Source organism: Ostrea edulis, chromosome 1 (assembly GCF_947568905.1).
Source record: "Ostrea edulis chromosome 1, xbOstEdul1.1, whole genome shotgun sequence".
In the NCBI taxonomy this organism is placed as follows: domain Eukaryota; kingdom Metazoa; phylum Mollusca; class Bivalvia; order Ostreida; family Ostreidae; genus Ostrea; species Ostrea edulis.
This window is the reverse complement of record NC_079164.1, coordinates 83,176,004-83,247,352: the sequence shown is the minus strand read 5'-3', so window position 1 is coordinate 83,247,352 and position 71,349 is coordinate 83,176,004. Positions and strand designations below refer to the sequence as shown.

The 71,349-nt window shown below is 35.3% G+C and overlaps 2 protein-coding genes and 1 long non-coding RNA gene across 3 annotated transcripts; 1 reads left to right on the top strand and 2 right to left on the bottom strand.

Moving 5' to 3' along the window:
- The first annotated feature begins 11,090 nt into the window (after nucleotides 1-11,090).
- On the top strand, nucleotides 11,091-27,389 carry LOC125670092 (uncharacterized). Its single transcript, XM_056144703.1, has 12 exons — nucleotides 11,091-11,181; nucleotides 16,770-16,958; nucleotides 17,099-17,227; nucleotides 17,588-17,651; nucleotides 17,761-17,906; nucleotides 17,990-18,064; nucleotides 18,211-18,360; nucleotides 18,466-18,541; nucleotides 18,716-18,810; nucleotides 20,480-20,673; nucleotides 23,296-23,456; nucleotides 25,780-27,389. Exons 1-12 carry the CDS (start codon nucleotides 11,091-11,093, stop codon nucleotides 25,820-25,822), a joined length of 1,413 nt encoding a protein of 470 aa, XP_056000678.1. The 3' UTR covers nucleotides 25,823-27,389.
- Nucleotides 27,390-32,265: 4,876 nt separating this feature from the next.
- LOC125670171 (neuronal acetylcholine receptor subunit alpha-10-like) lies at nucleotides 32,266-33,654 on the bottom strand. Its single transcript, XM_048905216.1, has one exon. The coding sequence runs from the start codon at nucleotides 33,652-33,654 to the stop codon at nucleotides 32,266-32,268; it is 1,389 nt and encodes a 462-aa protein (XP_048761173.1).
- Nucleotides 33,655-34,760: 1,106 nt separating this feature from the next.
- LOC130054251 (uncharacterized) lies at nucleotides 34,761-35,551 on the bottom strand. Its single transcript, XR_008802542.1, has 2 exons — nucleotides 35,399-35,551; nucleotides 34,761-35,237 (listed from the first exon to the last, which is right to left on the bottom strand). It is a non-coding gene; the product is annotated as an uncharacterized LOC130054251 (long non-coding RNA).
- Between the last annotated feature and the right edge of the window lie 35,798 nt (nucleotides 35,552-71,349).

The following is a 71,349-nucleotide window of genomic DNA, read 5'->3' as shown; positions in this document are numbered from 1 at the left end:
AAAATCAAGAATTTCATACACTATACATAATTTACAATGAACATAACATAAAAAGGTAAATACAATGATCATACTTATTTCTTGTTTTGCTTTGATTTTTCATTTGAATTGCTGTTTGGCTTGAGACGATAATTAGTATAATTATTGCAATTAAACACCAATTCTAAACCTGCGACATTGTATTTTTATAGCGTACCTCCATTCTCCGGCACATGGAAGAGAACTCGTACCCTGATTTATATGACAAAATGACCGGTCCTACTAAACAGAGTACGCTAGAGTACGTTAGAGTACTTTGGAGTACGTTGGTAAAATTTCATAATTTAATGCAATTTAACTGCTGTTTGTAGGTGTTCTTACTTTAGTTTAACCTTATAAATATATATCTGGAATATATTGTGTTTGTTTTCATTATATTTAGAAAATATTTTGAATTACAGTTCACCGTTTGATCCCAATCAAATTTAACTACATATGTATATAAAGTACCAGCGCATTACACTAAATTTCCCAAGATTATGCCTTAATCTTATTTTTAAAGTATTAAGTCTTTTTTAGTCAACTGAACAGTGAATTCCATGAAAATAAATCCTTCAGTGGTATTTAGATTAACATAAAAATGAAATGGTTACATCTATGAAGATGGTATCTTTGGTGATTGTTGCTGTGGTTTTAAATCAACACTGGGTGTGTTTTTAAAGGCCATCAATTATTCAATTCTAAATAACTATCAATCATACGTAAAATTAATTACTGATGCAATATGTCACATCGCTTAATTCTTTTCTCCAAACAAAATAGTAATAATCGGGATCGTGATGCCATAAATCGTCAATAACTTTAATGTAACAGTTGTTTTCTGGTCAAAATATTGCTAAAAAAGCAAATACTTTTGATAAATTTTGCAATATTATTTTATAATCATGTTTATTTAAGTGGTATACATACAAATAAACAATTAAATTGCATTAAATTATGAAATTTTACTAGCGTACTCTATAGTACTCTAACGTACTCTGTTTAGTAGGACCCCAAAATGACAAAGTTTTTCACCAGGAGAATTCGTATCTAGATTTTTGACAGAAATGACAAAGTTTTTCTCCAGGAGAACTCGTACCCAGCTTTTTATGACAGAAATGACAAAGTTTTTTCTACAGCTTTTACTTGAAACAGCAAACATAGCTAATTGGCTTGAAATTTAATGATGGTTTTTATACATACACTCTTGCTTGTAGTATTTTATTTCTTCCTCTTAGTCTTATGCTTTCGTGTCTGTATATTCTTGTATATTCTTGCATGAAAGTTTTCTTTTATTTTGTATTCTTTTGTTAATCTGTGATATGTCTGTGTATATGTGTACATGCATGCTATGTGTCTTTGTCCTTGATATACTTGAATGTGATAGTCGGTTAAAAAGCTCTACAGAGCTTGTGTTTGGCATGTTGAATGTATATAGTGCCGACTTTAAATAAAATTTACTTTACTTTTACTTTAGGAGAACCTCGACGTAAGGCCCAGATTTATCCGCTAAAATGACAAAATAATTTCTCCGGGAGAACTCATACCCATATTTTATAATACTCGTACCCACATTTCTATTTGATAAAATAACAAAGTTTTCTCCAGAAGAACTCGTACCCAGATATTGATGGGTACGAGTACGAGTTCTCCTGGGTACGAGTTCTCCAGAAGTCATTTCTTGTTAGATGGACGTTGGGTTGTTAACTGATCACCGAGCCTGAGTGTATTGCTGACCGCTAGGATGATTATTAAAAAAAATTGTTGTAAACCCGAAGCCAAATATACCGAATCATTTAATCATATCACAATTATGCATTGGGTAGGTAATTAGAGTTATTAACACGTACGCCGTTATTCGCAATTGTCTGAGAATATTTTAGTGGACGGAGGAAAGTATCAGCTTGTGTTCATTCCGAATGGGAATGCAGAAAAATTACTTCTCATTTGAATTTTTTCGAAGATCTAATACAAAGGACTCATGGAATTTTCATGGGACTCGTCAATTCTTCATGGGACTCGATCTGCTCATAAACCACCACGAGTCCGGGACTCGCTTAAAATTGATTTTTTTTTAAAATCTAGCCTATAGTGACAACTGTGGTAGTATTTATGCAAATAGAATATTCCTAGTATCGATATAATTTCTAGTGCTTAGTAGATACATGCAATAGTGACTTTTTCATTATTAGATATAATATTATGATACCGTAAGGCATGTCAACAGAACTTTTTGTGGACAGTTTTTAGATATTTCAGAGAAGTTCTTGAAATACCAGAACCTACGTGTTGCAATAAATGTGAGATTCAAAGAAGAAACTTGAAACGTATTTTGAGAAAAATGTTTAAACTTAATGAGAATTGAGATAAGTCTAAGATACATGTATATAGAAAATGTGACAAATCAAAACTTGTACAAAATGTCCTTGTTTGATGTAACTGCAATTATTACATGAGAAAATAGTACAGTTTTGTTTAAGAGAAATTATGATACACACATGTTGATAAGTAGAATGCACTTGTGTACACTCTGTCTCTGTTTTTAAGACAATTTACGTATCACACTCACCGTGTACATCCCGGTAGATGTTAAAAGCTCTTTTATTATGTCAGTTTTGAAGCAAACTCCATAGCGTCTATTTCCCCCCTACGAATAATGATATTGGAGTTGTAGCGTAACGGAATATATTGAGCTGACCGGAGCTCCGTTTTGAAGTTATATATGTGTATCATCATTCATGTTTTTATAAAACTCGAAGATTGAAATATATTGTGTATAAATATTAGTTGTGTTTCTGTGTGCCATATGAACTTCAATAGAAATGTTCTTTGTTGAATTTTACAGTATATATATATGCTTAAATGCATGTTGTTGGTATATTTTAAGATTTTATGAGTACAATCGTATGCCGTTTGGATTCTTCACACTCACCAGCGACATATCAGAGATTGATGGAGGACATCTTAGCTGACCTGAACTTGAAATTATGCTGTGTATTCATAGACGATGTCATCATATTTGACAAGACTTTTGAGGAACATCTTCATAACATACAGCTTGTGTTCAACAAGATGCAGGAGGTCACACTTAAACTTGCTCTATCCAAGTGCCAGTTTTCAAGAGGAAAGTCAAGTTCATTATATTTTATAGTCATATTTTTTTCAGAGAAAAATATTGGGATAGAATTGGTACCGTATACGTTTTACATTATGACCACTGGGTCGAGGCCTCTGCTGGTGGACTGTTAGTCCCCGAGGGTCTCTACAGCCCAGTAGCAAAGTACTTCGTTACTAGCTTGAAAATACGGATGTATATTTAATTGCTGTTATAAAATTTAGAAATTCATTTCAAAATTAAGGATTATCTCCCTCATGCATAGCTCTTATCCTTGGACGAATTTGGCTCCACTTTTTTGGCACGCTGTTTTTGGCTATATTTAGCTCTAAAACTTCATAGTTATTTCTGATTTCAAACATTTCGGTTGAGCATCACTGAAGAGACATTATTTTGTCGAAATGCGCATCTGGTGTATCAAAATTGGTACCGTATAAGTTTTACATTATGACCCCTGGGTCGAGGCCTCTGTTGGTGGACTGTTAGTCCCCGAGGGTCTCTATAGCCCAGTAGCTAAGTACTTCGTTACTAGCTTGAAAATACGGATGTATATTTAATTGCTGTTATAAAATTTAGAAATTCATTTCAAAATTAAGGATTATCTCCCTCATGCATAGCTCTTATCCTTGGACGAATTTGGCTCCACTTTTTTGGCACGCTGTTTTTGGCTATATTTAGCTCTAAAACTTCATAGTTATTTCTGATTTCAAACATTTCGGTTGAGCATCACTGAAGAGACATTATTTGTCGAAATGCGCATCTGATGCATCAAAATTGGTACCGTATAAGTTTTACATTCAGACAAGACTGAGAAAGTAGCAAACTGGCCAAACAGGATGTACGCAGATTTTTTGGTTTTGTCGGCTGCTATAAACGATTGATAGAGAAGCTTAGCAGAGTGAACAGGCCATTGACTCACTTAATGTCACCATCAATAGTATTAGATGAGAAACTAGTACAGGGAACATCATTGATTGGTCTAAAGAACAGAATCTGGATCCCGATATCGGGAGAATAATGGATGATGCACTATCCAATGTGGAACCTTCAAGGAAGGAAATAGGATCAAAGCCCCTGATGCGACAATTTCATAATTTGAGGTTAAAAGATGGAATTTTGCTTCGTGTTACAAGAACAGATGAAGTAAAGGAGTTCAACATGAACTGGTTTTACCCTTTGCTCATGCAACAACTGTAATTGAAACTCTGCATAATGACGTGCGACACCCTGGGAAAGACAGAACCCTTTCACTTACCAAAGATAAGTTCTTTTGGCCTGGAATGTACAATGATGTTGAGACATGGATCACTGAGTGTGGAAGATATACCAAGAGGAAAACACCATCCAATCGACGAGCTTTTCTAGTGAACATCGTGACCAGTGCACCATTGTAATTGATTTCCATGGATTACTTGACTCTGGAAGCATTCAAGGGAGGTTATCAGCACATATTGGTGATCATGGACCTCTTTACAAGGTACGCGTTAGATATCACAATCAGGAACAACTTTGCGAGGACAACTGCAGAAACATTTTAAAATCATTTTATTGGTCATTATGGTATACCTGCCAGAATCCATTCTGACCAAGGTGAAAATTTTGAGAGTAAGGTGATTAAAAATATATATATAATATTGCAGGGATGAGTAAATCAAGGAATTCGATGGGAAATGGAATGTGTGAAGGGTTTAATCGGACTCTGGTTGATATGCTTGGTTCTCATCCATCTACCAAAAAGGTTAATTGGAAGGCATGTCAACCCGTTAGTCCAGGCCTATAATTGCATTCACCACAAGATCACTGGGCAAACTTGGTAGGAATCCAAGGTTGCCCATGGACATGACATTTGGCCTGCGAGAAAATGAGAAGTCTATAACTCGGTATGTAACTGACTTGCGGTGTAAAACCCTAATTGCATACGACCCAGCAGCAGAAAGATCCGAGAGAACGAGGACTAAGCAGAGAGACACCTACATTGTACAACACCAAGGTGAGATGTGGAACGGTGAAGGTTGGAGACCGAGTATTGGTTAAAATAGTCGCTTTTGATGTTTAGCATAAGTTGGAGACCGAGTATTGGTTAAAATAGTCGCCTTTGATGTTTAGCATAAGTTGGCTGATATATGGGAGCAGGAACCGTATACAATCATTGCACAGACAAATGATGATATTCCTGTTTTTACTGTCAAAAGAGAAAATGGTCAAGGTCGTACTCGCACCTTATTCCGAAACCCTTTACTTTCAGTAGGTATTCTTCATGATGCATCAAATCACAAAGTTTTTCCAAAATCAACATTATCAAAACGTATGACGTTTCAACACTTTCCACGACAATTCCTCACAATAAATTAAACACTAGACCTTTTGACCTTATAGAAAGTTGCTTCTTCAACAAAACTGGAAAACGGAACTATTCATACATTAAAGGTGAAGATAACGAACAGTGATCAATCTCATAACTCCTATAAGCAATACGAAATAGATAGTTGGGCAAACACAGATCCCATGACACACCAAAGGTGGGATCAGGTGCCTAGGAGGAGTAAGCATCCCCTGTCGACCGGTCACACCCGCTCTGAGTCTTATATCCTGATCAGGTAAACGGAGTTATCCGTAGTCAAAATCAGTGTGCCAATGTATCAAGTGATCAGTCATCCAAAAACCTCTGTTAAACACCACTATGATTTCACGCACAAGTGCTCTGAAATATGTTGGATTTCTTCATTGACAATATTTTCGTAGTCTTTGGTGATAAGTCTTCCAACAATCTGGAATTCCTGTGGACACAAATTGAGCTCCTTTGTTAACTTACCTTTTTATATTCTTATGAAGCAGAATTTATTCAAAACCTCCTACGTGGGAAGAAAGAAAAACTTGTTGTGGCCATCAGTGCGACATTTACATACATTGACGGCGTTTCCATTCATATGTCGATTACCGTCGCGGTGGCCGAGAGGTTAGAGCGTTCGCCCCGCATGCGGAAGGCCGGGGTTCGAATCCCGGCCGCGACAGACCTAAGTCGTAAAAAACAGGTAGTGACAGTTCCATCGCCAAACGCTCGGCACCAGGTGTGGATGTCACGGGTCCTCGGAGATGACCTCAAAAATGGATGACCCGTGTCACAGTAGGTGTGGCACGCTAAAGAACCCTCCTGCTCAATGGCCGTAAGCGCCGAGCATAGGCCTAAATTTGAAACCCTTCACCGGTCTTGGTGACGTCTCCATATGAGTGAAAAATTCTCGAGCAAGACGTTAAGCAAGATACAATCAATCATATGTCGATTCGATATATTCCCGTGATCTCATGTAAACAAGTTTAAACGACGATACGATCACACAACCGGTGGAGATAGAGAGAGAAGTTGGGGTTCTCACAGCACTTAAGGTTTTAGGAGGTTTGTCACAAAAGTCAGAAATTGACTCAGAAATCATTGACAAAGCAACACAATCACTTGAGTCAGAAAGTGGGGTTCAGAAGGTGGTTTTGAGTCAAAGTCTCACAGGTGATCAGGTTCGTCAGTTGAAATGTATATTATCAGATTATTCCGATATTTTAAGTAACACCCCAAAGAGAATAAATCTTGTTCAACATACCGTAAAATTGAGAACGGATGAGCTGGTACATAAGAAATCATGCACGGTACCTTGTACACTTCGAGACAATTGCAATAGGAAATCGATTCTATGATGGAAGCGGAAATCATAGACTAACCCCTATGCCTCACCCGCAGTTATGATGAAGAAAGGTGATTCTTCACTCAGGTCTTGTTGTGATTATAGATCGTTCAATATCACAATATTTGACCCCAGACTTATGCCCCGCATTGGTATTCTATTAAATGATCACTGTTCGTTATCTTCACCTTTCATGAGGTAAGTAAAGAAACATACATCAACAAAATTTACCTAAAAATAGGTTACTGCAGATCCAATTAGACGAGGACGCTAAACAGAATAGTGCGTTTGTGACACCTACGGAACACAATCAATTTATAGTAATGCCCTTTGGTATGGTTAATGTGCCAGCAACATTTGTTTGACTTATACATTTTGGTCTGGAAGGTTTGCACGATTTTGTTCAGTGTTTTATAGATGACATTGGAATCTACACTGAGACTTGGATGGAGCATCTTGAACATCTACGAGTTGTTTTCCAGTGAAGCTAATTTTTTAGACAAACCTTTGAAGTGCAGTTTTGAATTTGATCAGGTTGAGTTTCTGGGACATGTGGTTGGGAACGGTATGGTTACTCCATAACAGAGTATAAAGTTCAGGTCATCAAAGATTTTCATATTCCCACTTCTAAAAAACAAGATGCGACTTGGATTTTATAGGAAATTTATTCCTTTCTCAGATTTATATGCCTGTTTGTCTGATGCAAGGTGAAGATAACGAACATTGATCAATCTCATAACTCCTATTAGCAATACAAAATACATAGTTGGGCAAACACGGACCCCTGGACACACCAGAGGTGGGATCAGGTGCCTAGGAGGAGTAAGCATCCCCTGTTGACCGGTCACACCCGCCGTGAGCCATATATCCTGATCAGGTAAACGGAGTTATCCGCAGTCAAAATCAGTGTGCCAAGAACGGCTTAACAATCGGTATGAAACACGTCAGACAGCATTTGACCCAATGCGAGGTTGTATTGACGAACTAGATCGTTATAACGACCATAGAATTTGCGAAATGCTGATTTCAATCGAGACTGTTGAAACCCCGTACCATCTGATCCCACTTAAAAGAATAGTTAGTCTCGTATAGTTTGGATTCCAGTTCATCAGAAAACATTTGAAAGTTTGAAGGAGGCAGTAGCAAGCAAACAATTTCTTCAGCAGGTGTTCGACTTACATACTGATGCGTCTGATTACGGAGTTGGAGCTGTGTTGGAGCAGAATTCGAAGATGGTCTCATCCAATACCTCAGTAAGAAACTCTCTGACACAGAAAGGAACTATGCGGGTATTGAAAAGGACTGTTTTGCTATCGTGCAGAGTGTCAAGTCTCGGAATTTCTCTTGAAGGTAAGAAGTATGTAGTTGAGCTTGATCATGCTTCAATGGTTAGGTCGATTACAATTGACAAATCAGTGATTGCTTAGATGGAGAGTGACATTGCAGGAGTGAAGGTACGATGTTCATGTTAAGGGGAAAACAATCAGGTTGCAGATGTTTTGTCTGGAATGTGATACATCCTGTTGAAATATTATAAATAAATTTTTTTCTTTTCCTTTTTTATGATTTTATTACTTTAAAGGACGAAATTTATTTGTGCTTAATCATGTAAAGTACATGCAATAAATCGTAGGCATAAAACTTCCACAAAAACTTATGAACTGTATTATCATTATTTGACCTCAAATGTTGGTCATATTAAATTAAAATGTTAAATTAACAGAAATCTAATTTAACAGTTAAATAAATTATATCAGTATGTTTGGAAAATAGATCGATTCTTTCTTTAAGTCTGGCATGTGTGTACGCATCGTCGGAAACTCACGGTTGACTACTCTTCGTTCCTCTCTCCATCACCCATGGGTCCATTCATTCCTACTCGCTCGTTCTCATGAATAATTAATGAGGCAATTTGATTGGGCGCTCATAGTAGACCCTGAGCAAATTTGTCCAATCAACAAGATGATGTCAGCCCAATTTTGGTATACAATTGTTGTGATAGCTAAGTTCAGTTAATTCTACCTTTAAAAACAGAAGAGTTCCGTTGCTGTAACGATTACTTTGATTGAACGATATTATTTTAAAATATTTATTCATGAGAACGTGCAAGTAGGAATGAATGGACCCATGAGTGATGGAGAGAGGATCGAAGCGTAATCAACTGTGGGTTTCCGACCATGGAATATATGCCACAAGTACTATGTGCTATGATAATTAAAAAATACCGGTATGGCTAAATATGTAAACAAATTAGTGTCTAGCATTGCCAGTTAAAAACATGTACGAATTTACTAGACCGTGCTATTAACAAACACAAGTTTTTGTACCCGATCCGTGAAATCAATTACATGTAATATCAAACCAGAAATCCATTTGATTTTCTTGACGAGCATCTATGTTGGAACTGTCATGATTACTTACATATACAATGCACCCAGAATGTCAGCAAATGCAAATAACAAACCAAGTTTTGTTTTGTACATTACCACGATTTTGATGTTTCAAGTTCAGGAACTTTGACGTCCTTTTCTGTAAATGTGGCGTCGAAAGATAAGGGCTCTTTTCTCATGATGCCAGTCATCTAGTTTATTATTCATGTGTTGGTATAACCGTGATATTGTCTATTTACTTTTGTATACATCCTATTTTCAAATCATATGTACTTGTTTCCCCATATTCTACATCTACATGCAGTTTGTAGTTAAATTTGTAATCTTTGATGAAGTTTCTTTCTTTATAAAATGTCTTTGCGTCCCGTGGGAATTTGGGTTAGAATAGGTCCTCAGTATCCCTTGCTTGTCGTAAAAGGCGACTACGTGGGGCGGTAATTCGTATGGGACCGCAAAAACCGATGTTCCATGTCACAGTAGGTGTAGCACGATAATGATCCCTCACTGCTCAAAGGCCGTAAGCGCAGAGCATAGGCCTAAATTTTGCAGCCCTTCACCGGCAATAATGACGTTTCCGTATGAGTGAAATATTGTTGAGAGGGACATTAAACAATATACAATCAATCAATATAAAATGTCTTTGTTGTTATGCCCTTTTGGCTTAAATTGGAATAAACTTATCTGTTCCAACGATGTTTAAAATCCGACTTAACTCATTACACGTTAAGCCATATAATCAATCATATATTATGCAAGTTAGGAAAGATAACAATAGCATCTTTATTGTGAATATTCCAGACACGACCTTAACATATTCCCCATATATAGGTTTTTTCCAATGACTATTCCTAGACTAAACTCACTTCGACCGAAGTGAATCCATCCTCCCACACCTCCCCCAACATTTTAATGCTACCGTCATCGTGATGCTACGTACTGTTCCTTGTACCCGCATTTTCTAAAGAATGTTCGGGTATATTGTTGTTTCTCTGGTTCGTCTTTCCATCTATAACACTTTCTTCCTCTTTTATGTTGAGCAATAACTAATTAATCTTTTGAAATATGATGGGTGGTGTCAAGTAGATTTGCAATAAGGTTTAAAAAAAAAAAAGAAACCTCGACTAGCTGCCAGAGCACCTCATACATTTTATGTAATAGCCAAAATCATCATTTGAAAAATGATTGGTGGTGTCAAGTAGATGTGCATTTAGATTCCTGAATTTTCATTTTCATCATGGGGCCAAATTGGGGGTCGAAAACGACGTTTTCCTTAAAAAATAAATCCTGGTTCCCAAAGTATACTCAATCGACTTTGTGATACTTTTGTCTTTAATATATAACTGTATGTGTAGATTTATACACATATATGTTATGTATATACCTGTGTGTGTGATCCTTCTTAGATGTGTGCAACATCTTGCGAAAGGATCTATCTAAATAGCATATTTGTTAATATGTTTGTTGTTTTTGTAAGCCATTTTTCATAGTTTTGTGGAGCGTACAGCTTATTATTTAATTTCTAGGTCAGTTTCTTGATAGACATTTGCTACTGATACTTTTATTATTACAAATGATTTACTTCTTTTACATATAAAAAATTAGGACCCTTTACCTTCCGCTTGAGAAAGAATAGAGGACGAAGACCTGTGATTTAAAAAATGCGTCATGTTTCATTAATTGTAATACATGAGATAATCTTACAATAGGGTAAGATATTTGTCTCTACATTCATGTGTAAAAACACTGAAGTATGACTGACTTCATGAATATGCAGATTAGAATATGTGTTTGAAAAGAATTGGATTGGGCAACAGATATACCTGTACGAGTTTAAGAAATGTGTTCAAGGCGGTGTTCATCCAAACCCAATTTCCTTATTAATACTGGGTAAAGATGCTGTACAATTTGGTTGTGGAAGGTTTAGAAACCAAAATGATTTTAGACGAAGAAAGTTTAAGATTTGAATCAAATGGAACTGAAAGTAGTAAGTATGCATGGCGATTTAAAATAAATGTGTAAAATGTTTGTAAACGTATACAAGATTTTTGTATCACTTTTTAGATATTGAATACATTTGTCAAAGAAGATTACTTTTTGTATTAAATTAAAATAGCAAACGACTGAAATCACTTGTTTCAATGGAGCATCATCGATGTGTGTTGCAAGAGAACATGCTTTGATATTGTTTTCTGGGTAAGGATATACTCTTTCTTAATATTATGGGTATTGTTTGAATGAGATTTACTTACCAGACTTTACATGACAAAATTTTACCTACGATATTCCATATTTGATATAACCCCGAAAGCAATTCCACATGTCGGTGTATGGGTGGCAGAAAGGGCAAAAAGTAATCCAAAATGAAATAAGTTTTAAGATCCAATTTAGTTTTCAAACATTTCTATAGATATTGCTATATGCGAAACAAACTATATAGTTTAGAAAATAATTATACGTAAAATGAGAATTAACCATGGAAATCAATTGTCGATAATCGGGTAGTCAAACATTTGGTTACTCGCTTTAGGAAACATAAAGACGATTGCCTGTTTGCAAACCTTTTAATAATTATCAATACTGCACAACATATATTAGAAACTACAACAAAGCTCCGATACACGTGTGTTGGGCATTAGACAGACACGCATGTCCTAGGAAATAACAGATCCTTGTAACAGTATTATAGGAGCACGACTTGAACCTTTGGTCACGATGTTGTATGAATACACAGATTCATTTCTAAAAGATTAAAGATAAACATAGAACATTTTATTGATTTATACTGACGGATTATAAAAAGGCAAAAGTGGATATCATTTTGTGCTATTTAGTCATTCATTAATTGAATAAACAAATATCCGTAGTATTCACAGATATCTTATGCTAAACTCTAATATCAATTGATTTTAAAGATCACTGTTATTCCCCGAGGTGCGTCAAAAACGTGTTTTTGGTCACTAGTACCAGATATGCCCACCACTAGCGTTGGAAAAGGCGTGTAGGTAATGTGTCATTGACTGACACTCTGAATGGTCCTTTGCGGAATTCTCTGCAACATGTGGACTTTGTTTGATGATGGTGGCTAAGCACACGTCTACCCAACTTGTCCCACCAACGTTCAATCGGATTTAAGTCCGGGACATAGCAAGCCTATCACGAACGTTAGTGCCGTTTGTTTGAAGGAAATTTTGAGTCAGTCGTGTCGTGTATGCGCGCATTATACTGCTGAAAAATCAGTACATTGCCTTACCTCTGCTGCTACGTAAATGGTCGTATAACATGCTGCAGAAGCTCCCCTACATATTATCTAGCAGTTAAGGGCCAATTTGTGTTAATTGTACCCCAAACCACGACGCTGCTTCTGCAGAATCTGCCATTTTAAAGGATACAGTTGTTTGTATAACGTTCATCTACACAACGGTAAACTCAAGTGCTGCTGTCGGCATTACTGATGTTAAATCTTGACTGGTCGGCATTAACATTGTGAAATCTTGACTGTTGAGAAAGCCATGCCCGTGTCCAGCTTTTGCGTTGATTCAGCTTCTGTCTTGCCTATTACATTTTGTAATATCGGTGATACAGTTTAAGATGTAACCCTTCGTAAAATCTTCTGCAGCGGATCCCATAGCGAATCAATGTTTTGGATACGGTTCTAAAAATAAGGGCCCATTATGACGTAAAATAGTTTGCGTCGCTGTAGTCGCAATAGCCATAAACATATTGCCCCAAGTGACGTTGCCATACCTGCGCTTGACGTGGTGTTGTCACGAATTGTTGAACAGGTTTTGGCAGGTCATTATTTGATCTTATCTGACGATATCATCTCATCGACCTGCTTGTTCTGGGATGAACATTAGAACGTCTTGCAGCCTCCTGCTGACTAAAATTTGGTTCAGCATAACTACCTCTTAATTTTGCATTTTAAACAAGACATAGTCTTATTTTTAAAAAAATCTAAACTGTTGATTTTGCCTGAGTAACCAGCAGCAGAAGTGTTCCTAAATTGTTTTGTTTAAATACTTTTTCCTTCATTTTGAATAACACGCGAACAATTTCATGCCATGCTACTCACATCAATTGAATAATGAACGTGGGTACGACAAGCAATGAGATTTAAAAATCAGCTGTAAAAGTGCAAAAAAAGTTATTAGGAAAAAGACGTGTTGCATTTTTAGTCCTTCAATATAATGACATCTCAAAACAACTATTTCCTTAGTATCTTAGTTTGCACTGCCCAACGAGTCGCTCGACCATGTCAACAAAAGAATTTCTCCAAGTGATTCCTGACACCATGAATTAAGAAATGAAACTTATAATTGTTTATTTGATACGTGTATCAAACGAAAAATTGGACGTAAAATTTTTTCTTTTTTCCGTTTTATTTCCTATCATTTAATTATATTTTTAAAATCGAAAAACAAATAGTTTCTTTCATCAAAAAGCTTGAATTAACTTTTCTGAAATGGCGCGTAGGAATACTAATACGTAACAATGAAAACAACAAAACTGGCTGTGCTTTCGGGTGAGGTAGAGTTAATGTGCAGAACTAAAATGGATTAAACGTCAAATTAAAGGTGCAATGGTTAAAAGCTGAAATAGATATAAAATACGAGAACAAGTGGTGATTGAATGTATGCTGCATTGCATTCGAGACATTGAACACTGGTTGTGTCGTAGGAACGGTGGAATGCGACTCGGCTCCAGTTCAATACCAAGTAAAAAGCTTAACACATCTTCATCTAAATTGCCCTCGTTGACTGAGCCCCATATAACGCAGTTCAATTTCATTAATATTTACCAGATCAAAAGTCGCTGCTTGCTCCGCCATGTTATCGAACTCGTAAAGCAGACGATACATACAGCCTATCGTAATATATCTACTTCTTCCTGTCAGTGCCCTACGTCATCAAGTTGACTATTCTGCCACGTCATCACCAGGACTATGTGTGTTGTTTCTTTAAATTAATTTGTATTTTATTCACATCTTTAGTTGTGTTTATTTTTGGTAGCATCAAACGAATACATTTCGTTTACAATGCATTTGTGGAAATTTCCGTTCTACAAATAGCGCTAAAATTAGAACACGGCCGTTAATGGGGAAGACGCATTCCAGAGAAAAGTAGTCCCGCGTGCTTAGTGCAGATGAACTCCAGGCGAATTTTATTTTTGACACAGAAATCAAACGAATTTTTCATCCAATCAGCATCGTTGTTAAGTCATCACTTTAAAAGTTATTAAATGATTTATAAATCAGAATATGCCCCCTCCGCCCAAAAACCTCAACTAACATAATCAATGCAAAATGAATGACCTAGTTGTAATAAGCAAACATATGATTCATCATTAAGTAGTTCGTTAAAGTTGATTGAGTTTTGGTTGTTAATTCTGCAATGTATTTCTTGTTCGATTTTTAATTCATATCTTGATTTTGATTGAATGTATATCTCTTTGGCAAAGAAGGATTTCTTTTGCAAATAGCATGAATTATTAAGGGGTTTAATTGCTTCATTCATTTTCGGCATTTATTTAGGAATAGAGTGATTTTTGTCCCATTCCCCGACCATACTGACAAATATTTTAAAAACCTCATGGATGACCCACTTACATATGATCCCCAAAAAGGAATATTTCATAGATATTTGATATGTACTAGGATCAAAGGGTACCCAACCAACCTGTTGACAATACCTGCACTCTTCAGGCAGATCTCAATGGCTAAGAGTGAGATGTTTTGACTAGCTATTACCAAACACTATGATATTGTTTGTAGTACACGATGTATTTTTGACCATGCAGTTTAGAACATTTCACCTCAATTAAACGGCATTCTGTTTCTAGCATAGGCTTAAATGAAACGTGATCGATAAGCGTTGTGTCTACATGAGTGATAAATTTACAATGGGACAAAACATAGCAAATAATTATCAATAAACATTTTAAACAATGGGAGTAGCAATAATACACGAACGCTCCATAGAATATGTATCACTTGCAAGTAATATTGGTATAAATTCAATGACAGCAATTCACACAAGCAATGACATGGTAAATATGAAAATAATTACAAAGTCTGAGGGTATGAAAGAAAGCCAGGTAGAGAATGGACAAATCCCTACGCTTCACAGAATACAAAACAAAGGATTTTCTGAGGAATTAAATTACATTCCATTATTTTGATCTATATATGAATAAAACAGTACATTTTATAATAAAAAATCCCACATATCAAAATGAAAAAATAATTTGTGTATGCTTGTTTTTTAATTTCAAAGACAAACACATTTCCTTACAAGAATTTCAACTTCATGTTTGTACATATATTTTCTTTTCAGGAACGTTACATTTGTAAAGAAAAAGTGGTCCTGTTAACATTTCTATTCATTATTTGCAAATTTGAAGCCAAGCACGGTATATGTACAGTGTATTTTTCACCATTTTAATATACTTGGTTATTGGTTAATGTACATGTATATATGTGAGTTTCTCTCCTTCGGTCTTATTAGTCAGCGAAAAGATAAAAAATGCGGATGAGACTCCACAGATGACACTATTCGTTGACCGTCATGAAATTCATAAACCCGAGTTTGACTTGAACATTAATTTCGCTTAATACTTTGATTTATGCATACCCTCTCGCACTGAGATAATTTTCATACAGACGTTATCTTCGTCCAGGGATATTTAGTGGTGTACCTAACGCATAGTTGTAAGATATTATTAGCATTGAAAGAGATTTTCTCAGTCTTCTTAAACTTTTAGATATTTTGGGAGTTGTTGACAGAAATTATGCAATTCAATGCTATTACAACGTTTCCTGTATATATTCTTGTAAGGATTATTCATGATGTGAGACATTACCGGGGTATTTTGTCTGGTATGTTTGATACCTGGAATCATACTGGAGTCGAGGAATAGTGAATAAGAACTTCAGAGTATTTGTACATAGGATCATAGTGTTTAACAGAGCACTTTTTTTGGATGACTTATCACAAGGTATGAATGTTTCTGTGCTTCATTTTACTGAAGAAGCAACCAGTTTGTTAGTATCCTGCCTCGATTTAAAAATTGATCATACGTAGAACATATCATCGTATATTGAATCAGTTGAGATACATAAACATCATAAGCAGGTTATAATGGAATATGTGAAGACATCCACTTGTCATAAAATTTAGTTGTTGGTTTGTTGTTGACGTATATGTTCAATAAGCATATAACTATAAAACAGATAAAAAGACTTTGTGGGAACTTTTATTTGGATTTCTCTGAGATTTATCAAATCGACAAAAAATGAAAATGAATATTGCTGAAAGAGAAAACGTCGTCGATGTATCTAAATGTCAAATTGAAGGCCACATCAAGAGATTTCTTCTTCAAATGATTTTTCAATAAAATCTGTCTCTTTGCTCATCACAAAAAATTAACAGCTGTGAAGGATAAACTGCAAACGTACTGTGTCACTACATATACCAGAAGGGATGTAAATCAAATGTAAATTCTAAACAATTCTAAAGAAGTTTTCATAAACTTGAAATCGCATTATAATAATACTGTAATATTGCAAATTTTCAGCCAGTTACCCGTTCGATGATATCATAGGATGTGAAGAGATAGTGACGGGATGGTTTTGGAAGACCGAGATAACTCGGGTGTGGCTAATTGAACACGGTCCTTCGAACTTATTATTGAAGAAATGCAGGAATGTGTCTGGGGATCAAAGAAAACGTTTTCAACACGATTTAACAAACAAAATATCCAATGGTACGATTTTAGCCTGATAAATTGAATTTTACCGTTTGAATAAAACAAAGAGAAAATTGAAGATTATATATTTTTAACACCAATGAATGTGCAATGACCAATATCTAAGTCTTTGATATTTGGAACTATATAAATTCCAGAAACAAAGCGTCCAAAAAGAGTTTTAGTAATGATCAACCCCATCGGCGGCAACGGTACTGCAAAGAAGGATTTCAAAGACATCATCGAGCCGGTTTTCAGACTTTCGAGAATATCAATGAAGACAATCTGTATGTTTAAGTCATTTCGATTTAAAAAAATTAATGATATAAGATGTTTCTTGAAAGTACTTATGTATAATCGATAACCTTTCTGTCACATCGAGATGGCACTAGGATGAGGTAAAGTGCCAAGAAGATTGACCAAACGTAGGTGCTTTGTAGCAGAACGATTTTTATGGGTGTTTTTTTGTTTTTACTTCTACACTGGAACTCGGTTTTCAAGGTCACATCGGATATCACGTATAAATAAGGAACAGTCGTAAGCCTTTTCTAAGAATCAGGAATGTTGTGGCCAGGGCTATAACGCTGCCGATTACAACACATATGGAGCAATTGAAAAGATGTTATGTATTGATCTTTTTATTTCAGTGTCTGAGCATCATCGACATTTAATTGATGTTGCCAACACTTATGACTTTACAAATACCGATGGGTAATTTTATGTATTACTCTACAGATAAAGCGATCCTTTTCTGCATACAGTAGATAATAATTACAAATTCCTCTTCATTTAGTCATAATACATCATGTATTAACTCTAGGATCGTACTACTGGGAGGTGACGCGACATACCATGAAGTACTCAACGTATTGACGAGAAAGAGACAGGAGGAACAAGGCGTGGATATTAACGATCAAAATGCAGCATTATCTCCCTTGAACATTCCAATAGCATTGATACCAACAGGTAAACATACTTTCTCACTGGTTTAAGCTTTCTCTGTAATTTTCGAAGAGTTAGACGCATCTAAAATGATTATTCTTATATAGGAAGTAGGAATCAATGGGCAAGAAGTAACACGGGCACGCAAGATGTTTTAACGGCTGCTCTTCATGTAGTCCAAGGTAAGGCATGTTCGAAAATAATAATTGGTATGCACTTGAAGACCCATTGGATATGATTGAGGCATTTCTGATAAGCCATTAAATGTAGGTTGTATTAAGTATAGATTCATACCTTTGAAATATTTATATTGATGAATTTTCAACAGGTAGAACCGTGTCCTCTAATTTGCTGGCCCTATACAGTAATGACAGACTGATTAGCTTTGGGTGTGCAGTCTCAACCTACGGATTCATTAGGGATATCGTCTGTTACTCAGATAGGAAATTTCGTTGGCTTGGACGATTCCGTTACAACCGTAAGTGTGATAGACTGTCTCTAAGAAGCATTATGAACTTTGAGGTTTGAATTTTATCTCAGCTGAAGCAGATTTCATTTCACTGTTTGCTTTGGTGGTTTGCAGTTCTTTCCATGTGGATGATTCTGTTTAAATCTCACACACACCATGTATACGATGCCAAAGATGCATTCCATGCATCGTAAGTGTATGATTGAAAAATCATATTCATGATATATACTTTTCTAAATGATATGAAATGCAATGCAATTTCTATGGATACTGGGAGGGTGCATGTATAGAACACTCACATACTATTTTAGTTATTAATGTTATTTGTCAATATATTCTGAAACAAATGCTTACATATATACAGAGTCGTTGAACGATATAACAATGAGAACAACGAGACAGAGATCTTCGTTGAAGGAAGGAAGCTCTCTGGATTCAGTTCTTTTACTTCTGAGACAGGTAACAGTTGGTTTATTCTAGTATTATCTTTTATATAGGTAGATTCATAGCATAAAAATGAAGTGTATATCAGGCTCATTATTACAACTGTATTTTAAACGAACTTGGCATTAATTCCACTTTTGGTAATCATACTTATACTCCAACTGCCCTTTCAAAAGATGAAATTCTTCAAAACCATGCTTCAGTTTTAGACACATTTAATATTCCAGTCAATGGGTCGAATGAATATGAGTTACCGTACCTATACTGGATTCCTAAACTACATAAAAACCCTTACAAACAAAGATACATTGCTGGATCCAGTAAATGCTCTACCAAGCCCCTATCTTTGCTCCTCACGAAGATGTTAACAGCTGTGAATGAGAAACTTCAAACTTACTGTGCGACTACATATGCCAGAAGTGGTGTTAATCAAATGTGGATTCTACAAAATTCTAAAGAACTTTTAGTAAACTTGAAATCACAGAATTTTTCCCAAATCAATAGCATTAAAACCTATGACTTTTCAACACTACACACAACCATTCCTCACGATAAATTAAAGACTAGACTTTTTGACATCATAGACAGTTGCTTCTTCAACAAAAACGGAAAACGGAAATATTCATATCTAGTGATCAGTCATTCAAAAACTTACTTTGTTAAACACCACTCTGATTCCACGCACAAGTACTCTAAAGTTGAAATAAAAAATATGCTAGAGTTCCTCATTGACAATATCTTCGTGGTCTTTGGTGATCAGGTCTTCCAACAGTCTGTTGGAATTCCTATGGGCACGAATTGTGCTGCTTTGTTAGCTGACCTGTTTTTATATTCATATGAAGCAGAATTTATTAAAAAACTTCTACGTGAGAAGAAAAAATTTCTCGCTGTGACCTTCAATTCGACTTTTAGATATATCGATGACGTTTTGTCTATTAACAATGATAGCTTTCATTCATATGTCGATTTGATATATCCCTGTGAGCTCGAAATAAAGGACACCACAGAGTCGTCCACTTCTGCTTCATACTTAGATATTTTATTGAAAGTAGACATTAACGGCAAACTGACAACTCAACTGTATGACAAACGGGGTGATTTCAGCTTCTCCATCGTCAACTTCCCATATTTGTGTAGCAATATTCCATTATCACCTGCATATGGTGTTTATATATCTCAACTGATTCGATATGCAAGAGCTTGTTCTGGGTATAGTCAGTTTTTAAATCGAGGTAAGCTACTGACAAACAAGTTGATGGTACAGGGATTTCAACAGTCTCGATTGAAGACAGTATTTCGCAAATTCTATGGTCGTTATAACGATCTAGTTGGTCAATACAACCTCACATTGGGTCAAATGCTGTCTGACGTGTTTCAGACCGATTGTTAAGCCGTTCTTGGCACACTGATTTTGACTGCGGATAACTCCGTTTACCTGATCAGGATATGGGACTCACGGCGGGTGTGACCGGTCAACAGGGGATGCTTACTCCTCCTAGGCACCTGATCCCACCTCTGGTGTGTCCAGGGGTCCGTGTTTGCCCAACTATCTATTTTGTATTGCTTTTAGGAGTTATGAGATTGATCACTGTTCGTTATCTTCACCTTGCATTCACACAAGATCTAGGCTAGAAAATTAAAATACTATAAAGTTCTACTTAAACTTCAAAGTATTCTGTTGCAGTGGTGTTCAACCGGAGGTTCTGGGAGATGATGATCTTCAACGGAAACATTGTCTTTGGAAGTAATGTCGTTCCAGACCCCTCAAGAATGTTTGCCCCTAAATTGACGACGTTTTCATCTATAATCATTTATGACACCATGCCACTCGGGTCTGTACGCAGGTTTTTCAGCAATATCTTAAACGTGAAACCAATGGTAAGATTAAAGTTATTCGTTAAAGGTAAGTTTCTGGAGGTAGTAGAAAATTACATTAAAAGTTTACCTCACCCGAATTAAAAGCTCCATATAAACTTGCACAGTAATATATTTATCTTTGTCTTTCATTGAGGTGCTTTAAAAAAAAAATTGTACTAAAAACCGTAAGGCTTCAATATATAAGAATCTCAGTCTGTATCCATTTTATCAAAACTCAATTTAGGGTCGCGAACGGAGTTAAAATTTTAAGATAGGAATAAAGGAAATTTCTATTAAATACCAAGAGCCACAAGAATAAAATTTCTTGAATTGATGTGCGTGATTATACAAAGCATTTTTCTCATGATCCACGATGGTATGACCTCCAAATCTGGTAAAGGCGGAGAAGGCCATAGAGATATAAAAGTTAATTTCACAATAGGAGTGAAATGGCAAGTATTTTAAAAATCGTCTATCATATACCCAATAATATCAAAGTGTTCGACCAAGTTTCCTAAATGTGACGTTTCCATATGAGTGAAAGATTCTCGAGGGGGACGTTAAACAATATAGAATCAATCCTACCAGATTGCAAGTCTGAAATAAAGAGTAAAGAGTGACTCGTTCCTCGATCAAGAAGCCGAAAGATAGAATTAAGATTCAGGTAGACAAAATAGCAGGAAGACAGGTATCTGATATTTCGATATGATTGTATGAGCGATAGCGCCTACGGAATGGTAATCGAACTCTACTGTAGAATCATTTATTTTCGTGCGGGCCAATTTTCGTGGATTGCTGGATTTTTACGGTTTCGTGGGGACGTAATTTTGTAATATATTTGTAATATATATTGTATATATACATATAATATATATTGTATATTCGTTGAGGATGTAAATTCGTGGGTGAGGGATACCCACGAATTCCACGAAAATTGAACCACAACGAATTCTAATGATTCCACAGAGCATTTAGTAGTTCTGAAAAGAACAGTGATGCAGTTTAAATATGTGTATAGTCTTTTAACCATATGGTCAAGCTTCCTACTTTAGATTGCACGCCTTAGAGAACTAATATGACTACGCCAATCTGCAACCATATTCCCTTATGGTGTCCGGATAGGGCCATTTGCAAAAGCGTGACTGCGCGTTAGTCACATCACGCCGTCACGACAAGAAGCAACGCGCCTTCACGCTCTCACGCCAACAATCAACGCGCCTTTGCGCACACAAGCAACGCGCCTTCGCGCTCTCACGACAACAAGCAACGCGCCATCGCGCAGACAAGCAACGCACCATCGCACCTTCACGCCAACAAGCAACACGGTGTGAGAGCGCGAAGGCGCGTTACTTGTCTGCGGGAAGGCGCGTTGCTTGTTGGCGTGAGAGCGCGAAGGCGCGTTGCTTGTTGGCGTGTGAGCGCGAAGGCGCATTGCTTGTTGACGTGACGCGTGTTGTGACTAACACGCAGTCACGCTTTTGCAAATGGCCCTATCCGGACACCATATTCCCTTATGACTGATTCAAGGTTTATAATTGTTATCAGATAAGTTTAAAACATCACGGATCACTTGATAAATTGATATCGGATATATCATTTGTAATATTTTAAAAAGAAGTTTAGAAACATGCAGAAAATAGACGGATAACTGATTAAAACATGACGGAGTGGGGGTTGCGACCTCAGCCTTCACCTCCCTGGGCATGAGTCTAACGTACGTGTATCACTACACAGGGTTATCATGTTCTGATATGAAATCATGTTAAAGTATGTCTCCACTGAAGAAGTGAGGTATACAGTAGAACATGATTTTGCAGGGATTGCGTGTTCCAACAGTAGAGACAGTATCACTCTCACTTGACAAAAATAACATTGAAAAAAAACAACACCAAAATAAAATAGAGGCGTGGGACAAAATCTTTACCAGATACTCGCGTGCCGTGTTGTTTACCTGCAGAAGAAATGGTTACATAATTTTCTAACACAATCTGTGCATACGTCTGTTTTTGTATGTTGTCATCGGGGATGTAGAGACACCACCAGCTGTAGGAAATGCTACGAAGTTTAACCTATACACTGCTCTCAGTGCCATAGTAGTATGGTTCGTTATTTTGCTAGCATATACCGAAACAAGGGACCTCCTGTTTTATTATCATACTCGAAAGACTCACGACTTCTGAAGTCCGGGACAACCACTGCCTATGTTAAACGTCATAGATTTGGTATGACCGCCGGGGTCGAGAATGGAACCTGGAGTATCATGGTTGCGATTAGAGCACTCAAAGCTTCTAGGCTTCCTTGAGCACAAATATCTACATATATGCATACATACGTACATACATAAATAAACACAAACACATATGTACGTATATACATCTATGCATGTATATATACATGTATATGTGCATGTACAGATGTACACACATTTGTTGGCGCCGGACAAAAGTTTATCAGAAAATCTCCGTATGGGCTTTCGTTTAGGCGAGGCAAAAAGTACAAATCTGTAACATAGATTTGGTGCATATTCGATTTGATCAAACTAATTTTAGAGGGAACCGTTCACTTGTGTCGCTCGATAACGTCAGTGATATGTTTGCATACCGACGTTACAAAAAAATATTCTGTTTTACATGCAGTCCAAAGGAAGTGTTCAGTGACGAGATGGAGGTTGTCAATGCCCGTGGACTCTCTGTGGAAATTCCAGAACGTTTTGAAGACATGCACCCGAGTATGAAGACGTTGATGAGAATCATACTGCCAGATGGAGAGATATACGAACTCGAATATCCATCATTTCAAATATGGTATTGATAGATTATAAAATTGAACTTATTTGTTTAATGGTTTATTATTTGTAATTGATAAGTGAAAATGAGGTTGAGAAAGTTAGGTCTTATTTCCCTTCTCAATAAAGTAGTTTATACGTAAATATATTCTGATACCCTTATACTGGTTTAAACCTTTCTTGTACACGACAGCCTCTGTCTATGTTTACCCTCCACTCAACCTCTGGATCACCCATATCGACTTTAAAATTTGACATGCACAGAAGACAACGAAAAATAAGATATTCTGCCAATTCGAATGTCACGCAGTTTGAGCTAGTAACCACAAGCTCGACTGGTAATCAAAGATAGGTTTGCTAATATCAATAATTTCCCAACTGAAGAAACCGTACGTAAAAAAGTTTCTATTTGAAATGTTTCTATAATGAAAGGTGAAGATAACGAACAGTGATAAATGTTATCTAATGTTATCAACTTCACAATAGAAATTCTCGAGTTCATTTGCTGTCGTGTATCGACGTAACGTATACATATTATAGTATATTAGAGTATGATAGTATTGGCGTCATACATGTTGATACAGTAGTGTTTACTGGTAGCCTAAAATATAAATTGAAAGGATTTTCATGATATCTCATGTTTGTACAACAAAGATCTCCAATTGGTTAATTCATCACATATCTGAAGATCAATAGGACGGAGGGTTAAAGTAGACCGAGGCATGAGAACGGCGATAAACAATGCTTAAATTAGTCAGTACATCAGATACCCAAACTTACTACAGATTTAACGTTATATACCGCAGTAAGGGAATAAGAAAATTCAAACGAAAATCATCATGTCGACATTATTGATCATCATGTCGACACTATTGATCATCATGTCGACACTATTGATCATCATGTCGACACTGTTGATCATCATATCGACATTATTGATCACCCGTCTTTATGGTCCCTGTAATGACTTAAAGTGGGAACGTTCCGTCCTCATGTGACTTATCAATAATAATGGTTGAAAGTGGAAAAAGTGTTTAATTTCCACTTAAGGTTAATCGATCCTCGTGTGATGTCATAGGTTTTTGCAAAAATCTTTATCAAATTAAACTTTGCGCATGAAAGAAATATATCTTCAGAAGAATTTTATTTACTACATAAAATAATAAAATTTGGTAAACTATTGATATTGAAAAAGTGTATATTTTCTATAGATAATCATTTCTTTATAATTAAAAAAATGTTGTCAAGGGCAATAACTCCTATGCTGGTATTTCTTCTACTGCATGTCTATTATGCATGATTTCCCTAATGTCCACAATTAATCTATACATATTTATGAATTAACAGTTTTCTTAAACTGTTGACATTTAAAATTTGTCATTTCAACAAGATTTTATCTATTTAATTATTCTATACAATGAAAATGTGTGATTTTCTGATGTTAACATATACTTCTGTTTTTTTTTTTTTTTTTATGTCTGACATCTTTAAAAATGTGGCAACATACACATTTTCTATGGTTATTGTCTAAATTTAACTATATCGAATGGAAATTAATATAGTTTTTGCACTTTTAACCATTATTATTGATAAGTCACATGAGGATTGATCGACCTTAACATAGTTTAATTTAGCTAATAACAAAAGAAAATGTGGATTTTGCTACCTTTTTAAAGATATCAGACATACAAAAAACAGAAGTATAGGTCAACATAAGAAAATCACACATTTGAGTAAAACAGAATAATAAAAATGAAGAAAAACGTTTTAAAATGACAAATTCTAAATGTCAGCAGTTTAGAAAAAGTGCTTAAATATAAATATGTATAAATCAATTGATGATATTAGGGAAAACATCGTATTATAGACATACAGTAGAGGAAATACCAGCATAAGAGTTATTGCCCTTGACAACATTTTTTCATTATGGATAAATAATTATCCATGGGAAAAAATTACTATCAATAGTTTACCAAATTTTTAATTTTATCAATTAAATAAACTTTCCCCTGAAAGATATATTTCTATCGCGTGCAAAATCTGATTTAATACAGATTATTGAAAAATCCTATGTTATCACCCGAGGGTCGATCTACCTTAAGCATCCGGCACTCGGCATGAAGTTGACGCGCCCGTGCCAAAAAGTAAGGGACGCATTTGAACGCGAGTTTTACTAGATTCATATCCAAGACCAACAAAAAATCCCTGCCGTTCAAATTTCCTTACTTTCAATCCAGAACTGATCTAAAGTCTTCTTTAAATGTGGGGTTTAAAACATAAGAATGAAGTAATGCTTAAGAAAAATCAAAATCGGACAAATGATTTCTATTATTGTTTTTCAGGTACAAAGATGACGTTGTGCAGATCTTCTCAAGTTATCTGTGAAATATCTATGATATACCACAATATGTTTATTTATCGCGTTATAGACTATATATGGTTTGTTAGTATATCTTGCTTTTATCATATGAAGTCTCCTCATATGCATTGTTTATCAGCGTTTTTATCATACGTTTATGGATATGTCGAATTTCTTCTTCTGTCAATATTGTTTCATGATATGTTTTGTTACAGTTAATGTTCTTTATTCTTTTAAATTATCGTTTTGCATTGAGTCCGTATCTTATAAACATCATTGACAAACTGTGCAAGTCAAAGAGCGCCTTTGATTCAAAACTTAGACTCTAACATGGGATGGTTTCTAGAACATTTAGTTATTATGTACATATTTTACGAATCATATGAATGATTATGTCAATCATTTGATTTTTATAGTCCGCTCTTTATGTTTACAAATTAACACACCAAAATTTATTCGGCGCTCTTGACACTAGAAATAACATTCAAGAATGAGTTTGAAACGCGCTTAAACTGTCAATTCTTTGTATCTATTAGAAATCTAGGATACTTCTGCGCCTTAGATAATAAAGACGGATAACGATGATCTATTAATCGTATTATGTATGGTAAATTCCTCACGCAAGGCACTGAATATAATTATCATACTAGAACTATTTTCATCATTCACAACACTCCAAACTTTCTCAGTCGGATCCAAATCGAGTGAATTACCCATGATTCTATCAATTTACTTAAGCATAGTACCTGGTAAGAGAACATGAAAGAGAAAATAATTTTTAAGACTCATTCTAGGTTTGTACTTTTGAAATCAAGATGCATCAAGCATAAATATATTTCATGAATTTTACTGTTTTGTAAGTATATACATATCGTACATTAACAACATGCTAGTGCTTATTATCGTTCTTTGATTCCATCTCTGCAATATTCATTTCAACTATCGATTTGTATAATCTTCCATCTACTCTATACAAGGGATATAGCATATACTTTTTAAAGTATAGTTAAGGGTCTTGTTCTTGGTTTTATCATATTTTGTCCCCTTTCCCAAAGGATGCCTTTATTGGCAAGTTAGGTTGACATTGATGATGAATATGAGAATAAAATAGATAATGTAAAAATGACCAACAAACTCCGAACAAAGTTTGGTCAGAAAGGAAAGACAAGAAATCCAGAAACAACATATCCTCAAATTGTTGTGTAAGCTATTTTAACTGATCAGGATAGATATCCGATTTACAAATGTACACGTGAGAAGAAAATGGTGAACAGTGAGAATGATTGTTTTACTTTAAACTGATTGCACCTAAATCCTAACGAATAACTTTCGCAGCTATGGAACTTCGAAAACCAGTAGTGTTTTAAGAATTAACGTGAATTTTACTCCTTATTTATGAATATATGTATTAACCAATATTTTTCAAAAACAAACATTGGGTGTTTCAATGTATTTTGCTTCTTAATAAAAGATGGACTTTTCAACTGGAGATAAAAACCAACATGTGAACACAATGTAAATATCACTGATAGATCACCAGTTTGATTATAATGTATATTATAATGATATTATGATATCCCATCTGGTGTGTTGTCCGTGTTTGCCCAACGCTCTATTTTGCATTGCTTATGCGCATCTGGTGCATCAAAATTGGTACTGTATAAGTTTTACATTATAGGAGTTATGAGATTTGATCACTGTTTGTTATCTTCACCTTTCATAAATATGCTGGAGTTTCTCACAATATCGTCGTAGTCTTAGGTTATCAGGTCTTCCAACAGTCTGTTGGAATTCCCATGGGAGCGACTTGTACTTCTTTGCTACCTGAACTGCTTTTTTATTCTATGAAGTAGAATTTATTCAAAAATTTCTACGTGAGAATAAACAAAAGACCCAAGGGCCTAGAATCGCTCTTCTGATAAATTGTACAACTCCACCATTTCTATTCTTAGCCTCTTAGTATTCTAAATGTTTAGTTAAATCCTAAGAAGTAAAAAAAAGTAGGTCAATGTGACCTACTTTTTGGTTTACACATTTTGAGAACCCAAGAAATATCAACTGACAAAGTTTGATGATTTTAAGCCAATTAGTATCTGAATATTGAAATATAGCTGTCAAATTCCAATCGTAGGTCATGGTGACCTACTTTTTGGTCAGCGAACTCCGAACATGCAAGGCCCATCAACTGACAAAGTTTGATGACTGTAGGTCAAATAGTATCTGAAATATATAAATATAGCCGTCAAATTCCAAAAGTAGGTCAAGGTGACCTACTTTTTCGTCAACACCCTTCAAACATGCAAGACCCAACAACTGACAAAATTTGATGACTGTAGGTCAAATAGTATCTGAATTATATAAATATAGCCGTCCAATTCCAAAAGTAGGTCAAGGTGACCTACTTTTTGGTCGACACCCTTTGAACATGCAAGACGCATCAACTGACAAAGTTTGATGACTGTAGGTCAAATAGTATCTGAAATATATAAATATAGCCGTCCAATTCCAAAAGTAGGTCAAGTTGACCTACTTTTTGGTCGAAACCCTTCGAACATGCAAGACCCAACAACTGACAAAGTTTGATGACTGTAGGTCAAATAGTATCTGAAATATATAAATATAGCCGTCCAATTCTAAAAGTAGATCAAGTTGACCTACTTTTTGGTCGAAACCCTTCGAACATGCAAGACCCATCAACTGACAAAGTTTGATGACTGTAGGTCAAAAGGTATCTGAAATATATAAATATAGCCGTCAAATTCCAAAAGTAGGTCAAGGTGACCTACTTTTTGGTCGACACACTCCGTAGACTCAAGATGCATCAACTGTCAAAGTTTGATGATTGTAGGTCAATTAGTGACTGAAATATATAAATATAACTGTCAAATGCCAAAAGTAGGTCACAGTGACCTACTTTTTGGTCGATACACTCCGAAGACTCAAGATGCATCAACTGACAAAGTTTGATGATTGTAGGTCAAATAGTGTCTGAAATATAGTAATTTAGCTGTCAAATACCAAAAGTAGGTCACGGTGACCTACTTTTTGGTCGACACAAACCGAAGACTGAAGACGCATCAACTGACAAAGTTTGATGATCCTAGATTTTACAGTGCCCAAAATATGCATCTAAAATTGAAAATGTGAAATTTGAATATCTGCAATAATTCAAAAAGGTCACTGTGACCTACTTTTTAATAAATATGTTTCAAGGCCTCAAGATGCATCAACTTACAAGATTTGATGATTCTAAACCTCTCGGTATTTGAAATAACAACTTAAAATATATCTATAAATGATAAGCCATAAAATTCAGAAAGTAGCTCACCGTGACCTATTTTTCAGTTGACGCATTTCAAGGTCCCATGATCCACCAACTGACAAGTTTTGATGATCATAGGCTTCAAAGTGTCCGAGATATGAATCAAAATTAATTTTAAAATAAATACCTGCAAAATTCAAAAGTAGGTCACCGTGACCTACTTTTGAGACAACTTGACACAAGGTCCTAAGATGCATCAACTGTCAAAATTTGATGATCCTAGTCCTTATAATGACTAAAATATCAAAGATTTAAGGAAATATAAATTTAGGTCAACTTTGAAGTGACCTTGAGACCACGCCCTTTGCCCCAGGGTAATGCCTTGAACAATTTTTAATCTACAACATATCCTCATCCTTATGTGTAAGTTTGGTGATAATCTGCCCAGTGGTTCTTGAGAAGAAGATTTTTTAGCAACCACTACTTTTGTTTGTATTTTCCTGATTATCTCCCCTTGTTAAAGGGTCACATCCCTCTATTTAGTATGTATGAAAGCCCTTGGGCCAATGATACCCTGTAACAAATTTGAAAAAAATTGGCCAACGGGTTCTTGAGGTATAGCCCTTTTTCTAAAAAGTTTACGCACACCGCACACCGCACAAATGGCCATAGCATTAGCTCTTTGAGCCTTCGGCTCAGAAGAGCTAAAAATCTTGATGTAGCCTTCAATGTGACATTTAGATATATCGTCGACATTTTATCTATTAACAATATCAATTTTCATTCATATATCGGTTCGATATATCCCTGTGAACTTGAAATAAAAGAAACCACAAAGTCGCGTCCACTTCTGTTTCATACTAAGATATTTTATTTAAAAAAGATATCAACGGCAACTTTATGATAAACGGGATGATTTCAACATTCCATATTTATGTAGCAATATTCTATTTTCACCTGAATATGGTGTTTATATATCTCAATTGGTTAGATACACAAGAGCATGTTCTGCGTATGATCAATTTTCGAATCGAATTAGGCTAGTAAGAAAGAAGATTATGTTGCAGGGGTTTGGACAATCTCGTTTAAAGTCAGCATTTTGCAAATTCTATGGTCGTTATAACAATCTAGTTTGCCAATACAATCTATCATTGGGTCAAATGATGTCTGACGTGTTTCATATTGATTGTAAGGACATTCTTGGTACACTGAGTTGACTACAGGGTTTTCCGTTTATCTGATCAAGATATAGGGCTCACGGCGGGTATGACCGGTCACCAGAGGATGCTTACTCCTCCTAAACACCTGTACCCACCTCTGGTATCTCCAGGGGTCCGTGTTTGCCCAACTCTTTATTTGGTATTGCTGCTATAATAGCTCTAAAACTTCATTGTTATTTCGGATTTCAAACATTTCGGTTGAGCATCACTTAAGATACATTATTTGTCGAAATGCGCATCTGGTGCATCAAAATTGGTACCGTATAAATTTTACATTATAGGAGTTATGAGATTGATCATTGTACGTTATCTTCACCTTTCATGCATGTAAGAACAATGAAAGCATGAGATCATTTGTAGGATCGCTCCTCCACTGAGCTACCTTGAAACAAAGTGCATCAAATAAGACTTATATAATTAAGGGTGAAAATATCATGCACAGCAATAACAAATGTTTAAAATGTTATAGAATTTTTGAGTAGGATAGATGTCTTTAATTAGTATCCTACCTAGCTTTACATTTTAATCACGGAGATTTTTCGGAGAAAGTCAGTTGTTTGTAAACAATGACATGGTTCTGGTAAAAGATGATGATCGGTACTGGTTACTGATATTTTGTGTGAAACCATGAGATGATCACATGTAATCTTTGCGAATCTTGCTAGGGAAAGTAAGATTTATTTTGATGCTGTTATATAATAAATCATTGTTTGTGAATATAGTACCCTCAAATTCGACAAGGTTCGACATTAACGAAGCTAGAATATTTTATGACATTCACTAGCATTTTTTTAAAATATAAACCTTCACAAACATTTTTAAAAAAATAAACCTGACCATGCTTTACCTACATGTATCTAATTACATGCACTTTATATTGTAATGCTATGACATCTACTTGTGCCGATCGAGATTTAAATTACAATATGACTTACCATAACATGCAGTATTATTGGCAATTAAAGCCGACACAGTAAATTGTATTTAGCTGATAGCGATCTTCATGTTAATAGATGAGACATGACGTCATCTGTTACATTGTAGACATTCATGGTGCATTTTATGCTTCCATAGGCGGATCAAGCAATCCCCCAAATAAAAACACAATAAAACAACAGTTTTGCAAATATTTAATATACCGTTCTGTATTTCACATTTGATATCGTTGTACATGTCGGAGTTTAATTTTGATTTCTTACCACATATTATTCAAGGGTTTTATGAAACTTTACTTGTAAACAAAGACTGTGCGTTTTGTTTAGCCATAATTGGGAGGGGACAGAAATTTATTGTGCACGTTCAATTCTGTTGATTTTCAATTTCATAGTACCAAGGCCAATCAATGTAACAGTGTTCTATTTAGTGCCGTCTTGGTTGTGAAGGGGTGTTCCATATCGCTCAGCCAATGAAATTGTGTGTTACAAGTAAATTTAAATCATATAGGTACAGCTACAGTAAACTTCAATTTCTAATGAATATTATTTTGAAAAGGCAACGTATGAATATAGAAAACATGAATAAGATAAAGTACATGTATACAACAAAGAGAAAGTAAATACTACAAATTCTGATTACTTGAAATGAAACCATACAGCAAAATTGTCTCTTGCAGTGCGAAAATAAATAATACGAGTTAACATATCCCATACACCAAAAATTAATATATTGTTATTTATCAAAATCGAGATTAAATATATGTGAATATCGTAATTCAATTCAATAGAATAAGCATATGATGTTGATGGTTTTGGATATATAAAATTGAGTTTATTATTTTATATAGTAGGCTCACAGTAAATCACAGTCGTGTTTCGAAAACCATAACATATCATCGCCCGCCTCCTTGCGGTCGAAACCTCTCACCCCACAAATAAACAATCAAAAACCCACAGACGTTTTTATTCTCTGCCATTGGAATTTATCTCGTATATGTAAACACATTGATCCCGTATTGAATTTTCGATGAACTCTACTATCATTAACACATTTATGGTTCATCATTCTGACTAAGCACAATGAGAAAGGCAGTAGTATTGAGGGTTGTGACAAGGATGTAGAAAACAGTAAAGAACCGGTCCAGCGGGATGACCAAATGTTCCCATTTTTTATTTTCGTTTTTCTCTTTTGTCTCGGAGTTGTCACCGCCGGAATTTTGAGTATTTATTGTAGGTGGAATTTCACTTTCTTTCCTTTCATTCTGATTTTCGTTCCCTTTTACACGTGTCCCCGAGTCGTCAACAAAGGCGGAATTTGATTTTCCCGTTTTAGATGTTTCTTTAATTACATTTTGATTATCTCCCCTTCCTATCTCCGAGTTTTTTTTACACAGAAGTCGGTCAAGCCTGTTAACCAAATGTTTCTGCACCCATTCTGGCATTTTCTTGTCACCGAGTTTATGAAAATAAAAAACTATGGCAGACATGACACAAGACAAGCACATCAACAGAAGAGTGATGGTGAAGTAGATTCCAATTATTGGAAAGAATTCGGAGGAGGATGGAAAGGTGTCATGAATCAACAACAGAAACACGGTTACTGCCAGAAGAATGGTCATATGGAATGTGATCTTCTCACCAGAGTTGGATGGGAAAACAAAACCAGCAATAGATAATATGGTGAGGGCAAAGAAAAGCAGAATCATCGTGATTATGTAGAAAGTGGCTTTGTGTTTGATCACCAGTTTATAGGAAATGCTAGAGAATGGTTCATCACAGCAATTATACAATTCAGTAATCTTGGCTGCCTGTAGACGTACAACAATCCATTCTTGGTCGTTGATGAAGGAGGTGAGATTCCCAATGTCAGATTTACTAAACATTTCTATTCCAGTGAATGTATGTATCCAGGAACCAAAGGTCATTGTGCATATTTGATAATCATATGGAAACTTGGCAATATTCATTCCGCATGACATGTGTACTGTTGTTGGGAACTGATAATGAACTTTCCCAAGATTTGTTATCAAGGTCCTATATTGTTTCATACCTGGCATATTTGCAATCTCATTAATACCCTCGAGCAAAGTCACATCTGGGATCCATAGTTTGTCGTATGGAACTACCATTTTAGAAATTCCACCGAAGTCTGTGGTATTCCACTTTAGATTGCAGTCCTCCCAGTTAAGACGAACCCAAATTTTTAGTTTGATGGTTTCTTGTTTCTCTGACAGGTCTACTATTTCTCGAAGTCCTACATCGATAGTTACGTTCACTGCCCTTTCGCTACAATGAGGCCGGATTGTTGATGTGTAGTTACCTTCAAACAAACTTTTGTGTAATGATGCCAGAAAATAGCCGTTATCATCACTTGATACAACGAGTCCCAGAGTTGCTGGAAACAGTAAACCAAAAGTGCTCCATAGAAATTTCCGCCACATCGTTCTTTTGGAGGGTAGAATTGGTATATAACGATATACGTTAAAAAGATCAATTTGTTTCCTGCTTTACACTTTCAGACAGGGGAGCAGTTCTCGTGTCCTATTCAGCAAGTTAACTAAATCTGTGGCGTTTCTTCCTTTTCTTTTATTTCACACATTGTGTTTGTTTACAGAAAAAATACGTTCCTAACATCAAAAGGGTCTCATTTTCAGTCAGAAAAATGATATTCCCATTTTAAAATAATTTGACAATTTTAAAGTTTTTCACATCTTTTGATTGCGACTTGCATACATATTTATCTTGAAAGTAAAATGAAAGGACTATCAGCTTTTCTGGGTCCCCATAAAATTCAAATTTTTTTTGTTTTTCAGAAACATTAATATTTTATGCATCTCATACAACTTGGCTATGATAACTAACAATAAAGAAAAAAAATTTGCTTGGGAGATGCCTTGAAAACACAAAACCGATGTTTTTTGCACTTGGCCGGACTTCCACCACAAGTCCAAGAGTTGACACTTAGAATTCAGCTGGAACGTAATTCTATTGTAATACCCCTCCATTATTGTTCAGGAATGGAGAGTTTCAGACAACTATGTGTACTTAGTAATTTTATAATTCTTTTTATGAACACTTTCTCACTAATCCCCTGGCCTCTTTCACTATTTAAACAAAATGTAAAGAATAATTTTCATCTTGAATGTAAGGGCAAAGAAGAGATTTGAACTCAAGGCCTTTCAGAGGAAAGGCAGCTCTAACCACTGAGCCGCTGAGTACGATGACAACTTTGAAAAAATTAAACAACAAATGTTTTTATGTCAAAACTCTGTAATACTATTATATACACTATAGTTATTACATATCATACATGTCATTGTGGAATCATTTCGGGCTGATTTGATTAACCCTTACAAGGTGAAGCTAGCCAACTTAAAGGAATATTTGAATTGAATTAGTGTTTGATTTTAAAGAAAATATGTCAACTGTAAAACGCACGAACAATTTACATCACACCTCACATGAGAGATTGCATATGTCACAATTTGTGATAATGGCATGGAAATAATCCCTCGCTGCGAACCGTTCTTTGAAGAAAGATCAAGAGTATGTGCAAATAAGTTTATTATCGTGCTCACTAATATAGCAAGTAACATCTACACTCATACACACGCATGCACACAACAACACGCATACACACAAAAACAAAACAAAAATATAACAAACAAAAAAATGAATTTACAGACAATTACAGGTGTACCCGACTAAAGCTAAATGTTACGTTATGTTGCCTCATATAAGAAAACCAGGAGACTTGTCTCTCGAATTCGAAATACGTTACACAGGATGGCGAAACACAATACGTTGACTAAAAAGTTACCACACTTTACACAACAGTCGTTGGCTGTCTTCAGACACGTGGTGACACTTTGTCCATCACTCGCTCAACGTTTCTGTAGCCGTGAACGTATTTCCTGTATTTCTATAGGTCGTTCTCCAACGCTGTTCAAATATCTCAGAACGCCATGTTATACATGTTGCGAGCACCTGCTCGAGCCATACAATAACACACACAGCTGGTCACCTATAATTACACAGTAACAGTCGGGGTTTTTACATATACATTATATACTGAAAACTTGCATATGTCGGGTATATTGTGTAATACAGATAAACTGGTTACATGAATTTAAATAGAGTAACAAAATTTCCTAACGTAAACAAAAATAAACAGTTCACACTCACCGCTGTCGAAATGCTCAAAATTGTGTTCTCACTTTCCACACAGGAACATCATTCGAACATCCGTACTAAATGTACATACAACGCAGGCCCAGTAAACCACACAGGTAAAACTCTCGACCACACAGGTCTATCATTTTTTTTACATTGGGCGGACACACCTTCCCACTTCCACGGCCTGGTCAGAACTAACACGTAAGCATTTACAAACCGGTCTGACAGCCGTGACCAACTATCCGTAACGACTATATGATGAGAACAAACTATGGAACGCCATAACAAGCATAATAAAACGAACTCAAATTGTGACAGCATATTAAGGTTGAATGCAATTTATATCAATGAAGTTTACTGTAACGATGAAGGCATTTTAATTTTAGAGCTTTTTAAGCAATACATGGTGTTGCTATGCATGAAAATAAGATGCATATTGATAATTTAGGCCCAGTAGCTAAGTACTTGGTTACTAGCTTGAAAATACGGATGTATATTTAATTGCTGTTATAAAATTTAGAAATTCATTTCAAAATTAAAGATTATCTCCCTCATGCATGTCTCTTATCCTTACACGAATTTGTCTCCACTTTTTTGGCACACTGTTTTGACTATATTTAGCTTTAAAACTTCACTGTTATTTCGGATTTCAAACATTTCGGTTGAGCATCACTGAAGAGAATTATTTGTCGAAATGCGCATCTGGTGTATCAAAATTGGTACCGTATAAGTTTTACATGATAAGGAAAGCTACATATACATGATGAGAGATGAAAGGCAAAGATAAAGAACAGTGATCAATCTCATAGCTCATATAAGCAATACGAAATAGATAGTTGGACAAACATGGACCCATGAACACACCAGAGGTGGGATCAGGTACCTAAGAGGAGTAAGCATCCCCTGTCGACCGGTCACATGTTTCATCTTTCACCGTGGATCTTTCATGATGTCAAAATTGATCATATCATCATTTGTCAATCTTTTTAAAACTATATTGTATTAAATAAAATTTTTATGTAGATTAGCCTACCTGATAAATGATTGGTTTTGTCTTCTAACAAAATAATTCAACTGAAGAAATCTTTCGAGAAAGGACTGTAAGGAAAACTATCAAATGTTAAAACAAGCAATTTATCTATATGGGAGGCCAGAAGGTAGACCTGTGTCATCAAAGACTGGCGTAACTCACCTTAACTTTGACACTGTGCATCAACTATTTCATACATGAGTTTCATGACGTCCTCTTTGACACTGATATTTTGACAAGACAGAATGAAAATTAGGCCTATATAGGTGATCCGTAGGACTGTCAATTGGTAGTTTCACTTGGAGTCTGTAGGGGTATCACTTATTGAATTAAGGGGATCGGGACAGATTTTAAGTCCCTATTTCTACTCTGTCATGGGCCGAACAGACAAAGTACCCTCTGATTTATGTAGGGAAGCAGTTTTTGATAAGCGAAATTGCTGTTTTTGACATTTTCCATATTTCATAAGCCATACACGGGTTTATTGACGACCCATGTAGCTGTGATATTTGAATACATGTTGGAGGGAATAACAGGACAAGGTAAAATACCTCTGGAACAATTATTTCCCGCTTTCAATTTGGGGTTGTAGTGGTACCACCCGGCGCCTCCAAGGGTCGGGACAGATGTTGACTCCCTTTTCCAAATCTTTTATGGAAAGAAGGGATAAGGTATCCACTGGTTAGAGTAAGGTATCGTAAGGGGCACTTGATATCATATGTTGATAATAATATGATTAATCATACAATCATAAAATATCCACATCAGGTAGATTTTGATTTATTAGCACATGAAAGGTGGAGGTAACAGACAGTCATCAATTTCATAACTCCTATAAGTAATACAAAATAGATAGTTGGGCAAACACGGACCCCTGGACACACCAGCGGTGGGATCAGGTGCCTAGGAGGAGTAAGCATCCCCTGTCGATCGGTCACACCCGCCACAAGCCTTATATCTTGATCAGGTAAACGGAGTTATCCGTAAAAATCTATTCACTTGTACTTAATGACTAAGATCATGATATTCTGATGTGCATGAATGTGCATTTATTTTCGAGGAACATTGATGACTTTAAAATATCTGAAAATAAAATGTGTGTTCAATTCCATTTGCTATCATTGTTTTTATTTAAACCCCCCCAGATAAAATAGATTCATCATAAAGTAAGGCGAAGATAACAAAGAGTGATCACTCTCACAACTGATTTTGATGAATTCTATATTATTAGAAAGGTGAAGATAACGAGCAGTGATCAATCTGATAACTCCTATAAGCGATACAAAATAAAGAGTTGGGAAAGCACGGACTCCTGCATATAACAGTGGTGGGACAATGTGCCTAGGGTGAGTAAGTATTCCCTGTCGACCGGTCATACCAGCTGTGAGTCCTATATCTTGATCAGGTAAACAAAATAATCGGTAGTCATAATCAGTTTGCCAAGAACGGCCTAATCATCGGTATGAAACACGCCAGACATCTTTTGACCAAATGATAGGTTAAATCGGCAAACTAGATCATTATAACGACCATGGAATTTGCAAAATTTTGCAAAATACTTAAAACTTTAAACAAGACTGTTGAAACCCCAGCAGCATCAACTTCTTTTTAGTAGCCTACCTCGATTTATAAACTGATCATTCACATAACAAGCTCTTGTGTGTCGAATCAGTTGAGAGATACACAAACCATATGCAGGTGATAATGGAATATTACTACATGAATATGGGAAGTCTACAAAGGAAAAGCTAAAAATAACCCCGTTTGTCATAAAGTTAAGTTGTTTGTTTGCTGTTAATATCTATTTTCAATAAAATATCTAAGTATGAAGCAGAAGTGGACGACTCTTTGGTGTCTTTTGTTTCGAGTTCACAAGGATATATCGAATAGTCATATTCTATTTTTCTTATGTGAGGTAAGTTGCTCATGTATGTTTCCATTGACACTTGTTAGTTTCAGGTAGGAGTCCTGCATTAATCATATTTAACACACACAGCTCCATAACGTATTTATGAAAAGGATGAAATTTTGAGGTACTTTCATTCAAAATATATAGTTATTCGATTTCTGATAAACCTGGGCACGAGATATCTGAAAATGGATGGCCTATTGAGATACTCAACATCACTCTACGTTACATATATAGTGAAAGGCGAAGATAACGAACGGTGATCAATCTCATAACTCCTACAAGCTATACTAAAAGATAGTTGGGCAAATACAGACCCCTGGACACACCAGAAGCGGGAACAGGCGCCCAGGAGGAGCAAGCATCCCCCGTCGACCGGCCACACCCGCCACGAGCCCCATATCTCGACCAGGTAAACGGAGTTATCTGCAGTAAAAATCAGTGTGCCAAGAACGGCCTAACAATCGGTATGAAACACGTCAGATAGCATTTCACCCAGTGATAGGTTGTATTGACGAACTATATCGTTATAACGAGCATAGAATTTACGAAATGCTGACTTTAATCGAGACTGTTGAAACCCCTGTGTCATCAACTTGTTTGTCACTAACTTACCTGGATTTAAAAACTGACTATATGCAGAACAACCTCTTGGATATCGAATCAGTTGAGATATATAAACACCATATGCAGGTGATAATGGAATATTGCTCCATAAGTATGGAAAGTTGACGATGGAGAAGCTGAAATTATCCCGTTTGTCATAAATTTGAGTTGTCAGTTTGCCATTAATGTCTACTTTCAATAAAATATCTAAGTATGAAGCAGAAGTGGACGACTCTGTGGTGTCCTTCATTTTGAGCTCACAGGGATATATCAAATCGACATATGAATGAAAGTTATTATTGTTAAAGTAATTACACCCTCCTGTGATGTCATCAGATTTTGCAAAATCAATGATTTATTTAGATTTATGCATGATAGGAACATGTTTGAGGAGGGGAGGGGGTCTCAAATCTATTCGGCATTCGAATGCTTGCATAATTTAGACAGACTGTATCCTACATGCTAGTATTCCTATGCAAGGTGAAGATAACGAACAGTGATCAATCTTATAACTCCTACAAGCAATACAAAAAAGATAGTTGGGCAAACACGGACCCCTGGACACACCAGAGGTGGGATCAGGTGCCTAGGAGGAGTAAGCATCCCCTGTTGACCGGTCACACCCGCCGTGAGCCCCATATCCTGATCAGGTAAACGGAGTCATCCGCAGTCAAAATCAGTGTGCCAAGAACGGCTTAACAATCGGTATGAAATACGTCAGACAGCAATTGACCCAATGCGAGGTTGTATTGACGAACTAGATCGTTATAACGACCACAGAATTTGCGAAATGCTGACTTTAATCGAGACTGTTGAAACCCTTGTGTCATCAACTTGTTTGTCACTAACTTACCTGGATTTAAAAACTGACTATACCCAGAACAAGCTCTTGGATATCGAATCAGTTGAGATATATAAATACCATATGCAGGTGATAATGGAATATTGCTACATAAATGTGGGAAGTTGACGATGGAGAAGCTGAAATCATCCCGTTTGTCATACAGTTGAGTTGTCAGTTTGCCGTTAATGTCTACTTTCAATAAAATATCTAAGTATGAAGCAGAAGCGGACGACTCTGTGGTGTCCTTTATTTCGAGCTCACAGGGATATATCAAATCGACATATGAATGAAAGCTATCATTGTTAATAGACAAAACGTCATCGATATATCTAAAAGTCGAATTGAAGGTCACAGCGAGAGATTTTTTCTTCTCACGTAGAAGTTTGTGAATAAATTCTGCTTCATATGAATATAAAAACAGGTCAGCTAACAAAGGAGCACAATTCGTGCCCATGGGATTGCAACAGACTGTTAGAAGACCTGATCACCAAAGACCACAAAGATATTGTCAATGAGGAACTCTAGCATATTTTTTATTTCAACTTCAGAGTACTTGTACGTGGAATCAGAGTGGTGTTTAACAAAGTAAGTTTTTGAATGACTGGTTACTAGATATGAATATTTCCGTTTTCCGGTTTTGTTGAAGAAGCAACTGTCTATGATGTCAAAAAGTCTAGTCTTTAATTTATCGCGAGGAATGGTCGTGTATGGTGTTGAAAAGTCATAGGTTTTAATGCTATTGATTTGGGAGAAATTCTGTGATTTCAAGTTTACTAAAAGTTCTTTAGAATTTTTTAGAATCCACATTTGATTAACACCACTTCTGGCATATGTAGTCGCACAGTAAGTTTGAAGTTTCTCCTTCACAGCTGTTAACGTTTTCGTGAGGAGGAAAGATAGGGGCTTGGTAGAGTACTTACTGGATCCAGCAATGTATCTTTGTTTGTAAGGGTTTTTATGTAGTTTAGGAACGGTAACTCATATTCATTCGACCCATTGACTGGAATATTAAATGTGTCTAAAACTAAAGCATGGTTTTGAAGAATTTCGTCTTTTGAAAGGGCAGTTGGAGTATAAGTATGATTACCAAAAGTGGAATTAATGTCAAGTTCGTTTAAAATACAGTTGTAATAATGAGCCTTACAAACAAAGACAATGTTGTTACTAGCTTTGTCAGCTGGAACCAAAACATATTCCTCATGTAACCTATCTAATTCTTTTATCACTTCTGGTTTACTAAAGACAGAAGGATAGATGGTACGTACTTTTGTTTTCATGATGAATAATCAATGATACTTTTTAAAATATTGAATCCAAGGGTAATAACTCTGTTTTTATTGATTTCTTTATCAAGTCTATTATGCAATAGATATGCTTTATTTTTTTACAGACATTTTGTATATTTTTGTGAAGATACAGTGTCATGAAATTTTTATGAATGCTATTATATCGTCATAACCAGTTTGTATGAAATTTTAAAACGCTGTTTAAGGAAAATTGCAATTTTCTGACTGTGATATATGATTCTGTTTATGTGTGTCTCGCATCTTAAAAAGTGTGATGACCTATGTATTTTATTTGATAATTTGTTAGTTTTAACCCTAATGAATGGAAATAAACAAACTTTTAAAACTTGTATCAGATAAAACTGTGAGTATGGAGTTACCTTAATAGATAGAACGTCATCAATATATCTAAATGTCGAATTGAAGGCCAGATTTTTTCTTCTCACGTAGTTTTTGAATAAGTTCTGCTTCATATGAATATAGAAACAGGTTACCTAAATAGTAGCACAAGTTGTGTCCATGGGAATTCCAACATACTGTTGGAAGACCTGATCACCAAAGACCACGAAGATATTGTCAGTGAGAAACTCAAGCATATTTTTTATTTCAACTTCAGAATATTTTTGCGTGGAATCAAAGAGGTGTTTAACAAAGTAAGTTTTGAATGACTTATCACTAGATATGAATGTTTGCATTTTCCATTTTTGTTGAGGAAGCATCTGTCTATGATGTCAAAAAGGCTAATCTTTAATTGATCGTGAGTAATGGTCGTGTATAGTGTTGAAAAATCATAGGTTTCAATGTTATTGATTTGGGAAAAATTCTGCGATTTCAAGTTTAGTAAAAGTTCTTTAGAATTTTTTTAGAATCCACATTTGATTAAAACCACTTCTGGCATATGTAGTCACACAGCAAGTTTCTCCGTCACAGCTTTAATATTTTCGTGAGGAGCAAAGATAGGGCCTTGGTAATTCCCTTACTGGATCCAGCATCAATTCATCAGATATTTTATATGGACAGAGATTTCCTTACGGTATATTCAAGTGAATGTTGAAATTCTATGGAACCAGGAAACATATAATAAACGTTGCTGATTTCTTCGGCGTAAAATATAACCATTCATATGAGAATAACATACCCAACACCACCCCTCGTCATATGCAGTCGTAAATTATTCAAATATATGATAAACACATAGTTGATTCAGGTATTCATAGACATGTTGAAATTCCAGGGTACTTCTAATCAAAATATATCAGTGCTTGATTTCCTGAAACATGAATTTTAACAATTGATGGCAGATCAGCATAACAAATATCACTCTTTTCATATGTATAGTCATAAAGGACAAGGTATGGTTTTAGCCAAATTCTGCCCGGCGTTTATGGAGGAAAATTATTTTGCGTTGCAGATATTTTCCTGCCAAATTCCTAAAAGAGTAACTTATCGTAACTCTCAAAAGCATATGGAAATCAACTCATCTACGCGCATGCGTAGTACATAATCAAATAAAGTAAGGGCTTTCAGGCTATTTGTGGTGTTTCCATGGTTTTTGTATTGATAAACTTGTGAAATTGAACACCTCTTCCATCGTCGCCCGGAATAATTTTTAAATGGATTAAAAATTTACTAAATAACTTACAATTCCTCTTAGTTTCATCCCGGGTGACGATGGAAGAGGGGTTAAAATATCAGTTGAAAGATGCTAACAAATTCGCCATCGTGACGCAATTTGCGTTGATCGTGGCGGTTGAAGAGGAAACGAGAATCATTTGAGTAGTAAATATATTTTCAAATAATATATGCTCATATAGTTATTTATTTAAACACATTGACATTTATTAAAATCATCATAATAATAATAAAAATCCGGATAAATTTAAGCCTATCTTACAGACCGGATGCCATTTTTGTTGTTATGACTATAGTGTAAACAGAACGGTATATAAATAGCACCAACCGACGATTCTTGAGAATTCATGTTACATACCAGGCAAACTACATTTAAATAGTTTATATAACGATGGGCGATTCTTTTAATAAATAATATATTCCTTGAAGATTCAAGCATTATTTTTTACCATTCACATTCATTTGATTAAATGGTAAACGTAATGTAACAGCAGACGACAATATCCACCTAGGTACGTACGTACATCAGTGACGTATTTAGCGCGAGTGTAACATTATATATTTTTCAAAGACAACCATCTATTTGTCAGAAAGTTTACGATGGTTATTCACAAATTAAAATTTTAAGCACGTTATCTATAAATATACACCACCGCGGTGGCCAAGCGGTTAGAGCGTTCGCCCTGCATGCGGAAGGTCCTGGGTTCGAATCCCGGCCGCGACAGTCCGAAGTCGTTAAAACAGGTAGTGACAGTTTCATCGCCAAAATGCTCGGCATCAAGTGTGAATGTCACTGACGGGTCCTTGGAGATGACCTTAACACCGGATGACCGGTGTCACAATATGGCACTGGGGGTCTTCAGTGTTCTACTATATCTGCAATGGTTACAAAACTATTTCGTTGTTTGGGGAACACTAATTCACTTTCATTTTTGAAAACACAATACAAAACAAAAAAGTTTGTGTAGCTAAGATAGGGATTAATATACATTTCTTGCAAGGCACTTTTTACTAAGGAATATATGTCACTAATTAAAATTATTTTTAAATTGAGGTGCCTGAAATATAATTTGCTCCATATGTGTTACTCGTATTACTATATGTATTTTAATTTACAATGATTGAAATAGATTATAGGTGCATAGATCGTTTTTTTTGTTTGTTTGTTTGTTGGGACCTCTCGAAAACATTGACAAACACAAAAATAGGGATTTTGGTATCATTGGAGTGGGTTGATTACATGTATCCAATGTATCACTTACAATTACATTTCATCTATCTTTCTCTACTACTATAAAATGCAGTCTGGGGGAGGGGGGTTACACAAAGCAAATACACAACATATGGATAGATCTATATATAAATATAATATTGAGACTCGCAGTATTGAGCATTCCGTCAAAATTTTGTTTTTCTCCATTCGAGATAAATATACGATGTATGTATATACTTGCATAATGAGAAAATGCAGTTTAGATTTGAATGATTTTCTTTTATCATGGGGCAGGAGTTGGTTAGCAAGTCTTAAGTTATATTTCTTTTGTATAAACTATCGAATGATTTTTGTATTTTACAACTTTTAAGAGGGTTTCTTTGAGCAAAAGTGGATACAATGACACTAAATTGCGCAAACCAAGTGTTGGGCTGTACCAGCTTTGTATCGCTCAGTTGTACAGTACCGAACACATTGACGATTTTTTGTGGAGAAGCCTGATAGTGGTGGATGAGAGTGTATGTGAATATGTGCATGAGAGACGGTCTGTTTCAGGCATGGTATATTTATGAGAGAGAGAGAGAGAGAGAGAGAGAGAGAGAGAGAGAGAGAGAGAGACTTAAAAAGTGTTTCATGTTTTGTTTGTTTATTTTACGTCCTTTCGAGAACTTATCTCTCAAATTGAGAAATCATCAGCTGTATGTGAAGTACCACATATAAATTCGAATTTGCGTAATTTCTATAAAGAATACAAAATAAAGAGTAGGGCAAACACGGACCCCTGGACACAGTCGAGGTGGCATCAGGTGTCTATCTGAAAGGCCCGTGATACTCACTTTTGTCGAGCGTTTGTCGAAGAGCACATGTACAGGTTCGACGTGGCATGTCATGAGCGGGGTTCGAACACACTATACCTCCCGGTTACGAAGCGAATGCCCTACCACTGATAACCGTAACCGTTTCATAATTATCTTCCCTTTGAAGTTGTGTTTCTAGTTTCTCAGAAACACTGTGTTTTTTCCTGAGTATACCTATGAAATGACATTTTGCTCCAACTTAATACCACGCATATAGTATTGAGAATATACATAAATGGAATATTGCGTATGCCAATTAAAAACAAATACCGATGAATTCTATTGTGTTCCGATTCGTGAAGAATTACATTGGTGATAACCCAAACTTCGCATAAAATTCAGTGATTTGAATTTGAGCTGCCTTTGATGTCATCATTTTTTTTTCCGAATGCACGCGAGACTCTAACAAATATAAAAAAAAATCTTAAAATTCGCCACAATAAAGGAAGTTGGAGACAGAAATAAGAAATCACTGTTACCAGCATATACATGTTTCTTTAATTAATTTGGTGTTCAAACCATTATATTTCTGCACCAGAAAAGCTTTCCGCGAATACCTGCAGTTTTTGCCCCTGTGCGGCATATCTGATGTGGTTTCAATTTCCATTTAATACCCATTCAAATCAGTACAAAAACCAATAATTTCTCATTTATTAAGAATTAATAGTTCTATGTGTGATACAGTTTTTATTTCCTACTCAAAACATCGCTTGGGGAGAACTCTCGTATATTACGTCAAAATTAACGTCAAATTTGGTGACGTCGTCAGGTTAATATACAGTTTTCCGTTGAATATATTACAGCTACAATTGTAGATAAAGAATAACAATGCTCATTTTCAGAAATGGCACATTCTCAAATACCAGATTTAGTATTTTGGTGAATTTCCTAGACAGGGCAGATTTTGGATAAAACCGATATCTAGTACAAACACAGCTCATTTACACATTGATAAAGAAATTAAGACTTTATTGTGCCTTGAACCAAAGGCACCAATGACTGATTTCCTTAAGCGAGATGTGTATATTTGTGTATATTGATGGCATATTGAGATATCCAATTTTACTTCTCGTCATGTGTATAGTCGTAGATTAATCAGATATATAATATCAACACGGAGATCCTTAAGATATACACAGATATGCTAAAACACCATGATATCTCAAATCAAATTGTATAAGTAGCTGATTTCCTTAAGCAAAATATCTCTAGTATTGATAGTATATCAAGATTCCAAGTACCACTCCTCCTCATATGTCTAATCACAAATTAGTCAGATATCTTATATAACCACAGATTCCACAATATATTCACACAAGTAGCGGATTCCCTTGAATAACATTTGATGTCATAAGAATAGGCGTCAATTTGTTTACTAAGGTATTTAAAATAGTTGCAAATTCAGGGTACCCTAAAGCAAAAGGTACAAGTTGCTGATGTTTTTAAGCGTGATATACAAAAAAATGATGACGTATAAAGATATCCAATATCACTCCTCGTCATGTACAGCCATAAAATACAAACACAGGTTTTCTTACGGTTTAAACGCAAATGTTAAGATTTCAAGATGCCTTAAATCAAACGGTATCAGTAGCTGATTTTGTTACGCGTGATATCTAAAAATTCGTCGATTATCAAGATACCCTATAACACTCGTGTAATTATACAAACAGATTTGCGTAAGGTATTAACATATATATTGAATTTCAGGATGAAAGGTGAAGATAACGAACAGTGGTCAATTTCATAACTCCTTTAAGCAATACAAAATAGAAAGTTGGGCAAATACGGACCCCTGGATATACCATAGGGGATCATGTGCCTAAGAGGACTAAGCACCCTCAACAGAACTTATAATAACCAGTGAGGGTATTCTTTTTAAAGGGGCTTATTTTGAATTATTTTGGACTTTATGGGTATGCAAGACGTTGTTGACATGCATTAAAACTATTTTCAACAGAAGCATTCATTCGGAGGGGTGTGTGTGTCCTGAACCCAAGCACCTGCGATATCATCAAAGATGTGCATGTGGTAGATCTTAGGAATAAATAGGTTGATGCCTTCCTGGCAAGCAGTTAATTACATTAATGCGAAGGAGAGATGTGGAAAAAGGTTATTTTTCGAATTTCTTGACTCAACCAAGTCATTTGAAAAGAAAAGACAACGTAAACTGTGGATTCATCATTTGCGAAATGACAAGTTGAGGTTCGAGATATTTGTATGAAGAAACATTTATCGTCTGTCTGGTCTGCGACTCGACTGAACGTCTTCTTTCTTCACTTTCCTCTTGCGAAAGAACGGGCTCAAATATATAGTGCTCCAAACCTAACTGTTCGTGACTTGTCATGTTTACAGTGCTGCTGCTGAAATAAACTGGAACAGACGGTGTGACGTCATAAATTAAACTTCAATGGCCACTCTCTTAGCGGCAGGTAATTCAAAATACATAATTAATATTGATTTAATTGTTAAGCAAGGATTTTTGCTGTTAAAGACTGTCAATTACGATATCAGTACTTTCTTCATAAAAGCAACTATGTGGTTAGGATTGTCTTTCCCGTTAACAATAATAATTTTCATTCATATGTCGATTCAATATATCCTAGTGAACTCAAAATAATATACACCACAGAGTAGTCCACTTCTGCTTCATACTTAGATATTTCATTGAACGGATATATTAACGGCAAACCAACAACTCAATTTTATGACAAACGGGATGATTTCAACTTCTCCATCGTCAACTTCCCATATTTATGTAGCAATATGCCATTATCACCTGCACATGGTGTGTACATTTCTCAACTGATTCAATACGCAAAATCCTATTCTGCGTATAGTAAGTTTTTTTTAATAGAAGCAGACTACTGACACACAGGTTGGTGGTGCAGGGGTTCCAACAGTCTCGTTTAAAGTCAGCATTTCACAAATTCTATGGTCGTTATAACGATCTAGTTTGCCAATACAACCTATCATTGGGTCAAATGCTGTCTGACGTGTTTCATACGGATTGTTAGGTTGTTCTTTGTACACTGATTTTAACTGTGGATAACCCCGCTTACCTGATCAAGATATAGGGCTCACGGCGGGTGTGACTGGTCGGCAGGGGATGCTTACCCCTCCTAGGCACCTGATCCCGCCTCTGGTATATCTAGGGGTCCGCGTTTCCCAACTCTCTGTTTTGTATTGTTTATAGGAGTTATGAGATTGATCACTGTTCGTTATCTTCACCTTTTGTGTATTTGTGCCAAGGACACCAAATCATTAGTATTTGTAATGAGTGACCATTTTATCTTCAGATATGTATTTCTTAGATCAACTAGAGGTTTATAATTAACTTTATATGAAACATAAAAACTTTAAATGTAGTAAACTTAGTGGGAAGGGTTTTTTCAATGACCAAAAAAGCTATAGGTGTCTGATGATTTAAATTGCCCCAGACGCATCATTTGGGTGGATACTTAGTACGAATAAATTTAATCGGGTATGCAAGCTCAACGAGTTAATAATCACGAAAGTGGACTAGATGAGGAAGGAAAGATATGAGTTGTTAGGTATTATTATGTTTTGAATGAAATTAATTTCAAAACAAACTGACAAAGAAATTGTAAAGTATCTTGCTGAAAGCTTTGTAAGTTGACAAAATCTTCGCTTTGAAAGCCATGCTTTTCTATGCTCTCAAAGACTGGAAATAGGGAGCTTTTCTCACTGGTTGATTATCGCAATAGGGAATGGTAAAGTGACCAATCGCATTAAGAAGTGGAGACACACCTTTTAGCAAAAATGTCGGCGTTGTGTCCCATAGGAGTTGAAAGAAGTACGACTGATCGTGATTTCGCGACGATGTATATCGAGTCACAACAAATTATGATAAAGAAAAAGGCAGACACATATAATCTAAATTGTATATAAAATTGTATGTTGGTAAGTTTCCCAGAAATTGTGTCACAATAAAAGATGTTGAGCATGGTTGCGGTGTTTTGTAACTTTGACCCTTGACTTCGTATCCTTAAAATCTGGTTATACGCGTCTTTCTTTGATAATAAACTACCTTTGTATAGGATATGAAATCTTTATATTGAAATTAGCACAGATATCTTATTACAACGAAATTGATGATTCCTATGGGGCTTTTGGATTTTCAATGCGCGACCCAAATCAATAAGTTTATTTCTCTTATGGCCAACTCCTGCATAAAATTTGAAATTGCTATGATGAAAACTGTTTGCGTTATTGTCTCATTACTACGAAAGCCCAGAAGGCTCATTCGAGATTCGAAATTCAAAATACGAGATTCAAAATTCGAATTTCGAAATTTAAAATCCAAATTAACCAGTGAAAATGTAGATCACAATAGATTAAAGGTTAGAGGGTACATGCATATACATGTAACCTCAAAATGTGACAGAAAGCTTATTCTTCTGATATGTTTACCAAACAACGAAACATTTCTTCTAAAACTATAAATGGTTTGGTGTATGCTTAGCATGCAGGCAGACCTGTAGAAAGCGGGAGAGGAGGCAAACAGAAAACCTGCTCCAGCTCCCACATATTAATTCCGCACTGTATTTGATAACCATGTCAAATAATGACGAATACACATCGTGATATACCTTAAAGTAAAATCGTATATGAAGCCTATTTACCGATGATACCCCTCCAACAATTTATTCTAGTTTGATTTTTTTCCAGTTATTTATATATAAACAATGGAGGAAATTCGAACACTGGATATATATTTATCTCAGATCTATGTTGTATTTTTTTTTTAATCTATCAACGTTTTAAAAATTATCTTATGCACTGATTCATATTATATCAGCCTACGTACCACAGGAACTGATAATTTTGTCTGTAATAGTAGGGGTCTATACTATATCACCTCCTAATGTTTATTAGGGGGTGATATAGTATAGAACTCTACTATTACTATTACGGACAAAATTACCGGTTCCTGAAATTATTCACACTTGAACATAGAACATACACATACGAATATGAATCAATGGGACAAGCTATTTTTTTTAAAACGTGGATAAATTAGTGTTCTGTGGTAATGACTAATGAAGCACGTAGTTAACCTTCCTGAAACATAAAAAAATATAAAAAGAGACAACATAGATGGGAGAGAAATAATTATTCATGTTTCGATTTTCCTCTATTATTGACACCCAAGCGCATATAAAAAATGAACGGGTGAGGAAGTTATTTGTACAGGCATCTGAAATATGGACACTACTACCAACACCCCCCTTCTGATTTTTTTCTGCGGCGATAAATTCTCCGAAATGTGTGGATTCCTTGTCAATCCCATCCATATTCCGATTTATATATAATCGTTTCACGCTTTTTGTAAGCTTTAGAGATTGGCCTTTTATGTATAATGCCTTCTGTATAATTGAATACAATTTGTTATACCAATGAAAGGCCAATCTCTAAAGCTTACAAAAAGCGTGAAACGACTATATAAATCGAAATTGGGATCAGATTGACAAGGAATCCACACATTTCAGAGAAATCATCGCCGCAAAAAACAATCAGAAAAAGAGGGATGGGTGTTGGTAGTAGTGTCGATACTTCAGGCGCCTGTGGATATTTGGTGAAACACTAAAATGGGTGGTTTGTTCCAAGTTAGTCCCCTCCCCTTTTTTTAAAAATTGCCGGCCGGCTACGGGTCTGGTTAAACACTCGAAAATCAATACCGGTAATTGCATTACAAATTTTTCCTTCATACATGTAGTTCACAGGTGCTTGGTCCCCCCTCGCATAAGCTACATGAGTAGAGTTATTAGTATGTTTGTTGAACAGCTCTTTAATCAAGAATGTCTTGCATACCCAAAAAGTCCAAAATAAATCAAAATAAGCCCTTTTTATAAATTTATACCCTCGGGGTGTCATCAGTTAATTCTATTCATATAACCTTCGATTCCATTTCAATTAAAGTGTACTATTTGAGGTGTATTCGGCCTGGTTCCACCCCCTCCTTCCCCGTTTTCTATGAACCTGACTTTCTACAGGCCGGTTTGCATATAATGACATGATATACAATGCCAAAATCTTGCCCATAATATGAATCAGTAGGATAAGATAATTTTTAAAACGTGGATAGATTATTTTTCTGTCGTAATGACGCATGTAGTTAAGCTTCCTTGACCCCAAAAAATGTAAAAAGAACATGGATCGGAGAGAATATTCATTCATGGTTCGAATTTCCACTATTATAAGTACTTGACCCTAATACCCACAGCTACGGGCCTGTCTGCATGCTAAGCATACATCATAAAATTTATAGTTTTAAAATGAAAAGTTTCGTTGTTTGGTAAATATATTAGAAGAATAAGCTTTTTGTCATATCTTAAGTTTATATGCATGTACTCTCTACCCTTTAATCTATTGTGACCTTCATTTTGATTGGCTAATTTGGATTTTGAATTTCGAAATTTGAATCTCATATTTTGAATTTCGAATCTCGTATTTTAAATTTCGAATCTCGAATGAGCCCTCTGGGCTTTCGTACATTACAGACATATTCACACAGACAGATAAAGCGATGTGACCTCAGATCTATTGGTGTGTATTTCTCATTTTAAAGCAGTCCTGTACAAAATCTGAAAACGATATACAATGTACATCGTGTCACTACAAGTGTTGAGGGATCCATACAGAACTACATACATATTAAACTGACAGACATAGCGAATGACCCAATATTTATAGGTGTATTTCTTTCATTATGAAGTATCTCAGTGCGAAAAATGTTTGAGTTATAGCATCTGCGCTAAATTATTGACGTACCGATGGACAGACTGACGAACGTATCATGTGATTACTCTAGGAGTGGAAATAAATGACTCTTTTTTGCAACTCGTGTTTCCCCCTTCGTTATATATATATATATATATATATATATATATATATATATATACAAGTGGAGTATCTAACGATGACAGTTAAGAAAGTTAAATTCCTATCCTTATGTTACATAAAATGTCCCAGTAAACGCCTTTCCTTTGTGATAATTATCTATGGACAATCCTTAAACCAAATTCCTAAATATGAATTTGAACAATAAAGTCGCGTTTGATTACCAGATTAAGTTTGTAAATCTGTAATAAATAAACACCAGGTGTCGTATGCATAACATTTCTATGGATTTTCTTATGTACATTATACTTAAATTCATAATGCACATTCTTAGCTATGTAAGATTCTTAAGTTCCCTTGCATAAAACTTCTAAGCAACGTGTTCAGTCATTCTTAGTAAAGCATATCTTAATCTAAAAGGACACCGTTGGCATGTCAATAAAGTTATTTCTGCTTTTATTTTAATAACATGAGAGAGAGAGAGAGAGAGAGAGAGAGAGAGAGAGAGAGATTCGTTCAACTCTACGTCCTCTAAATAAAGGAACTGTTGAATAAGCTAGAAGTACATGTACAAGTAGCATAACACGTTTCCGTCAGATCGACGTCTATTTTCTACACTAGCATGGGCTTCATTTTCTCATTATTTTAATTTACTGAGAGAAATAAGTTTGTGCTGTCATCTTCTCTGTTATAAATAGACCTAACAGCTATCCGTAGTTCATTAATAGTTCAAGATTATTATTCTGTATCCAATGTGGCGATTTTCGTTTTGCATGATCTAGATATATATTGATCTACATTTTATGTGTGAACTGGGAATTGTGATCCGTGTATGAATTCAAGGAATTACACAGTCTTTGCCACCGGGGGCATATGTACGAGATTTGTTTGATAGCAGACAAAATTGTCATTGAAATATTGTGTCTCATTCTAATGCAAAATTCCATAGCCCTTTAAGTTTTCTATATATAACACGATACAAAAATAGTGGCGAAAAGTCTCAATAGGTACAACATTTTGACGTCATTAACAAATAATACACTTATGTTTATAATGTAGTAAGAACAACATCTTGCTAAAGGTTGAGAGTTGCAATGTTTACTTATACTAGGTAAGTGCATGTGTATTTGTTACTTACCCATCTGTATTGATATTTTACTACGTAACCTATACTGAGTAGGGGGATGGAGTCTTTACCGACAGTAGTTCCACTTACTGACATTTGTGTTATGATATAAGCATTAAAAAATGTAAATCCAAATCACAAAATGAAAATAGTAGGAAACTTTCATGCCAGTTTGCAGTGTCGCCTGAGTGGATCAAGGTTTAATTCACGATTCGGGATCAGTATAGAATAATCTTAGAATCTGTTCATGAAAGGTGAAGATAACGAACAGTGATCAATCTGATAACTACTATAAGCAATACAAAACAGAGAGTTGAGCAAACACGGACCCCTGAACACACCAGCGGTGAAATCAAATGCCTAAGATGGTTAAGCATCCCCTGTCGACGGGTCACATCTACCGCGAGCCCTATATCCTGATCAGGTAAACGGAGTTTTTCGTAGTCAAACTCAGTGTGCCATGAACGGTTTCACAATCGGTATGAAGCATGTCAAACAGCATTTGACCTAATTTTGGAAACTAGATCGTTATAACGACCATATAAATTGCAAAATGATGATTTTAAGCGAGACTGTTGGAACCTCTGTATCATCACTTTGCTTGTCAGTAGGTTGCCTTGATTTAAAAACTGACCATACTCAAAACAAGCTCTTGCGTATCGAATCAGTTGAGAGATATAAACATCATATACAGTTGATAATGGGATATTTCTACATAAATGTAGGAAGTTGATGATGGTGTCTTTTATTACGATCTCACGGGGATACATCTAAGCGACATATGAACGACAGTTACTTTTGTTGATAGACAAAACGTCGTCGATATATCTAAATATCAAATTGAAGGCCACAGTAAGAGATTTTTCAATCATGCAATGAATATACAAAACTACAAACGAATTTGAAAAACTAAACTACGTACATTCATATATCTTTGTAGATTAAATCTCCATAGCTATATAGGTGTCAGTTTTACAGCTGATGACAGCAGTATTTGTTTGCGTTATATGCAAAACAGAAATATCATACATGCCAACTGAAACCTGAACGATGCATAAAAACACACACGGAATTTGAGGAGAAAACTGACTCAGTTCTACCCAGAACTTAATTCTATATATTACATGTACTAGCGCTAAGGACACACAATCATAGGAGTGATTATTTCCCCCAGATATGTATTTCTAAGATCAACTAAAGGTTTATGATTAACTTTGTATGACATATAGAAAGTTTGAATGTAGTAAACTTAGTGGAAAGTATTGCTTATTACCAAACAAGCTAAATGTGTCTTTCTTTAATGATCAGCTAGCTCTGCAGAAAATATGAAAATATTTTGCAGAAAAATGTTTAATATATCGAGGATCGTAGGGCCTCCGTGGCCGAGTGCTTAGAGATTCACGCTCAAAATCACACGGCCTCTCACCTCTGGTCGGCGCAGGTTCGATTCGCGCTCGCGCCCGTATGTGCGAAAGTTTCCCAGTTTATTTTCGGAAGGTCGATGGTCTCTTCCTAGGTATATTATATCTGGGTTCTCTCTTCCACCAATAAAAGCTGGGCGCCATCAGATAACTGAAAAATTGTTGAGTGTGGCGGAAAACAGCAAAACAATTAATCAACAATCGAACATCGTCGGAAACCTATGGTCGGTTGCACTTCTTTTACCTTTCGTGGGACACAACACCGATATATTTGCATAACTCATTATTATGCATGGTCTTACGTGACCTATCAAGGACCAATGAGAATCGCTGTAAATATTCCCGAAACTCTAAATCTTCGCTTCGAAAGCCATGTTTGTCTATGCTCTCGAGCACTGGAAATAAGGGACATTTTCATTGGTTGCATATCGCAATAATAAATGGTAAAGCGACCAGTTGCATATAGAAGCTGAGACACAACTTCCAGCGAAAATATCGGCGTTGTGTCCCACGGGAGGTAAAAGAAGTGCGACTGACCATGCTTTCCCGACGATATATATCGAGTCCTAACGATTTATGATAGACAAACAAACAGGCAGACACCAAAATCTAAACATGTCTTCTTTTAATAAATGACTACATTTCTGTAGCATATGAAATTATATGTTGTTAAATTTCCAAGATAATGTGTCACAATGAAAATTTATCAAATATGGCAAAGGTCTGTTGTGACTTTTACCCTTGAACTAATATCCTAAAATCTATGTCTTTCTTTGATTATAAACTTCCATTGTATAGAGTGTAAACACCTTTTATTGAAATTATCCCAGCTATCTTTTGACAACGAAATTAATGACGAACAGACGGACGGTCAAATTGTTTTTGTGTGGCTTCCGGACTTTCAATGTACGACCCTAATCAATAGGGTTATTTCTCTTATGGCCAACTCTTTCTGCATAAAATTTGAAATTGTTATCATGAAAAGTGTTTGAGTTATTGTCTCATTACAGGCATATACACACATACAGATAAAGCGATGTTACCTCAAATATGCGTTGGTGTGTTTTTCTCATCTTAAAGCAGTCCTGTACAAAATCTGAAAAGGGATCCACACAGAACTACATACATATTAAGCAGACGGACATAGCGATATGACCCCAATATTTATAGGTGTATTTCTCTCATTATGAAGTATTTCTGTGCGAAAAATGTTTGAGTTATATCATCTGAGATAAATTGTTAACGTACAGATGGAAAGACGGAGGGACGTGTCATGTAATTCCTCTAGAAGTGTACATAAATGACTCTTTGATCCAACTCGTGTTTTTTTCTTCCATTTTATGCAAGTGGAGTATTTAAAATGGAAGAAAGAAAACAAAATTCCTATCCTTATGTTACATAAAATGTCCCAGTAAACACCTTTCCTTTGTGATAATTATCTATGGACAATCCTTAAACCAAATTCCTAAATATGTATTTGAACAATAAAGTCGCGTTTGATTACCAGATTAAGTTTGTAAATCTGTAATAAATAAACACCAGGTGTCGTATGCATAACATTTCTATGGATTTTTTGATGTATAATATACTTAAATTTCTTATGCACATTCTTAGCTATGTAAGATGTTGCATAAAACTTCTAAGCAACATGCTTAGTCATCCTTAGTAAAACATATCGTAATATAATTGTACGCCGTTTCCATGTCAATGAAGTCATTTCTGCTTATGCTTTGGTAATATAAAAAGACATGTTAAGATGGAGATTGCTTTAAAAAATGAAGTGAAGTTCATAAAAGAATTCACTTTTAAGGATTGACCGTATAACTGTTGAATAAGCTAGAAGTGTATGTACAAGTAGTGTAACACATTTCCGTCAGATCGACGTCTATTTTCTACAATAGTATGGGCTTCATTTTCGCATTAATCTAATTTACTGAGAGAAACAAGTTTGTGCAGTCATCTTGTCTGTTATAAATAAACCTAGCATTCATTCGTAGTTCATTGATAGTTCAAGATTATTATTATGTACCCAATGTGACAATTTCAGATTTGTATGATTTAGATATATTTACGTACTCATTTACATATTTCAACTTATTGACTGTGGTATATTCGTTTATATTGTATCTGTAAATGTGTATCACATTATGTGTTTAATGTTTATTTTATGTGTGAACTGCAAATTATGATCCATGTATGAATTCATGGAATTAAGCAGTCTTTGCCACATGGGGCATACATACGAGATTTGTTTGATATAAGACAACAATCGTCATTGAAATATTGCGCGACATTTCTGTGCGAAATTCTCGAACCCTGTAGGTTTTCTACATATAACACGATACAATAATAGCGACGACATATTCTCAATAACTACAACATTTTGACGTCATTAACAAATAGTACATGTATGTCTATAATGTAGTAAGAACAACATCTTGCTAAAGATTGAGAGTTGCAATGTTTACTTATAATAGGTAAGTGCATGCATATTTGTTACTTACCCATATGTATTGATATTTTACTACGTAACCTATGCTGAGTAGGGGGTGGAGTCTTTACTGACAGTAGTTCCACTTATTTACATTTGTATTATAATATAAACATCCAATAATGTAAATTCAAATCACAATATGAAAATACTAGGAAACTATCATGCCAATTTGCAGTGTCGCCTGAGTAGATCTAGGCTTAATTCACGATTCGTGATCACTATAGAATAATTTTAGAATCTATTCATGAAAGGCGAAAATAATGAACAGTGATCAATTTCATAACTCCTATAAGTAATACAAAACAGAGAGTTGGGCAAACACGGACCCCTGGATATACCAGAGGTGGTATCAGGTGCCTAGGAGGAGTAATCATCCCCTGTCGACCCGCCGTGAGCCCTATCTTGATCAAGTAAACGGAGTTTTCCGTAGTCTAAATCAGTGTGCCAAGAACGGCCTAACAATCAGCATCAAACACGTCAGACAGGATTTGACCTAATGATAGGTTGTATTGGCAAACTAGATCGTTATAACGACCATATAATTTGAGAAATGCTGATATGAAGCGAGATTGTTGGAACCCCCGCACCATGAACTTGTTTGTCAGTATACTGCTTCGATTTAAAAAATTGACCATACACAGAACAAGCTCTTGCGTATCGAATCAGTTGAGAGATGTAAACGCCACATGCATAACTCCCTCACGCTTATCTCTTATCCTTAGACGAATTTGACTCCACTTTTTTGGCACACTGTTTTTGCCTATAATAGCTTTAAAACTTCTTTGTTATTTCGGATTTCAAACATTTCGGTTGAGCATCACTGAAGAGACATTAATTGTCGACATGTGCATCTGGTGCATCAAAATTGGTACCGTATAAGTTTTACATGTAGGTGATATTGGAATATTGCTACAAAGATATGGGAAGTTGACGATGAAGAAGATGGAATCATCCCGTTTGTCATAAATTTGAGTTGTTAGTTTGCCGTTAACTTTCAATAAAATATCTAAGTATGAAGCACAAGTTGACGACTCAGTGGTGTCTTTTATTTTGAATTCACTGGGATATATTGAATCGACATATGAATGAAAATTATTATTGTTAATAGATAAGACATCATCGATGCATATAGATGTTGAATTGAAGGCCGCAGCGAGAGATTTTTTCTTCTCATGTAGAAGTTTTTGAATAAATTCTGCTGCATAGGAACATAGAAACAGGTCAGCTAACAAAGGAAGAATTCGTGCCCATGGGGATTCCAACAGACGGTTAGAATATCTGATCACCAAAGAACACGAAGATATTGTCAATGAGGAACTCCAGCATATTTTTTATTTCAACTTCAGAGTATTTTTGTGTGGAATCAGAATGACGTTTAACTAAGAATTTTTTTGGATGACTGATCACTAGATGTGGTGAATATTTCCGTTTTCCATTTTTGTTGAAGAAGCAACTGTTTATGATATCAAAAAGTTTAGTCTTTTAATTGATCGTGAGGAATGGTCGTGTAAAGAGTTAAAAAGTCATACGTTTTGATGTTGTTGATTTGCGAAGAGGTGTCATTTCAAGTTTACTAAAGGTTCTTTAGAATTTTTAGAATCCACATTTGATTTACACCACTTCTGGAATATGTAGTCGCACAGTACGTTTGAAGTTTCTCCTTCACATCTGTTAATATTTTTGTGAGGAGCAAAGATAGGGGCTTTGTAGAACATTAATGGATGCAGTAATGTATCTTTGTAAGGGTTTTTATGAAGTTGAGGAATCCAATATAGGTGCGGCAACTCATATTCATCCGACCCATTGACTGGGATATTAAATGTGTCTAAAATTGAAGCATGGTTTTGAAGAATTTCGTCTTTTGAAAAGGCAGTCTGAGTATAAGTACGATTACTAAATGTGGAAATAATGCCAAGTTCGTTTAAAATACCTTGTAATAATGAGCCTTACAAACAAAGACAATGTTGTTACAAGATTTGTCAGCTTTTTCCTCAGGTATACCAAAAAATTCAGGGGGATGGGGTGGGCGGTAGCCCCCCCCCCCAGTTTTTGACGCAGAATGTTATTCCTCCTGTGAATTATATAAAAAGAAATGTAAAGTCGAAAATGTGTATTTCAGTTTTATTTTTGCCGGGTTATTTCGCCTGACTAGCCCATTTAAAAGTTCTTTGACACATACTAAGGTAATTCGAATATGTAAATGTGCCTGTGCGTTCATTTGCAAACAGTGAATAGAGTTTACACAAATTGTCAATATCTGGCGTTCACAATTGTTACCAATGTAAAACTTACACGGTACCAATTTTGATGCACCAGATACACATTTCGACAAATAATGTCTCTTCAGTGATGCTCAACCGAAATGTTTCAAATCCGAAATAACAATGAAGTTTTAGAACTATATATAACTGAATTCGAAAGTTGCATAATATGTCAAATTTTCCATATAGCTTGAACATTTACAGGTAGATTGTAATTCATGCTTATTGAAGGTACAATATGTATGATATCATTTCTAATCAAATCCGTAATAAATCGAATACCTTCATGTGTGGACCTAAACCGTATCTGCAATTTCACAGCTGTCAGTGATGATTATGAATCCAATCGAGATTTGAAAGTCATCTAGAAGATCTTCTTTCTAATAATTTGCATATTAGCCATTTTTGAAACAAGTTCTTCAGCAAAATGCTTAAGAACATAAGACAAGTAAAGACCATTCTTAGATTTAAGTATGTACTGACCTAATACTTATGAGCTAAGAAGTCTTATGCAACCTGTTATGGAATATTTTAAAGCTGACATGAATTAATAAATACGTACACCTTTCTCATCTTATCCGCCATATTTCTCTCAGGTAGCCTAATTTATTCTGCCCGCATATACCCCAAATGTGATTGTCACACCTGAGTGATTTTTCTAAGTGGACTCGACCAGTGCACATCGACGATAGTAATATATAGGGAATGAGAAATAAATAAAATCACATTTTAAAACATGATGGTTTGCTCAAAATTACAAAATATTTATTGTATATCAATGCAACATTCTGAAAGTTTAGATAATTTAGACAAAAATGCAAAAAAAAAAAAAAGGAGAAGCTTTTCTTGCATACTTGCAAGTGCATGCAAGTATTTGCAGTTTCGTATGAAATAAATGTGGAGAAATCATTTGCCAATTACATACTGATAGAATGGAATAAGCAAAGAGCATAAATATATTATTTATATTAATTCTTGCAAAATACAGGTGCATGCCATATGCATAATATGTAATGCACATGGCATATTCGCCTAGAAAAACGTCTCAAATACGGACGTCAACTCAACAGGTATCAGAGATGTGCACTTACCGAAAAATATTAGATTCTTTTTATTCTGATAAATCCACAAAACAAAATGATAAACTCCATTTGTATCTCGTTAGAACTTTAGAACACGTTGTCATTGCATTATACAGACTGTGACACACTTCACCCGTGCCAAACATGGTGTCTTCAATCAGGGGAGATATCAGAGTCGAAAATTTTTCCTGTATTGAATGCTTGTCTGGTCGAGGTTTTGCAGTTTATAGAAATCGGGAATCTAATCACATACACTGAGCATCTGGTTGGATATATTGCGTGCACAATTCAAACTTTATCGATGATCATATACAAACTTGGATATACATGTACAAATAAGGGAATAATGATCGGAAATATACATCTGTGTGAAAATGCGGGTATTACATTTGCAATCCATAATAAACAGTTGATTACACAAAGACATATATTGGACGAATTTGGCTCCACTTTTTTGGCACGCTGTTTTTGGCTATATTTAGCTCTAAAACTTCATAGTTATTTCGGATTTCAAACATTTCGGTTGAGCATCACTGAAGAGACATTATTTATTATTGAAATGCGCATCTGGTGCATCAAAATTGGTACCGTAAATGTAAAACTTATACGGTACCAATTTTGATGCACCAGATGCGCATTTCGACAAATAATGTATCTTCAGTGATACTCAACCGAAATGTTTGAAATCCGAAATAACTATAAAGTTTTAGAGCTAAATATAGCCAAAAACAGCGTGCCAAAAAAATGGAGCCAAATTCGTCCAAGGATAAGAGCTATGCACGAGGGAGATAATCCTTAATTTTGAAATGAATTTCTAAATTTTATAACAGCAATTCAATATTCATCCGTATTTTCAAGCTAGTAAGTTTTACAAATAAAAGGAAATATATAAACGAAAATATAGTTTTCATGTCTCTTTGGGAACCGTATAATTATTTCCGGTCTCTGTATGTCCATATTCATTGATTGAACAGGTGAGAGAGAGAGAGAGAGAGAGAGAGAGAGAGAGAGTCCTATTTTGATGTACAATATATCATTTCACAGAAGGAAAGAAAATTGATCACTGATATAAATGTAAGCTTACAAGCATTAAATTTTTTTCCAGCAATTTAAAAAATTTGTGATTGACAATATATTGGAAACGTACAGTTAATGCTTATAATTGAATTCATTACAAATTTTTAAAAAATATTAGTTGGAACTGTACATGTAGAAAATACTGACTTTGTATGCTAGAATAACGGAAAAAAGTAAATTGTCAAAAAAGTGGGGAGAGCAGACCAGCCTCCCTGCCCACCCCAACCCCTGTATACATACTTGAAACAACATATATCAATTCGTGTTGAAAGAAAGGTGCATATCTGTATTTAATTAAAATCCAAAGGAGCTCGAATTTATGTGTTCCCCGATTAATTATTTTGTATGCAAGGTTCGTTCCCGAGTTTAGAATCATGCTTTCAGTCAGAGCAGAAAAGAATTCATTTTGAAGTACATCTAGTTTGAATGCAAATGTGGGGGTCCTTCTTTTAATTTCATCAGACTCATTAGAACCCCCTCCCCCAGACTATGCAGCTTTGTTTTTATTGATATCTAAATCGGTATATGAATTTGGATATAAATTATATGTTTTAGTGATTATATAAATATTGATACTAATAATGAAAAAGGAATAGGTTTATACTCTTGCCTTTTGCATATCGTACTAATGCATTACAGTATATTGACACTGTATCATATCAAATAAAACATCCACACGAATTTTATTGATTTATGAATACTAACATCTTATCGAATACATTTGAATTTGAAATTTCGACATACAGCGGTATGTCTATTTTCAGTATATATCCATTGCGCCAGATCTACGAAATGAAAATATTTATGAATAAATTACAATCAATATGGGATGTTACAGAAACGTTACAACATACATATGATATAGTCCTGCAATGCATGCATTCAATTTTTCTGAACACATGTATTTATGTATTCGTGAATGAAGTTACTACGCTTAAAAATATCTTGGTCTCTATGTATTTTGTTTTGTGATTTTGGTTTAACATTCCTTACACGTGCAAATGAAGGAAAACTTGGTAAAGGGTGCAATTCCACAATTAGTATATATGTACATGCATGTGATGCTACGCAAAATATACATGTAATAACCATACATGTGTCGTCATTGTTCATGGGGAGGGGGGGAGTACAACAGGAAGAAAAAAAAAATGAAAAATCGGATTCTTCAAAATCTCCTGCCATTCAAAATAATAATTAAAAAAGATGAACGAAAACAGCAATAAAATAAAACAAAAACCCCAAACAGACCAAGATGTTTGTCCGATGTTCAAAGTCCTAATGTGGGGGTGAAGGGTGAAAGTGTCTTTTACTTTGACTGCGTCAACAATTTCCCCCTACACTTCATTTTCTTCAATCGTTGGGGTGGGATAGGGTGGTTAGAGTCCTCTACTATGAGTGCCTCATAATATCTTCATTTTCTTAATTGGTGGTGGTGTGTGTCTTCTACTTTTATATCAGAATTTTCAAGCTGGGGTCAAGTAGGGGGGGGGGGGTTGTCACACGATATATCTTTTATTTGCATTACAAAATAACAAATAGTGAATATTGTTAGTAAAGGTGGGGGACAGACACTCTTATCCCCTCCCCTTGGTTCCATATACTTCATAACGACGCATTTCGGTTGAGCATCACCGACGAGACATTTTTTTTTATCGAAATGCGCATGTTGTGCATCAAAATTGCTACCGTACAAGTTTTACCTGATAAACTCAATTATTACATTTTGCATTAGTACAATTTGAGTCGAGTTCAGCGCAGAATGTAATAACGGAAAATGGCTTAGATATATAAGGTATATCGAATGCCAAATTAACATAAAATGAATTAATTAAAAATAACATTATTTAAAGATATGTTTAATTTTTAATTATTGCGTGCTTTAAATGAATCAAATAAATCTGTATTTTCAATTAATGAGAGCAATATTTAGTTACTGTTCTCTTTTATTGAATTAATGATATCATTTGTCTAAATAAGAGTGGGATTGTTACAAGAGCATCGTTTGAATCCCCCCTCTCTCTCATCCATGCAAATTTAATATGCACAAACAATTTATGTACCTAAATAATTTCCTGATTTATAAATTTGCAATACTCTGACCAGTAAATCATACGGTATAAGGATTCATGCACAATACAGGGTAAATATTCTACTCTGATACTTCCCCTGATTGAAGATAGCTGATCGGCATGGACTAAGTGTGTCGCAGTCTGTACAATGGACAATGGTATTTACTGTTGTAATACAAATGGAGTTTATCGTTTTGTTTCATGGATTATGCAAATAAAGGGAGTTTTACTACTACTTAGAGTATTTTCGACAAGTGTACACGTACATCTCCTTTACAGATATTACGAGTAGAATCAGGTAAATAGTCGTCTGCATTCCATGCGTTTTCATGGCGAGCATACATGTGACGTGGATAAGTACAGTAGAATTTATTATGTCTCCGAACACAAAGTGTCGGAGACATATTGTTTTTGCTCCGTTTCTTATTATTTCTTATTATTTTCTTCTTCTTATTATGTCTCCGAACACAAAGTGTCGGAGACATATTGTTTTTGCTCCGTTTCTTATTATTCTTATTTTCTTCTTCTTATTCTTCTTATTATTCCTCTTCTTTCCTGAGAAATTTGTCCGCTCGATTGTATGAAAGTGCTTCGACAGATCCACTTCAAACTTTGTGAACTGATAGGGGGTCATGAGGAGGGGTGGAATCAACTTTCCAAATTTTCAAAATGGCCGCCGTTTCAAAATGGCCGCCAAAAAACGTCAAAAAGTCAAGGTTGTCGGATTTCAACCAAATTCTATCTCTAGGGTAATTTAGTGACTCCGAGTCCATTTCCACAATCAAATACCGAAATATTTGAAAGTGTTAAAATATCTTCAACATTTGGGTTCTGGGGTCAATTGAGCGTCCACAGGTCATTTCTAGCATCAGTATTTCCTTCCAATGAATTTTCAAATGTTTCAAAATGGCCGCCATTGAAGAAAATGGCGGCCAAAATTCAAGTCCGTCGGATTTCAACCTAATTTACTCTCTAGGTTTGATGAAGGATTCTGAGTGCATTTCTGGCATCAAAAACCATTTCCGACATAGGGAGGTGTTCGGAGACATTTGTGTTGGCATCCCAACACAGTTATAGCTCGTTATTCTTCTTATTATTATTTTCTTCTTATTCTTATTATTCATCTTCTTTAGTGAGAAATTTGTCCGACCGATTTTGTGGAAGTGCTTCAACAGATCCACTTCAAACTTTGTGAGCTGATAGGGGGTCACTAGGAGGGGTGCATTCAACTTTTCAAATTTTCAAAATGGCCGCCGTTTCAAGATGGCGGCCAAAAAACGTCAAAAACTCAAGGTTGTCGGATTTCAACCAAATTCTAGTTCTAGGGTAACTTAGTGACCTCGAGTCCATTTCCACCATCAAAATTATTTTTTGAGCCGCCATTTTCAAAATGGCCGCCATATACCGAAATCTTTGAAAGTGTTAAAATCTCTACAACGTTTGGGTTCTGGGGTAAATTGAGGGTCCATAATTCATTTCTAGAATCAGTATTTCCTTCCAATCAATTTTAAAAATTTTCAAAATGGCCGCCATTGAAGAAAATGGCGGCCAAAAATCAGGTCCGTCGGATTTCAACCAAATTTAGTTTCTAGGGTTTTTTAAGGATCCTGAGTGCATATCTGGCATCAAAAAGCATTTCTGACATGGGGAAGTGTTCGGAGACATTTGTGTTGGCATCCCAACACAGTTATAGCTCGTTTATTTTCATTTTGCTTGAAGTAAGTGTGAATGGTATAGATTTTATGCCCTTTGCTTATTCCATTTTATCAATAGATAATAGATGAAATATTTCTCCGCGTTTTTGTATAGTTTTGACATATTTACTGCAAATGTACGTACATTCACGTAAAGAAAAGGCATTCTATATTTATTTATCCAAAGTTTTTAGAATGATTTACTACTGTACGATATGTTTATTGTAATTTTGAGCACTGCGTGGTATTCCAAAACGTGATTTCTTTTCCTCTTGATGTCCTATAAATTAGTATCGGAGATGTACGTGTTACTTGTCGAAGCTATCCGCACAGGTAAATCGAAGACACTGATGTGAAGTGAAGCGTAGCAAAACTCGTCCCCTTATATACCATGCGAACCCTGATACATATAACAATAGAATATCCAACTATATATAATATGGCGGATTAGCAGATAAATATGGCGGACATATAGAATTATACTATATTTATCAATTCATGTCAGCTTCATGTAAAATTTCAACCTTCTAAGCAGGAACTTCATATTTAAGTATATGCTTAAGGAGTTATGCGAATGTAACTTTAAGCATTACAAAATGACCATCTACTGGTTTGTTGATTTCCCATTTTGTAAAGCAAGAATAGTTTTAAACTGACGAAATTGACAAAACTGGGAGAGGGCGTTTGCAAAGTCATGCATTCATGACAGGAATATTGCCTAACATCAAGTGTTTCATTTGACGGTATCTAAAATCACTGTTAGAATATGTTTGAATATATCAAAGAGATCAAAACTCATAATTTCACAGCAGGAGGCTCATGGGCCACACTACCCACCTGAGTCACCGCTATTCTGCTGTTCGTCAAAGGTATCTTTAAAGGTTCAATTTCATATTTCGGGCTGAAATACAGCACTGACATTCTATACCTCTTTATTAACACTTTTAGATGAAACTTAACCTTAACATGATTATGTTTCAAGGGCATATACGTAGCATTAATCCCCATGTAAATATGATTGCTTTCTTGGTTGCTTTTTGAGAAGGATTTGTACAAAACAAAATCTTAAAATACTTAGTGTACATTATCTATGTATATAGTATGGTTGAATGTATGATTTACTTGAACTTGATTTATTTACTTCCACCGGTCTCGTTTAAAGTCAGCATTTCGGAAATTATATGATCGTTATAACGATCTAGTTTGCCATCACAACCTATCATTGGATCAAATGCTGTCTGACGGGTTTCACACCGATTGTTAGGCCTTTCTTGTTAGACTAATTTTGACTATGGATAACTCCGTTTACCTCATGCCTCATGGTGGGTGACAGGTCAACAGGAGATGCCCACTCCTCATAGACACTTGATCCCACCTCTGGTATATCCAGGGGCCTGTGTTTGCCCAACTCTCTTGTAATTTGATAAGGAGCAATGATAGGGCCTTTATAAAACATTTACTCGATCCAGAAATGGAACATTTTCGTGAAACTTGGGAAACGCGGGAATCCAGTATAGGTACAGTAACTGAAATTCATTCATCTCATTGGCAGGGATGTTAGATTCATCTGAAACTGAAGCATGAGTTTGATAAAATTCATCTTTTGAAAAGGCAGTAATTTATAAGTACGATTACCAAAGGTGGAACTGATGCAGTTGTAAAAAGAGCCTTACAATCAAAGGCAATGTTGTTAAAGCTTTGTCAGCTGCAACAAATGAAATGAAATTGAGAGATAAATTCGTATTTTGCATAGCAAAGTTACATGCAAATATCTAGTGGGAAATTGAGCATGAAGTTTTCAATTTCATACGAGATTCCTTACCATTTAAATACAGCTGATAGATAATCATATTCAAATCAAGTAACCTTTATCTGTTTAATTGGCTATCAGTAATTATAATCTGTATTTTTGTAATATCTGGCTACTAGTAACTAACTTTTCTTACTTTAAGGGAACAGTCATTATTTATCAGCAGGAGGTTTGAGCAAAGTTATCACAATTTTTCCCATTGCATATACTTGTATGGTCTCTTATTAAATTTGGATAAAAGTAATGACAACGTCAATCATTTAGACCTGAAAGTTTAATGGCATTATTTAAACTGCATATACTTGTAGTTTACATGATAGTTATTAGATAAATAGATAATGATTTATTGTTTCACGCAACACAGTTAAGGTTCCAGTAAGGAGGCGTGTCCTACTCTATACAGGAATTTGTATTGTGACATCACACATAAACAACAAATGATTTACATAAACAAGAAAATATCACAGTCGTTCAAAATATCATAAAATAATATAAATACTGTTTCTAAAATGCACGGAAGTATAGTACTATGATGTCATCATGATAGTCTGACACATTTCATGTACAGGAAGTGGCAGATCAACTGTTTTTTTTTTCTGAATGAAAAAAGTATTTCACATTTAAATGAAAAAAATGTTTGCAGATGTTTATTAGTCTATGAATTTTAAAACAATGTCAACATTATAGATTTACTGAAATATTTTCTATTTATCCCCTAGGAAAAGAATAATACTTTATCTATTGATAAGTGGGCAGTTGGTTGGGTCTCACAAACCGATTCATTGCATAGGTATACCCTCAATGCATCATAATGCAGTTTTTAAAGTGAACAAAATAAATAATAAGTGCCGCTATTCTAGCGTTTTTATAACTACAAAGGTTGTTTAAAACGTTTCTGAATTGAAGTTTTAATTTCAACCTCATTATGCTCTTGCAATATCGAAATTCATTGATAACCTCAATATGACAGGTATATTTGCTAAAACCACGTGACGCCGAATCACGTTATCAGTCTAAATATAAAATATAATCGTCCTGAATATGTATTTTAGTCCATCATATTTTGATCCAATATAAGCAGAATTCCAAAATATTCCATCCGTCTCAATGAATGATGTTTTTCAATTGCATATTTTCGGTGGAATTTCCATTGCACATTTAAAGAGGAAACTGTTTATAGATGTGTCGTGTGATTACTCTAAGAGTGAACATAAATGACTCTTTGATCCAACTCGTGATTCGTTTTCATTTTATGTGGGGTATTTAAAAAGGAAGAAAGAAAACAAAATTCCTATCCTTATGTTACATAAAATGTCCCAGTAAATGCCTTTCCTTTGTGATAATTATTTATGGAAAATGCTTGAACCAAATTCCTAGATATACATTTGAACAATAAAGTCGTGTTTGATTACGAGATTAAGTTTCTAAATCCGTATCAAATGAACACTAGGGGTTTTATGCATAACAATTCTAAAAAAAATTCTTAAGTATATCCTATTGAAACATCTTAAGCACATTCTTAGCTATGTAAGATTCTTCTGTTGCATAAAACATCTAAGCAACATGCTTAGTCATTCTTAGAAAACATATCTTAATCTAAAAGTACGCCGTTGCCATTTCAATAACGTAGAAGAGAAGTAGCAGTACAACGTCAGACTGACATCTATTTTCTACTCTTTTATTATACTGAGGATAGTTGTCCTAGGTATACCTAATGACTTCTTACTTTCAGCTCTATTTTCCTTGTTTGGTAAGCCTGAATAACTTCATTTCGTACGGCAACTGGATTTTTCTCTGATTTGCGAGGAGGTATTGCGTAGCCGCAATTATATTAACATTTTAAATTATTTTCATCATTTCTAGTTATTTTGATTTATTACTAGTTTCATTTTATTTGTTATATAGAATATCTCCTTCTTATTATTTTGTCTAAGTATGATTTATTGTTAGTTGTTAGTCCGTGTCCGGTTTTGTCCGATTGTTTACATTTTAACATTATTAAGATAGGAAGTAGATTTAGCAGAAGGCAGCTGGACTGACTTGAACGAATAGATAAGCAGTGTTGCAAATTAGAAAGAATAAGTAGAGACGTGAAATAGCAGGTAGTTTATAGTTAAGTAATGTAGCACATACGTTTCATTGTAAATTACTGAGATTGTGTGCTGTCATCTTGTTTGTTATCGATACACCTAGTATTTATCTGCAGTTTATTAATAGTTCAAGATTATCATTCTGTATCCAATGTGACGATTTTCCTTTTGTATGATTTAGATATAAATTGATCTATTTGAAAGGTGAAGATAACGAACAGTGATCAATCTCATAAGTCCTATAAGCAATACAAAATAGAGAGTTGGGCAAACACGGACCCCTGTATATACCAGAGGTGGGATCAGGTGCCTAGGAGGAGTAAGCATCCCCTGTCGACCGGTCTCACCCGCCGTAACTCTTATTTACCTACTAATTTACAATATTTGAAATTATGGAATGCGGTATATTTATTTTGTAATGTATCTGTAAATGTGTATCACAGTATGTGTTTAATGTTTATTAAATGTGTGAGCTGTGAACTGTGATTCGTGTATGAATTCAAGGAATTAAACAGCCTTTGCTACATCGGGCAGGGTTAGGATAGCAGGCAATAATTGTAAATACTGACATCATTGGAATATTGTGTCGTATTTTTATGCGAAATTCTTGAGCCCTCTAAGTTTTCTATATATAACACGATGGAAAAATATATAGCGGCGACAAATTCTCAATAAACACAACATTTTGACAGCATTAACATATATTACACGTATGTCTATAATGTAGTAAGAACACCATATTGCTAAAGGTTAAGAGTTGCAATGTTTACTTATAGTGGATAAGTGCATGTATATTTGTCAATTACCAGCGACCAGGTCCATGTGTTTACTCTGTACTGACATTTTACTATGTAGACTTTACTTAGTAGGGGGATGGGGTCTGTGTCAGCAGAAGTTCCGCTCATTGACATTAGTGTTATGATATAAACATCCAATAATGAAAATCCAAAACCACACCAAAACAATAGTAGGAGACTGCCATGCCAGTTTGCAGTGTCGCCTGAGTGGATCAATATCTAATTCACGATTCGTGATCAATATATAATAGCCTTAGAATCCATTCATCAGGCTTACGAAATACAGGGGGATGGGGTGGGTGACAACCCCCCCCCCCCCCCCCCCCCGTTGTTGATGCACAATGTTATTCCTCTTCTGTAAATCATATAAAAAGACTACGTAAAGTCAAAAATGTGTATTTCAATTTTAATTTTATTTCATCTGCCTAGCATATTCAAAAGTTCTTCGATATATACAGTCGTTTGCCTTGTTCCGCATCACATTTTCATTAACGATTGCTAGCGGTATAATCCACAAAGATAATGTAGGTTGCAATCGTCTTGTGAGGAGATCAGAAGTTACTCAAATGATAAATAAATGAAAATGTTTGAAAATCGTTGTAAATATCACCGTTCATTGCATTTTCCATAACGGTGTTCATATGTCAGTTCCGAATCACAATGCCATTTCCGAATCTTGGAGATGTTTGAAACGACTGCAGGCCAATTCGAACTTTCACTGACCCGATTCGATATCCGATTGGTCTGAAACTTTAAATCATTACGTAGGTATGTTTATTTCGCTTAAGATATACCTAGTTTCAGTAAAAATCAACTCAAATTGGACACAAGTTTAAATTAATCTCTACATTATTGACGATATATTGAACAATGTTCAAAGCTTCACATTTAGGCATAGCCAAAATTGCGGCATTCACATTTCTCTTGATTAACATTAATAATTATCTTTCTCCAAGTCCTGTTTATGATATAAAGTTATATCTACCCGGGATAACAATCCTTCTCCTTTTTGTTGTGGATTTGGCGTGGGTGGCCGGAAGAATAAATAATAAAGCCATACGAGGGTCTCTACAGCCCAGTAGCTAAGTACTTCGTTACTAGCTTGAAAATACGGATGTATATTTAATTGCTGTTATAAAATTCAGAAATTCATTTCAAAATTAAGGATTATCTCCCTCATGCATAGCTTTTATCCTTGGACGAATTTGGCTCCACTTGTTTGGCGCACTGTTTTTGGCTATACATGTATTTAGATCTAAAACTTCATAGTTATTTCGGATTTCAAACATTTCGGTTGAGCATCACTGAAGAGACATTATTTGTCGAAATGCGCACCTGGTGCATCAAAATTAGTACTGTATAAGTTTTACATAAATATGCTAGAATTAAATAAACCACAATATACTTTTTAGATATTAATTTCAAGAAGTAAATCTAAATGCAATACATAGTATATTTACTGTCCAGATTTTCTAATTTTAAAATGTATTTCCGGAGTGGGGCAATTATGTATGCTTATTATGCTTTTAATATGAACTGAGATATTGCTCAAAGTTTAAAACTAAGTTCAACAAGTCGCGTATGACAGTCGTTGACACGACTGATCCGGAAGTGGACTAGCAGATGGTGTCTCTTTGGTACGGCATCTCAACTACAATAATACACTCACTAGAGAAATATTTATTGACGCAATTGCTAAAAGATATATCAATCAAATGCATTTTTTTGGTGCAGAAAACTTGGTTACTTTTTAGCTACAGACAATTTTTCCCTCCAACGCGATTTTTCTCCAAGAGTG

What these genes read in the sequence shown, in the direction of transcription:
- LOC125670171 (XM_048905216.1), bottom strand. Translation starts at nt 33,654, where the DNA reads ATGTGGCGGAAATTTCTATGGAGCACTTTTGGTTTACTGTTTCCAGCA.
- LOC125670092 (XM_056144703.1), top strand. Translation starts at nt 11,091, where the DNA reads ATGCTGTACAATTTGGTTGTGGAAGGTTTAGAAACCAAAATGATTTTA. An exon ending in TGCTCTTCATGTAGTCCAAG is followed by an intron (nt 18,065 to 18,210) that starts GTAAGGCATGTT and finishes AATTTTCAACAG; the next exon opens with GTAGAACCGTGTCCTCTAAT. An exon ending in AAAGATGCATTCCATGCATC is followed by an intron (nt 18,542 to 18,715) that starts GTAAGTGTATGA and finishes ACATATATACAG; the next exon opens with AGTCGTTGAACGATATAACA.